At 38.7% G+C, this 72,089-nt stretch overlaps 3 protein-coding genes, 1 long non-coding RNA gene and 1 pseudogene across 6 annotated transcripts in view; 4 read left to right on the top strand and 1 right to left on the bottom strand.

Moving 5' to 3' along the window:
* LOC109171024 overlaps positions 1–13,971 on the top strand; it is a 20,253-nt gene extending 6,282 nt beyond the window's left edge. For all 3 annotated transcript variants that reach the window (XM_019320159.1, XM_019320158.1, XM_019320160.1), the window contains 22 exons: positions 1–65; positions 834–957; positions 1,455–1,561; positions 2,097–2,225; positions 2,990–3,054; positions 3,137–3,301; positions 3,609–3,769; positions 3,957–3,988; positions 4,781–4,938; positions 5,104–5,183; positions 5,841–5,906; positions 5,985–6,271; positions 7,416–7,523; positions 7,835–7,932; positions 8,581–8,641; positions 9,409–9,485; positions 9,566–9,637; positions 9,728–9,804; positions 11,029–11,109; positions 11,844–11,946; positions 12,377–12,529; positions 13,315–13,971. The exon at positions 1–65 is cut by the window's left edge and continues 14 nt beyond it. In XM_019320159.1, coding sequence (XP_019175704.1) covers positions 1–65; positions 834–957; positions 1,455–1,561; positions 2,097–2,225; positions 2,990–3,054; positions 3,137–3,301; positions 3,609–3,769; positions 3,957–3,988; positions 4,781–4,938; positions 5,104–5,183; positions 5,841–5,906; positions 5,985–6,271; positions 7,416–7,523; positions 7,835–7,932; positions 8,581–8,641; positions 9,409–9,485; positions 9,566–9,637; positions 9,728–9,804; positions 11,029–11,109; positions 11,844–11,946; positions 12,377–12,529; positions 13,315–13,707 — 2,662 coding nt within the window. In that variant the 3' untranslated portion in view covers positions 13,708–13,971. The remainder of the gene's footprint in view (positions 66–833; positions 958–1,454; positions 1,562–2,096; positions 2,226–2,989; positions 3,055–3,136; positions 3,302–3,608; positions 3,770–3,956; positions 3,989–4,780; positions 4,939–5,103; positions 5,184–5,840; positions 5,907–5,984; positions 6,272–7,415; positions 7,524–7,834; positions 7,933–8,580; positions 8,642–9,408; positions 9,486–9,565; positions 9,638–9,727; positions 9,805–11,028; positions 11,110–11,843; positions 11,947–12,376; positions 12,530–13,314) is intronic.
* A 3,402-nt stretch (positions 13,972–17,373) lies between these two features.
* On the top strand, positions 17,374–19,104 carry LOC109170993 (uncharacterized mitochondrial protein AtMg00810-like). Its single transcript, XM_019320125.1, has 2 exons — positions 17,374–18,244; positions 18,905–19,104. The coding sequence occupies exons 1-2, from the start codon at positions 17,374–17,376 to the stop codon at positions 19,102–19,104; spliced, it is 1,071 nt and encodes a 356-aa protein (XP_019175670.1).
* Positions 19,105–19,576: 472 nt separating this feature from the next.
* On the top strand, positions 19,577–20,260 carry LOC109170992 (annotated as a pseudogene).
* Positions 20,261–46,765: 26,505 nt separating this feature from the next.
* On the top strand, positions 46,766–47,827 carry LOC109170991. Its single transcript, XM_019320124.1, has one exon. It carries the CDS (start codon positions 46,766–46,768, stop codon positions 47,825–47,827), a length of 1,062 nt encoding a protein of 353 aa, XP_019175669.1.
* A 5,142-nt stretch (positions 47,828–52,969) lies between these two features.
* Positions 52,970–53,338, bottom strand: LOC109171010. The gene is made up of 3 exons (XR_002052516.1): positions 53,283–53,338; positions 53,130–53,179; positions 52,970–53,005 (listed from the first exon to the last, which is right to left on the bottom strand). It is a non-coding gene; the product is annotated as an uncharacterized LOC109171010 (long non-coding RNA).
* Between the last annotated feature and the right edge of the window lie 18,751 nt (positions 53,339–72,089).

The following is a 72,089-nucleotide window of genomic DNA, read 5'->3' as shown; positions in this document are numbered from 1 at the left end:
CCTATCAATGGAACTAGTCACTGCTGTCTTGGGAGATCATGGGCAACGTCCACGGGAAGATTATGGTAAGGGAACAAAACTAAGCCAAGTTGGCATGTGACATTCAACTATCAAATCAATTGATATGTTAATTCTTTTAGCAATTAAACTTACAACCATTCAGAACTTATTTATTTTATTGCACCAACTGTACTACTTTAACTGTTTGAAGTACAGTGTCTTCTCCAAGTCAAGGACATGAATTCTGAAATCTTATTGTGATCTCTAAGTGAAGAAATCTAAGCCTTGATCATGTAATAGAATGCAATTTTGACCATATAACTAGTAATTTCATTTCAGTTATATATTTACATGGGTGAAGGATTCGAGCCTATCTTTGCAACACTTCCATAGTTCCATTACTTGAAATCTAAGCCTTGATCATGTAATAGAAGGCAATTTTGACCACAGAACTAGTAATTTCACTTCAGTTATCTATTTACATGGCTGAAGGATTCAAGCCTATCTTTGCCACACTTCCATTATTTTCCCCCCTTACATTTTCATGTTTTGTACCACTCAGTTCCTGATTCATTTCTTGAGATTTGGGTGTTTAGATATATTACTGCCTTCCTTTCTTAATTTTTATTTATTTAACCAAGCAAAAATAGTTCAGTTCATACTTTATAGGATCTGGATACCCTATATCAATGTGATGCCCATTATGCCTGAACCCATTACGCGGTCTTCAGATTTTAGTATGGATGTTTGGATTCCATGTTTCTTACTTTGTGTGTGTCAATTATATTGTCGCTGCACTTCCTGATATTTTTCTAATACTTGTCTTTGAGCAGTAGTTGTTACTGCAGTAGCAGAATTGGGGAATAGAAAACCAAAGTTTCATTCAACTCCAGATATAATTGCTTTTTGCAGAAAGTGGCGCCTACCAACAAATCATGTGTGGTTATTCTCAACAAGGTGAATTATTAAGAATTGCCGTTTCCATTTTGATTCATATCATGAGAACTCATTATCAGTTTGTTTTTACTTGCACAACTATTTAGATGAAATCCTGTTACTTCTCTTCTAAAAATGTCACACCTTGCATAATTTTTGGATGAAGTCCTTTTACTTCTCTTCTAAAATGTGATCATTTACTGGTGATGTCTGGAGCTTAATGGTTGATATGCTTGGAAATGGTTGGATGAACTCCTGTTGATTTTCTAAAGTTTGATAATTTACTGACAATATTTAAAGCTAAATGAGGTATATCTAAATTGAAATTGAAACACTTGAAAATAGGTTTGCTCTCGTCTTATTGCACTGTACATGGGCAGTAGGATCTAACTACTGCTTGAATCTTGTTCTTTGACAAAAGAGAGAATTTTGTTGGACTGTTAAAAACTTTGCTTTATTTATGAGGTAATGAAAACTAGCTAAAGTTTTGTAACAATTTTTTCCCCTTCATTTTGAAGGAAGTCAGTGACGTCTTTTTTTGCTGCATTTGATGCCCTCTGTGAGGAGGGAACAGCAACCTCTGTCTGCAAGGCTCTGGATGAAGTTGCTGATATATCTGTCCCTGGTATGTTTTATCCTGATTAGAACAGCATGTTATGTGTGTATTTGCCAAATTGGCTGTGTGCTTCGGATGAGTTCCTTATGCTTGTGTCCTATGCACCAATAATGAAATTTAGTTCTTGTTTCTTTAGAGAGTATTAGTACCTTATGCTTAAGCAGCATTTGGGACTCCGCATCATATATTGCTCCACTGCTTTATTTGCTTCAGTTACATGATAATGCCACTTTATATATTATTCATCAAATGCCATATTGCCTTGAGCTTTCCTACAATGCAATGAATATAAAAGGAAAAAAAAACAGAACTATTAGTATATCAAGCTCAAACACGTATAAGCAAATAACAAAATCATGGTTTTATGAGTTGACCTGAAATTATCCTTTTCTTACTATTAGCATCTTTATAGTGCCTTTAAAGTCTTATTTCCTACATCCTGGCATATTATTTGCAAAGAGTGCTATCGTGTTTTTACTGAATGCTTTCTGATGTTATTTTAGAAATATTTTTCTTATCCCCTTTTCCTTGCCTGGATGCTCAGGATCAAAAGACCATATAAAGGTGCAAGGCGATATTTTGGAGGGTCTTGTGGCTCGTATTGTAAGGCGTGAGAGCTTGGAACATTTGGAGCAGGTGTTAAGGGACTTTCCTCTGCCACCATTAGAGGGTGGTAAGCTTTTATTTTCCTGCATTTTGTTCATTTGAACATCGTTAATTATTCATTTTACATCTGATCCTTCTTATCACAAGGATAGCATGGTCTTATGTAAATATTGAAGCATTATAGAATTGTGGGACAACTTACAGTACATGGGGAATCAGAGTACTATGTTCGTCATTAGCTGTCTCATACTCAAATTCAGTAAATTTGAACAGCTGCTGTAAGGAAGTGGTCATTTAGTATCCTTTTAAGTGAGTCACTGTTTCAGTTAGCATTCTTTGTTCATATATGATGTTGTTCTGCTACAAAATTGAAGGACCTAACTATTTTTTTAACAGTCTTATTTATTTTATTATTCTGTCTATTTTTTTTATTTTATTTGAGCTAATACCAAGTTATCAAAATAAATCTGAAACCTGAATTTTAAAATCACATCCAAACCTTGAAATTTATAAACATGAAACCAAAATGACAAAACTTGAAATTACTAAAATTAGTTTGGTTTCATGTAGGGTGTCATACATGCCGCCTTGGGTCCCTAGTTTATAGAGTCCTGCTGCCTTGCCTGATTTACATCTTTGCCACTTGTTGGATGTTCTGCTGAACCTTCAACTCACAAGTTCTAACACGCAATAAGGCATTAGAAGTATATGGGATTACTTCTCCTTTGTGCACCTTTGTTTTTATCGAAGCAACAATGTACCTAATTCTTTGTTACCTTGTTTTATTTTTGTATTGTCTCAAATGTGTCTAATGTTGCTTTATATTTCCAGCTGGCTTAGACTTGGGACCAACCCTTCGTGAAATTTGTGCTGCAAATAGGTCAGATGAGAAGCAGGTAACAACCAGCATATTCTATAGAGGGCAAAGTTATGCTTACAGTCACATTTCTTGAAAGTACTTTGTAACAATCTCTGCAGCAAATAAAAGCACTTCTCAATGGTGTTGGTTCCGCATTTTGTCCAAATCATCTTGATTGGTTTGGGACTGAAACATCGAATTCACATTCGAGAACTGCTGACCGATCTGTAATTTCAAAGTTCTTACAAGCACATCCTGCTGATTATTCAACTGCAAAATTACAGGTTAGAGTACTTGTTTTGTAATTTAACACAAATAACTGGTGGTGGTGCACTAAGTTGATTGGACAGTGCCATCTGGATTTATCTGATTATTTGTGACAATTAGTTGCTAAGTTTAGGATTTTCACTGTCAGATCAATATTGGTTGTTTGTCAATTTTGCACTTCATACAAAAAACCAAGTAGCTTGATAGAACCTTCTATCCCACCTATTAGATCACTACCCTAACACTGTTCAGTTACACTGTGCATTAATATTTTTACTTGGTCAGATCAATATTAACTTGTGTATAAATTTGTACTTGTTACAGGAAATGATTCGTCTAATGAAGGAAAGACGCTATCGTACGTCCTTTAAATGCTTCTATGACTTTAAAAAAATTAAAGATGTATCCAGTGACAATCTGCACTTCAAAATGGTGATCCATGTGTTTAATGATTCAGTCTTCCGGCAATACCACAAGGAGATGAGGTCTATTTTGAACTTTTTTGCTTGTACTTTAGTTTTTTTTTTTTTTTTTTTTTTTTTTTTTCATTTAGTTAGTTTGAATGGGACAGATCAATTGCATGATTCATGTAAATATGTGTGCACACACATACATGTATGTGTATTATATATATTTTGTTTATTTATTAACAAGATAATCAACATGTTTCAGGCGGAAGCCTGAATTGTGGCCACTATATCGAGGTAAGCATTTTGTTTTCTTCTAGATTCCAATAAAACTGTACTTCTTCAAGGGTTTTAAATATAATCCGGTGAATCGTAATTTTCTCTTCAGCTTGACCTATGTTAAATGAGGAACTATTGTCTTCTGTTTGATAATAAAGATGCATTTTATGTTTTTAATTGTTGTTGAATTTGTCAATATTATACCTGAAAATTTTTAAACTATTACCATTAATTCTCTAATAGGAGACTTAAAAAATTTTAAAAAATGCATCACGCAAGACAATTTTTTCTCCAAAGTTGTCTACCTGCTGGATGTTTAAGAGATTATATATTTTTGTTGCTCACTGCTGGCAAAGGATTGTTAATTGCCTGTGTGAAGAATGAATAGGTTTAGTTTTGACATGGAAAAAAAATAATGCTATTACTTGAGATAGGTATTATTAGTTTGAAAATGATAAAGCTTTTGTATCCTCTATGATATACAATTATACAGAGTTGGCATCCCATATAGTAATAACATTCTAGTGTATTGTATGTTCTTTGAGATAGATGCTACTGTTTTCTAAGGTCTTTAATCATTAAATAGATGGTAGAGTTTCCCATGGTCCTTAAGATACATATTTTATGCAAACAGGTATCTTAAGCTTTGTACAAGTGCATATGGGTTCATGATTGTTTTGTAGTATCAACTGTTTTTCTCTACTTAAGATCCAAAATCCATGGACAATAGATAAATTTTAGTGTTTCCTCGATATAGTGATATATAAACCAATCATATATTAGCTGCTGATTTTTCTTGCTCTTCCATAGGCTTTTTTGTTGATCTGAACTTATTCAAAGCCAATGGGGAAACTGCTGCTCACATTTTAAAAGGCAGCAGTCAAATGGTAAAAGGTGATGATGATAACAATAGCTTAGCTGATGAAGATGCCAATCTGATGGTCAAGTTGAAATTTCTTACATACAAGGTATATATGCTTTTATCGAATAGAATTCCTATCAAAAAAAAAAAAAAAAAAACTTGAGGAAGCCTGTACACCTGTTTGAGCACAATTATTTCTGATCTGAACTGAAAATATGTTGTGTACATGTCGAATTTCTTCATTCTAAACTTCATCTTATATTCCTTGCAGTTGAGAACTTTTCTGATACGTAATGGCTTGCCAACTCTTTTTAAACAAGGCCCAATGGCATACAAGACCTATTATCTCAGGTGATTGTCTGTTTATAACCCCTTAAATGCAGCAGGTTCAACATCAAAGCTCATAACGGATCATTGCTGCACCATTCTACATGTGCATCTACCTACCAAAACAGAAGCATCGAGTATAACTTCCGGAAAATTTATATGCTGATCCTATACTAATCCAGTTGATTGCAAATTCTGTTTGCTCTTTCTGTCTTATGTTCCTCTGATCATGGAAAGATGAGTTATTTGACTTTTGCTCTCTTACCTTATTTCTAGCAGATTCAAATATCTTTAATTGCAATTTCATTGCTGCTTGAGATCAACTTATGGGTTCAACATGTTCTCTGTGTTTGCATGAATTCTACGCTTGCAACTTCATTGTTTCATCATGTGGTTGTTACTGTTTCTGCATGCATCTATGCTGTTTTATCTATCAGATGTAATAAGTAAAACACGTGAAATGACAAAATAGTGAAGTTAATGACTTAATGCTGAAACTAGCCAATGGTATTGCTAGAAAATAAGCATGTATTTACATTAAGTCCACTATATAAACCTGCAAATGCTGGAAATCTGGTCTTTGGTAGTGTATGAACACAGTGGCTTGTTGCCAGCTTTGCTGTATTATAATGTCCATGCAAATCCTATTTTCACAGTTGTGTAATCTTCTTGTGGTTCTAGGCAAATGAAGATTTGGAACACTTCACCAGCGAAACAACAAGCAATGAGCAAGATGCTAGATGAATGGTACTTGTTGACAGCCTTTCCTTTCAACTGGCCTTTAGTTTCTGATCCATTCCATCTTGTGTAAACTTCTGTTTCCAGGGCTGTGTACATACGCAGAAAGCATGGGAATAAGCAACTCTCATCATCCATATATCTCAGTGAAGCCGAGCCTTTCCTAGAACAGTATGCAAAGCGTAGCCCACAAAACCAGGCATTGATTGGAGCTGCTGGAAGCTTTGTGAAATCTGAAGATTTCCTAGCTATTACTGATGGACGAGATGAAGAAGGTGATCTTGAGCAGGAGAAGGATGTGCCACCACTTGGCCATAGTATTTCTAGCAAGGATACTGTTATGAAGGATGAAGGTCTCATAGTTTTCTTTCCAGGTATTGTTCTTGTTCCTGTGATGGTTTTTTTCCCCCAATTGTTTAGCTGTATATTATGTTGCTTCCATGCTTTGCATGTTCATCTGATATATTTCATGCCTTGTAAGAAGCTTTTCAAAGTTTGTGCTTTTAATTTGCTTTTCATTTTGCAAAATGCATCCATGAGAAGGGGAGTATCCTAATAGTGCCCTTTCTTTGATCAGTTTCTTCAATAGCCCAAATTTGTGTTGATTTTTGTGCTTTCTGTATGCTCATTGTAACTTGTATTTGTGGCGTCTCTTCGGCACCTTTTTTTATATAATCTATTCACCTATCAAAAGCGAAAAGTATATGCTTGAGAAATACTATTTTCTTTTCTAGGGAACGAAAATAGGAATTTGCTTCATGTTTCTTAGGTATTTACATGCCACTTTGTAATTTGTGTACTTTGATTGTTCTCTCTCAGTAAATAGGAACTTTTTTCCATTTAACTTGCCATGTTTCTTTTTCAAGATGTCACAAAAATATTGCCCACTACTGGACTTCTAAGAACATTTAATATAGGTTTGTAAAATGCTCTAATGCCCTTCAACATTAAACCAGACTACATGTATCAAATACAAAACCAAAGGTATTATTGGAATACTTCAGCAAAAGAAGTAGGTGTAGAAGCATGGAATTAGCTTTTCATAGACCATGTGCCATGTCAAATGCCAATAAAACTGTGAGAGTATTCTAGAAGCAATGCATTATTAATTTAACTGCACATAATGTCATTATGCACAAATGTCAGATCATTTATTTATTTATGGAAAATGATGTGAAAGTGAGTTAGTTTAGGATTTCTCTTTATTTATTTTTGATAACTTACCGTGGAATCATTTGCAGTAAGAAAATTAATGGGATAAATCAAGAAGAGAAATGGACTGGTACTCATTTGCAGGCTTAATTAAGAGTGAAAACCTGTGTGGTGAGATTCCAAACGTATGAAGCTTAATAATAATGTCTGTTGCAAAGTTGAAATGCCTGAAAAATTATTGAAGTATATGCTTGTATCCTGATATTTAAAAGGATTTGTATTATACCATTAACTTTCCTTTGATGGTGTCAGGCACATTGCTGCTAGTTGCTGTATGTTTTCGTTTTGATCAGTTTTAAATTGCAGGAATACCTGGTTGTGCTAAATCTGCACTATGTAAGGAAATACTGAATGCCCCAGGAGGTCTTGGGGATGATCGACCAGTTCAAAGTTTAATGGGTGATCTTATTAAGGGTATGGATGGACCTTCAGTAGTTCATTCAATAAACTGTTGTGGTTGTGGTGATCTATGCTCATTCCCCTCCCCCCTTTTTTCTTTTTACTAAGCATGAAAGACATGCGAAATGGACTTTGACTGTACAGAGAGTCAGAGACCACTAAACTGCCCTGATATTCTCCTAGGATTAGAGTGCAACCCATTAGTCCATCAACCGTTTACTGAAAAGCAAAGTGTTATTTGGTTCTTTCTTGCTACAAAATTAGATGGGTTTTCAGTTGATGTCAAAGCCTGAGATTTTTTAATTACCAACTGCTTATATCAACAGCTAGATACTGGCAGAAGGTTGCTGATGCACGCAGGGCAAAATCTTATTCAGTAATGCTTGCTGACAAGAATGCACCAAACGAGGAAGTCTGGAGACAGGTAATATTTGTTATTTATTTGCTTACATCTCTCCATTAGTATACATTAGTATAATTCAGTGTCAAGCACTTCTGCATTTAACTATGTACACCCTAGCTATCAACGGCTGTTAATTGAAGGTCTTATGAGAGACCATACTAGAATGGTGCAAAATGTTATCAAAGCAACCTCAACTGGGATAAATGGAATTACTTTAGAAGTTTTTATTGTTCAGTAGTAACTCTAAAGGTAAACTCAAACTTGCATCGATAATCCTGTGTTTGTTTTGTCTGTACTTTAGATGGCACCTCCTTGGTGCCAGTTAATACATCCATTTTTCTTATAAAAAAATAAATAAAAATGGAAATAGTTTAGTTGTTTCTTTGAAGGACATTAGGAGAAGGAATTTGGATTTTGTTAGAGAAAAGTTGAAGAAGTGCTTGGTGTGCTCATTGGTGCTAAAATCTTTTCAAAGATTTTGGTCTGTACTTTCCACTGCTTTGGTTCTTCCTAGGGATGAGGTCTTGTTAATCCCCCCTCCTGTAGATGGCACATGTGATTTGGACCCCCAGCTTATGTTATTCTCTCCTCTGCTTGTATACATTATAACATTTTTAATTGAGCAACCTAAATATTTTTGCCCATGACAAATGCATTTTATTTGTGCAGATTGAGGATATGTGTCGAAGCACCAAATCATCTGCAATTCCAGTTGTGCCCGACTCAGAAGGTTTTTAAAAAATTTTGGTTTTATTCTTTTTGTAATGTCTTAATTTTCTAAAGTCTACAGCTAGATTGCTATACATGTTAGCTTCCATAGAGTATTAATTAAGTGCTTTGCCATACTTCTTCACGATTGCATTATGGTGCTATTATATATCTTGATTTTCCTGTACTTTTACTTTGTTGGATTATACTTATTTTTATTTCAACTTGCTGTATTTGCCAACCTTATTCAATGGAGAAAATAGCATCACTGAAGGAATGGGACATGAATCTATGTGCCTTTCAATGGAGAACTCCTCCAGTTTCAGATTTGCTATATCATTATTTTCTTCAGAATGCCTCCAGTGTCATCACGATGTATAACTGTCTCTTTCTAGATTGTCACTGTGCATCTCTTAGTATGCTCTGAGCTAAAAGCTGGTGCCATCAAGCAATTTGGATACTGCAAATCAATCAATTACGGAGTATATGTATATAAAATTAAAGTATGAATTGATGAAGCAAAGCAAGAGATTCTAAATATTGTACGACATAATTGATAGTGCTCCATATCCAACTTCGTTCTTTCTACCTGTGTATCCATGTTTCCTTATATTGGACTACGTTGGCCTTAATTTTTCTTGCCCAATTTTTTTTAGATTTTTTGGTTTGTACTGGTAGTAGGTTTTGGTTGGATCTTGATTAATGTAACATTTTCTTTTTGTTTGTTCATTGAATCCTTGTGTATTTTTAAAAGCTGTAATTCTGACTCTTATTTCACCAAACATGCAGGAACTGAAAGAAATCCATTTTCACTTGATGCTCTTGCCGTTTTCATATTTCGAGTACTACACCGAGTTAATCATCCGGTACATCACTCTTCCTTTTTATATGGCATTCTACTCTGCTGAGTCTCATGGTTGATGAATCTCTTTTCCTCATCAAACAGGGAAATCTTGACAAGTCATCACCAAATGCCGGCTATGTATTGCTAATGTTTTATGATCTTTATGATGGCAGGGTAAATTTTTTTTAATTAATTGTTAAGATTCTTGGTGATGGTATGTCATTTCAAAATTTCATTCACATACATTTGTCCATGTTTTCTTAGAGTCGAGAGGAGTTTGAGACTGATCTGATCGGACGTTTTGGCTCACTTGTCAAAATACCTTTACTAAAATCCGAAAGGTCAGAATGATTTCTTCAGTACATTTTATCCATCATGATATTTACTTTAGTTATCTTCAATCTGATTGATTGATTCACTTTCTCTTGCATTAAAGACGTTTGCTATCCATCAGTTCTTGATTGTATATTCTCTTGATTTGAATGGTTTCTCAAAGGATGAGTTGTCTGTCCAGTCTAGTGTATTACTAGTGAAAGTAAAGGCAACCTAAATGGCATTAGCAAGGTGAAGTCTGAACAAACCAGGGAAATGAGAGAACTTTTGGTTCTCAAACATTATGTATGTATGGAATTTGGTTTTCAGGTCCCAACCAAATTCAGAATTGAAGCATGTGCTCCATCTCAACTAAAAGCCTAAGCTGATAGTTAGATTGCACAGTAATAGCTATATGTTCACACGCCCCCTCACGTGTGCGGTGAGTTCCAAGCAACACGTGGACCGGTAAACCGTAGTCGCTTACGAGTGGCGCTGAGATTCGAACCCATGACCTTGGGTCTGGCTCTGATACCAAGTTGAAGCATGTGCTCCATCTCAACTAAAAGCCTAAGCTGATAGTTGGATTGCACAGTAATAGCTATATGCTCACATTCATATTTCCAAATCTTTAATCAATCAAATTGAACAATGTTTGTGTCACCAACTATTAACACTGCATCTTTATGTTTTTTCATCCTTCTATTGCTCTCTTGCCATGGGATGTAATTATAGTCAGTAATACTGAATTTTATTTGAATTTCACATTTTCACCAAATGAAGCATCTAGTTTTCTGATGAGATAAGCAGTTCTTACAGCATATCCATTTCATTGATGTATGCTGAATGGGTGAAGCATCATGTGTGCTTTGGGAATATGAAATACTGCTAGAGTCTGATAGTGATGTTAAGTTTTCATGGCTACGGAACTGAACAGAAGTTTCTCAAAAGTGAAGAGAGCAATGCTTGTTAGTGATATTACCTGAAGGAGGATGTGGAATTTGGGAGTTCCAATAAAACAACAAAATGATGCAATTGATTAAAATGATAACGTTCCTAGCTTCTTATAATTTTTGCACCTTAAAGCCCTCATTTGATATAAAGGTTTCCATTTACTTCTTGTAACATCCCTTGTAATATCCTTTTAGAGTTTTGGTTGCGGCAGGTCATTTCTATCATCAATTATTGGTTTTTTATCTTTCAATTTGTTTTCCAAAAACATCATGCATATTTTTCTACAATACAATGTGAAGGTCTCCTTTACCGGATTCAGTGAAGTCTATTTTGGAGGAAGGAATGAAGTTGTACCATCTCCATACTAGTAGGCATCGGAGGTGAGGAAAATATTATATTCAGTTCTTTGCTAGTTGATAGACTCCTCATTCATACTTTAAAATAAATAAATAAATAAAATTTCTTGCACTGTGAATTGCTTTTAGTGGTAGAAATGTTTGTAGTGTATATCATTCCCCAAATTTTACCTGAATTGTGACTTCGTAATGTTTCTCCAAATCTTTACTCTTTGATCAATAGTTGGTACTGAAATTTTATATTCCTGCTCTGGGTTTATTCTTCTCATTTAGGTAAGTCTCAAGACACTGTCCTTTCTGAAAATAGTGATTGCTTAATTTATATATCACAATCCATTTGATGCTTTTGTGAGGCCCCTTATGCACTGATTATGTGTCATTGGGGTGCTCCATGTACCATTTTCTGGAAGCATTTCTTATAAAATTCTGTAAATGGAAGAGTAATCTAAAGCACATTCCTTGCATAAAATTGCTTTTGATGGGATGAAGGTTATGTCATTACTTTATGCAGAGTACTTCTTTGCCTGAAATATTAACATCTTCTCTTCTTGGCTTTCATTTTGCCTTGTTATCATTTTCTTATTAGTAATTCTTAATCACTAACTACTGCATCAATGTTCTTCTATATTTCTTTAGAAATGTTGTGTTTAACACCTGTTTATTCATTCTGGAATTTGGAGGTCTCTATATCAACTTACCCTCCTCCTCTTTGTACATGCACACATGTAAATAATAGAATCATTTCTTTGTTCTGGCAGATTGGAGCCAGCAAAAGGGACATTTGCAAAAGAGTGGGCTAAATGGGAGAAAGAACTACGAGATGTGTTGTTTGCAAATGCTGACTATCTTAATTCAATACAGGTCACTGCAGATGTCATAGCATCATTACATGATTTTGCATTCTTCTATAATTTGTCAGGCATATTCCATTGGTTTTCTCTTTCATTTTCCTGAAAAGTGTATAGTTGAGATTATTAACCATGATATTTAGTTCCCGGCTGCCCGCTACACTGCTGCTGTGGCTAGATTGTCCTCCTGAGAATTTTTTTTTCTTTTTTTTTTTTATCATGTTGCATACCCCCCACCCCCCCCCCCCACCCCCCCCCCTCTTCCACATTTAGGGAAACAGTGTTGATAGAAGTGACAATTTGATATTTAGCACCACTCCTTTAAAACAAAAATATAGAGCTCAATATGCATAAGATCATGGTGTTGAGTCTGCTTTTACCACTACCAAAGTCTTGCTGCTGTCTAGTTGGTGTCATGTAATATTGTGCTCCACACTTTTCAGGTTTCATTTGAATTTGCTGTTAAACAAGTATTGGAACAACTGAGGGCTATTGCTACGGGTGAGACACCAGCAATTGAGAAGAGGAAGCTTGGAACAATTGTGTTTGCTGCCGTCAGCTTGCCTGTTACAGAAATCCAAAGTCTTCTTGATAATGTAAGCTTGTTTCCCCCCCTCTTCACTTCTCTATCTGCATTTCTAAAACTTGGTAGAGCACTATAGATCTTAAAGACATCAACATTTTTACTGTTTGTAAAATGCCTAAATCTATTAAGAAAAATGTTATTTTACCACCACCCTCCTAAAATTACTCCCTGATGTGGCAATTATTTGTATGATGATTTAAAAGAGAAATTTTTTATATTCATTGGCTATGTGGGAGTTGGTTGATTCTATCATGAATAATCAGATAAGCATTATCAAAATAATAATAATAGTAATAGTAATAATAATAATAACAACAAATCCATGCAGTAACTCTATGTCATGGAGTAAACATTAGGATTTAATTTTATCTATTAAATCTGTTTACATGCCATTGGCAGTACTGCAGTAGTGTTGCTGTGGTGGTGTTTTTTGACCTTTTATTAGATTTTTTTTTTTCTGAAGCGAAGTGGTTGTGAATGAATAGCTCAACCTACCTGTTAGCTTGTTTGGCCCAGTCAAAAAGAGGTTTTTCTAAAAAGCTTTTATCTGGTACTCCTTGAAAAAGAGGTGGCTTCTTGTTATCAGGCCTGAAATGCCACTTTGTGATTTTTATTGTTTGGTTGAGCTTCTTCTTTTTAGAGTAGATGAGCTCCAAGATAAGTTAGGCTGACAAACACAATATTTCTGCAAATTGAATCATATCTACTAGTAGCAAATCTCATATACACATCACAAACCACATAGTTTGGGAGGCTAAACTTTTCATCTAACGATCTGATTAACAATTTGGACAGTTGGCTAAGAATGACTCTGAAGCCGGAGCTTTTCTTAAGGACAAAAACTTGGGAAGCCACCTTCAAAAGGCCCACGTGACGCTTGCTCATAAAGGAAGTCACAGTGTGGCAACTCTTGCAAGTTTTGCTCCCTTTCTTCATCAACAGGTGCCTGTAGAAATGACGGCTCTATTATTCTCTGAAAGGGTGGCTGCACTTGAAGCTTGCATTGGCTCTATTAATGGTGAAAAGATTCAGTCTAAAAATGAATGGTCTCATGTGACATTATGGACCAGCAAAGGAACTGCGCCTGTAGAAGCCAATTCACTACCGCAATTACTTCAAGAAGGAAAGGCCAAGCGTGTTGAGGTTGAGCCACTCATTGCAATGACAGGAGTCATTCAATTCTATTAATTGCTGTTTTCATTCAGTTTCTTATGAAAATAATTAAATACGTGAACTGCAAAAAATGGCAATTTTGAATGCCTAGTTTGGGGGTATGAATTTTGCAAGAAATTAAAGGAGTACTTAGGCGTTGAAATAAGGAATGCTGCATAGTCGTCAGCTCTTCAAAATTCATTTGTATAGAACATTGTATTTACTCTTGATCGTATAGAGTAATAGAGGTTAATTGCATATTTGCAAATTATGGAGATGTTGAAGTTTTTTAGGAAATTAGATAATTCTCCCGTTACTACACGCATTTAACATTCAATACATGATTATGTGCGAAAGTAGCACATATATACAACGAATGATTATATTAGGAGTCTATTGTTATTACTATTAGGACTCTATTATTATTAGTATTTGTCTTGTATTAGGTCTTGTCTACTCAGCTAGATATACCATGTACTGGATACATTATTCATTATTCAGATATATCAAATCCTCATCTGGTATCGGCAGGTTTAATTCTTTCTCTCTATGGTGCATGTCAACGGTGATGACGGCTCTGTCGGCAGTTCCGGGTGGACCGTTTTCGAGGCTTCTTTTGCTGCGCCATTGTCGAGGGTGTCTTTCTACTCGGCACACCACTTTGTCTCCATTAAGTTGTCCTTTCGCAACTTTTTGTTTTGGCGTACTCAACTGCTTCCTTTTCTTGATGGACAAGGGTTGCTAGGGTTTGTTGACGGTTCGTCCTCCTGCCCACCACTCACGGCGCTCATGGTACCCTCGGCTGAGGGGGTTGTTGCTGTTGTTCTGCCCGCTTCTTCTTCCGCTGCTCGGGCGGCTTGGTTGCGGCAAGACAAAGCTGTGTTGTCTCTTCTCATCTCATCGTTGTCTGATGAGATGATGCATCTCGCCATCGGCAAGTCGACGTCTCGGCACCTATGGTTGTCAATTGAACAGACGCTCGGGTCGACGACTCGGGCGTGTGCTCTTCGTTTGGTGGGTGAATTGCAGGGGTTGCGGCAAGGAGATGCTTCGATTCCTGATTATCTTGGTCGTGCGCAGGTTCTCATCGAGGATTTAGTGCTCGCCGGTCGTCTGGTGACGCTGGAAGATCAGAACATGTACATCTTCCGTGGTCTTCGGTCGGAATACTGCCCCCTGGTGGCGTCTCTGACGCGTGGTCCTCTTGTTTCTTTGTCCGAACTGTCTGATTTTCTTATCTCTCAGGCTTTCATCTGTGCGGACGAAGCTGGGGATGTTGCTGTTGCACCGGTGGCTATGGCGGCACAACGTGATGGTGGTCGTTCGGGTGATCAACAGCGTGGAGGCGATAACCGTGGCCGTGGTCGCGGCAAGGGGCGTGTTCGTGGTCATGGTGGTGCCGGCGTTGTTTAATGTCAGATTTGCTCCGGTCAAGGACATTCGGCCGCCACTTGTTTTCGCCGATATGACGGAGCTCCGGGGCCGAGAGCTAATGTTGCGTATCCCGTGGATGATGCGGCCTCTGTTGATGTGCACCAATGGTTTCCTGACACCGGTGCGTCTAATCATGCCACGCCGGATCCGTCGTTAGTGTCCTCGTCGGCTCCTTATAATGGTTCGGATCAGCTTCGTGTTGGTGATGGTAAGTGTCTGCCTATTGTTGGTACAGGTTCTTCTTCGTTAGCCTCTTCTCATACAGTACTGTTTCGATTATCTGATGTGTTATATGTTCCTGGGCTTTCTGCGTCGTTATTGTCTGTCCAACGCTTTGCTCGCGATAATAGAGTCTTCTTTGAATTTCACTCTGATTGTTTCTTTGTGAAGGATCGTTCAACCAAGGCTATTATGTATAAAGGGTTGGCTTCGGGAGGTCTCTATTCCTGGCCTGTTACTCGTTCGAGTCCTGCTGCGTTAGTGGCTTCTAGTGTCTCCTCTGATGTTTGGCATGGACGGCTGGGGCATCCTCATCCTCGTGTCATGCGGCAGATTTTGAATTCTTGTTCTATTAGTTCTAGTGTTAGTAATAGTTCTGTTTCTTGTCGTGCTTGTATGCTAGGGAAATCCTCTCGGTTTCCCTTGCCTCGTGTCGATACTACTACTTCGCATGTTCTTGAACTTATTTATACCGATATTTGGGGCCCTGCGCCATTTCCTTCTGTTAATGGTTTTCGGTATTTTGTTCTGTTCGTTGATGACTATTCGCGTTTTATGTGGATTTATCCTATGCGGTTGAAAACTGATGTTTATGCTATTTTCGACCAGTTTCGGTCACTTGTTGAGCGTTCTCATGGTTGTAAGATTGTCTCTATACAATCTGATTTAGGGGGAGAGTATAATCGGTTGCACCGTACCTTTGTTTCGTTGGGCATTAATCATAGGCGATCCTGTGCCTATACCCACGAACAAAATGGTAGGGTTGAGTGTCGGCATCGTCACGTTGTGGAAACGGGTCTATCCCTCTTGGCTCAGGCTTCGGTTCCACAACGCTATTGGGACTATGCCTTTGAGACTGCGGTGTTTCTTATTAACAAGATGCCAACTCGTGTCTTGGATAATGTTAGCCCTCATTATCGCTTACATCGTTCTCATCCGTCGTATGTTTGGTTGTCTCTGTTACGTCCATATAATCGTAACAAGTTACAGTATCGGTCTTCCCCGTGTGTTTTTCTTGGCTATCCGCCTTCGTTTCGGGGCTATCGTTGTTTTGATCCTGCTACTAACAAGGTATTCATTTGCCGTCATGTACGATTTGATGAAACCATATATCCGTTTGCTGCTTCTGTGCTTCCTCAGGTTACTAGTCCTCAGCAGGTCTCTCTGTGGGGTGTTGGCGCTGTTCGAGTGGATCCAGGTCTTGGGGTGCACGGTGCTGTGCCGACCCCAGGGACGGTGGTAGCTCCTGCTCCGTGTGGTCCCGTGGCCGACTCTGTTTCTCTTGATGTTTCTACTGCCTCGAATTCCCGCACGGTTACGGATGTGGTCCCGGCTACTACGGCTAAGCGGGGCCGCCGTGCAGCGAAGGTGGTTCCGCCCCCATCTCATGTTATGGCGACTCGTTCAAAGGGACCGACTCAGCATGTTGCTTTGACGGCTGTTTCTGAACCGACTTGTTATTCTCAGGCGGTTCGGTATCCTGAGTGGCGTGCGGCCATGGATCTTGAGTTTAATGCCTTGATTCAGAATAACACCTGGCGGTTAGTGGATCGCACTCCGGATATGAATGTTGTTGGATGCAAATGGGTGTTCAGGACGAAGCGTAAGGCTGATGGCACAGTCAAGAGGCATAAGGCGCGGTTAGTGGCTAAAGGTTTCAATCAGGTGGCCGGTCAGGACTTTTTTGAGACTTTCAGTCCTGTCTTCAAGCCAACCACTGTGAGGCTTCTTCTGTCTTTGGCTGTCTCTCGGGGTTGGACAATTCGGCAGCTCGACGTGCACAATGCGTTTCTCAATGGTAATCTCTCTGAGACTGTTTATATGAGGCAGCCGCCTGGCTATGAGGACAAGGCCCGCTTGGATTCTGTGTGTTTGCTGCAACGGTCGTTGTAAGGGCTTAAGCAGGCCCCTAGGGCGTGATTTGACAGGTTACGTGCTTTCTTGGTTTCGGTGGGGTTTTCACCTTCCAAGACGGATGTTTCATTGTTCATTTATTCTCATGAATCTGTCTGCTTGTATGTACTTGTGTATGTTGATGACATCCTTGTGATGGGTTTTGACGCTGCTCGTGTGCGTCGTCTGCTCTTTGACTTAGCCTCGGAGTTCAAGATTCGTGACATGGGTGCTCCGTCCTTTTTTCTTGCTATTGAGACAGTCTCCCGGGATGGTGGTCTTTTTCTTTCTCAGCAACGGTACATGCGGGACATTTTGACTCGTGCAAGTATGGTGGACTGCAAGCCACTAGCTACTCCGGTGCCTGTATCCTGTCCGGTGCCTAGTTCTGTAGCTCCCTATGCGGATCCCACACAGTATCGTAGTCTTGCGGGAGCTCTTCAGTACCTTACTGTGACCCGTCCGGATCTCTCTTTTGCTGTGAATCAGATTTGTCAGCACATGCACTCCCCGACTACTGAGCATTGGGCTATGCTCAAACGCGTCCTCCGGTATGTGAAAGGTACTCTTCATTTCGGTCTCTTTATCCGTCCGTCCTCTTCTCTTGCTGTTCATGCTTTCTCGGATTCAGACTGGGCTGGTGATCCGAGTGACAGGAAATCCACCAGTGGTTTTGCGGTATTTCTGGGTGGCAATCTAATCTCCTGGTCGTGTCGGAAGCAACGGACGGTGGCTCGGTCATCCACTGAAGCTGAGTACAAGGCACTGACTGATGTGTCGGCTGAGGTCACGTGGCTAGTCTCTCTGCTTCGAGAGTTGGGTATTTCGCTGGCTGTGCCTCCCATCCTTTGGTGTGATAATTTGGGGGCAACATACTTATGCTCTAATCCGATTTTCCATGCTCGCACAAAGCACGTAGAGATTGACTACCACTTTGTGCGTGATAAGGTGGCTCAGAAGGAACTACAAGTGAGCTTCATCTCCACGAAGGATCAGTTAGCTGATGTGTCCACTAAGGCTCTTCCAGGTCCTCGTTTCACGACTCTTTGTACCAAGCTCAATGTTGTTTCCGGTCAACCTTGTGCTTGAGGGGGAGTATTAGGAGTCTATTGTTATTACTATTAGTTTGTTACTACTACTCTATTATTATTATTAGTATTTGTCTTGTATTAGGTCTTGTCTACTCAGCTAGATATACCATGTACTGGACACATTATTCATTATTCAGATATATCAAATCCTCATCGATTACACGTGGGTAAATTAAATTCTGAAGTAAATAAATAAATAAATAAATAAATAAATATATATATATATTGAAATAAAGTATTTTGTTATTTGATTTGTTGGGGTATATCTCATTTTAAGGATCGGAGATAGAATTTAAGGGAGCTGCACTTGGTTTTTTTTTTTTTTTTTTTTTTTTTTTTTTTTTTTTTTGTTTATGGTTTGATAGTGTGAATACTGGTGATAGCACCTTAGGATTTGCACAACAAATTAAAGCAATGTAACTAGGAAAGGGAAAAAGGGCGAAACGTAACAATAAAAGTAGTGCTACAAGGAAAGGCATGAGCATAGGCAAACAATTAAAAAGAAAGAAGTGATCTGTGTGTGTGTGTGTCTACACTAGAAAGCGCCAGCATATGTTGCAAATCATGCATGGCTTACACCTTTCATGTCTCCCCAGCTCTACATAAACCTCTCCTCCTGGATCACCGTTCGTTTGAAAGCAAGCAAATCTGCAGTGCAAAAATGGGGAAGCAGCAGATGATTTTGTTGGTGGTGCTGGTTTTGGTTGCTTATTGTGCAGTAGAAGGTAGAGGAAGAAGAGAGTTTGATTTTGCAGGAAGGCAAAGAGGTGGTGAGAACCGAATCTGGAGTGATTAAAGTAGTGAGAGGCAGCACTAGTACAAGTGGAAGATGGATGCATATTGGGTTCATTACTATGGAGCCTCAAAGCTTGCTCATTCCTCAGTACCTTGATTCCCACCTCGTCCTCTTCGTTAACCAAGGTCGGGTTAGTTGATCGAAGAGTACGTACGTACTGGATCTACTGATGGAATAAATTAAATTTCAGTCTTTCTTCATTGGTGGCGGCATGCATCCTACATCTGTTCTTGCCGGGTTTGATCCTTACACGCTATCAACCGCATTGAATGTGAGTAATCTATCTCATCTTTACAATTTTTTCATAATCTTCTTCTTGATTTATATATTAATATTCCTGGCCTGTAACATAACATACACAACTACTATACGTACTTACAGGTTTCAATGGTAGAGATTTCGAAACTTGTGGGCACCAAAGTGTCGGGTCCAATCGTGTCTTTAACAAACTCCAATTATACTAGCTCACCTCAACAGAATTGTGCATTATTCTCAAGTAGAACAGCAGCATTATTGGCCACCATGGCTGTTGATCAGGAAGCTGTTAACCAATCATTATTATCCCTTCTTCAGCAATAATAATAATAATAATGAAGCTCCAGATTCTTACAATATCTTGGACAACGACAAAAAGCCCGATTTCAGTAACGAGTATGGGTGGAGCTTGGCCGTTGACGAAAACGATTATGCTCCTCTCAAAATCCCCGACGTTACTGTTTATCTCGTCAATCTCATAGCGGTACGTACTATATATACGTATGTTAATTATGTAATCACTCACTCAGATCACGTACATACTCTTATTAAATATAATTAATGTAGGGATCGATGATGGCGTCGCATGTAAATCCGAGGGCAATAGAGTACGGTATAGTGGTGGAAGGAATGGGAGAAGTTGAGGTGGTGTACCCCAACGGCACGCTGGCCATGAATGCGCAGGTACGGAGGGAGACGTGTTTTGGGTGCCGCGCTTCTTCCCGTTCTGCCAGATAGCGTCGAGGAACGGGCCGTTTGTGTTCTTCGGCTTCAGTTCTTGGTGGGCGAGGGTTCAGTGATGCTGTTGTTGAGAGGGCCGGAGTTAGCAGCCGCTCTTGGATTGAGCGAGGAGAGGGTTGAGGAGATTGTTAAGGCTCAACCCTTGTTGAAATTACATTAAACTTAATACTTCCTTATCACCTTGTTCTATAAAATTCATTTCTATTTTATAGGTGTTAAAAATTCCAATATAATTTATACAAGGGGAAATCGCACTTTTGGTCGCTCAATTATTAGTGGATATGCAGGTCGCTCAATTATTAGCAGAGATTCAAGTCGCTCAATTATTAGCAGATATGTCTCTCAATTATTAGCATATATGCAATGTAGTTCCTGATTTTCAATTTGAACAAATTAGATTCTTTAATCTTTTTAACTTTAGCCAATTTAGTCCGCCTATGACATTTCTCATTTACAATCGTTTAAGACATGTGTATTTTGGGAATTTCACACCACACTTAATATTTTCCCTACTTCCTTCCCTCTTCTGCTAATGCTCAACCTCACCTTCGCCGAAATTTCACCATTAATTTAATCTTGTTGGGTTAACATGTAATTTTGGCTTTCATTTCATTATTTCTAGGGGAAATCACCATTTGGTCCCTCAATTGTTTCTTAACTGTCAATATAGTCACTAGTTTTCAATTTCAACTAATTTGATCCTTGAATTTTTTTAAATTTCATCAATTAAATCCTTCGAGGACCAAGTTGACGAAATTTTAAAAATGGAGAAATTACCATTTTGGTCCCTCAGAATGGTTTAATTTACAAAATTTTAAACAACTCGATGATCAAATTAGTTGAAATTGAAAACTATGGGCTACATTGACAGTTGAAAAATAATTGAGGGGACCAAAATGATATTTTTTTTCCTTATTTCTATCTATAAATTCCATATATAAGTCAACTCACAAGCAATCAGAATCCCCTAATCTCCAAATCGTCTACAATAGTAAAAACAATAGGTAAGAATTTCACAAGAAATCACAATGTTTAGCCTCACCTCCGCCGCATTGCTCAGCCTCGCTTCCATTGTGCGCTGCGCGCGTCACCTCTGGGAGGACTGACTACACTGACACCATTGGTCGCCGAAGCTGCCCTCTTCGGTTCCCGATCTATGATGATAAATTGTTTAGCAACCTGAACAAGGGTTTCCATTTACCACTGCGGCGTTGAATTATGAATTGAAGGTAGGTATTTTCTTGCATTCCACTTTGGCGACCACCGCGAGAACCGAACTGGCTTGTTCTTGATTAGCGCCTAACCTCTTGCTAAAATCTTCTTGCAATTATCTTCCAGTGAGAATCGAATCAGAACTTGCCTTGTATTGATCGATCCGATGTGTGCCGAGCCAGTGATAGGGAAATCCTTAGATTTTGCCCTAATCACATCCAAATGAGGTATCTCATTCACAAATTTCCTAGTTAAGGTAATTTTCTCCTCCTTTTTTTACCAAATTTCTCCACTATGTTTTCGTAATTTTCACAACCGGCCTACCTTGATATAATGAGCCCGTTTGAGAATGTCTAGAAGTTGGATTTTAATTTGATTCAATGTTGTTGTTGTGTTGAAGATTCCAATTAATTTCTATTGTGATCGTTGAATTTCTATTCTATAGAACATCTGCAAACGTACCTAACAGCGTCGCCAGGAGGGGTTTCTGGTTTCTACTTTCTACTTTAGTACTTTATTGAGCTGCAGCTTCTACCGTACCCTAGCTAGGCACCTTAGTTAACAACTTAACTGTACTAGCTACAACATTAATCCAACATGGTAAAATTAATGGTAAAATTTCGACGGAGGTGAGGCTGGGCATTGGTAGAGGAGGGAATGAATTGGGGAAAATATTAAGTAGGGTGTGAAATTCTCAAAATGCACATGCCTTAAACGGTTGTTAATGAGAAATATCACAAAAAGACTAAATTGGCTAAAGTTAGAAAGATTGAAGATCGAATTTGTTCAAATTGAAAACAAGGGACTACATTACATATCTGTTAATAATTGAGGGACCAAAAGTGTGATTTCCCATTTATAGAAAAAATGTATCATAGATATACTTAAAGGTTCAACTTATTGTAAAAAAAAAAATGTATATTGGCCTTCTCGTTATGAGTCAGTCAACTATAAGTAACTTAAGTTTATTTACTTTCTTGTGATCATTTGCCAGCTAAAGTACAATGCGACCTTCACCCATAATGCACTTTTGGATAGCGATCGTAGGTTTTCATTTAAATCAATGAAAAATGCATTATAGAGAGTTACGTGTTACCGTCTTGCTTATAAGCTGGAATCACTTACTCAAGGCATCATTTAAAACTATTTGAGATATGTAACATTGTAACATTTGTCATTACCTCACCATCCCCTAACTATTTATATATTTGTGCTTTTTTTTTTTGACAAGTTGGAATCACTTACTCAATGCATATTTAAAACTATTTGAGATATGTAACATTTGTCATTACCTCACGTCCTCACCATCTCCTAACTATTTATATATTTGTGCTTTTTTTTTTTTTTTTTTTTTTTTTTTTTTTTTTTTTTTTTTTTTTTTTTTTTTAGAAAAAGTGTCAAGTAGACTACATGACTAATAAATTTTGTGCTATTAAGTCATTGAATTTAAAATGTGTGCAATTGAACAATTAAACAAAAAAAATATGCACATATGTAACGTTTTTTTTATATTTATTTTAGTGTAATTTGAGTTGAAAATATTTCAATTTTTATTATAATTAGCACAATAGAATGAATATAAACTCTTAAAGCATACCATGCAAGTAATGTGGGGTAAGAGAAAATAAAAAAAAAATTTCAATTGCACATGTTTTACTTTTGATTTAATTGCTTACATTATAAGTTTAGTAACTTAATTGCACAAACATGAAAATGGTAATAATTTATTTGACATTTTTTCTTTATATTTTACAAAATTCTATAACCAATATTAACCAAAATAATTCAACCCTTCATTAAAAAAAGTTAATTATTCTATACCTATCTGAAAATCTAATAATATAATTTCTATTTCTATATATATAAAAGAATAAGGATCTAAATAGTATATTTGAAGTCTGTTGGAAAAAAAGGTGCTTGTAAGCTGTAATACATTTGAGATACAACAATAATACAGAATACAACAGGGAACAAAAACTGGATCATTTGATATCTTCAGGCGTGTAATCACTTTCCTATAAGCTTTAAATCTCCCTCTATAAAAGCAACAAGGTTCAAGATTTAATCTTATGGGATACAAGAAGATGAATGAAATTCTCAAGTTGCTCTGTTTGAGAATTTCCTGTAGAATTGTAAACCTGTGAAATGTCTTGGTTTCCTGCAAGTTGATTGCCTCCATCAATAGCATATGTTAACTTTTCTCTGTGTTTCTTCAGATGTCTCTCCAAATATTTATATAACATATTTTGATGGTTAGGAGAGGTTACATGAAAGTTACTTATTCAAATTTAAAACTTAACTTCCATAAGATATATCTTATCTGATATATCATACATGGGAAAACATTGAACCATATATATGTCATAAGACATGGACCTACGTAGGTTCATGCACAGCATACAAAATAACAAAGTAAAATATATATATTATATATATTTATTATAACATTGCATGTTATTACCATGCAAAGTAAATAATTAATATATATATAATAAAGATCCATGCATGCAGCACATATGAAAGCAAACAAACGAAAACAACATTCGTTAATTTCATTAAGGCTGAATCATGAACATATATATATATATTACTTTTGTTCGACATGCATGCTCCAACATGGAAATCAACGAAAGTTTCCAAATTAAAACCAAAGTGAACTTACGTGCATGTACTTACATAGCCGAAAGTGAATTCTCATTTAACGAAAGTCCACTCTCGTTAGCTTCGATCATCTGGCCGAAAGAAGCATTTGGCCGAAAGGTTTCATTTGGCCGAAACTTCATTTTGCCGAAAGTGAAGTTTAATGGCCGAAACCAAACGAAAAACATATTTCCCATTTTACTTTCTACCAAACTAAAATAATATTTATAACTCCACAACTCCAAATATTATTTAAGCTTTCTTGGTAGTCCATCTGAAACATTAATCTCCATTACTATATAAATTTCTAACATTCCTCCTCCATTTATATAGTAAAAATTAATACTGTACCAAGATAGATCCAAAACTCATGCGTTACATTAATTCGGATTGCAGTGATGGACGAACCTTGAATCACGCAGTCTCTTTGAAGAAACGTAGATATAACACACACAAGTTTTACAGTCATTACAACTCACTGTAACTTGACACTATAAAGGCCATGTGTCCGTATCCATTAATGAGCACATACCAAGTAAAGCCCAAACTTGTTTGAAGCGGCCACACTTCATGCTCACAGAGGCTAATCTTTTATCTCATGCACTGCATCTTGCATTTTTTCAAAAGACCAGTTAAGAGTAAAAACTCATCCCTACAACAATGCAGAACCAATCATCACCTTTTCTTTGGATACAAATTTTAATTTAAACTTTTGATGCTTGCAATCACAAAATGAAGTACTCATCTACATTGAACTCAAGGTCTAACGTAATAACTTAGACGTGAGTTGAGCTTTCCTTCACTTGTAATTAAATAATTAGGCTTTCCATATCCCTTTCGATGTACCATGTCCCTTGCAAGGACTCTTGCAAACGGATCCGTTAAAACCGGGACTGTACCAAGTCCAGTGCTACAACACTATTACCTAAGATTTCCCACATAGCTAAGTCACAAGCCTATGTGTCTTCATTTGCCATTATAAACACTTGTTTATATGATATGGCCAGTGTAGTAGCGCTGTCATAATGTACTAAACTGGTGACATCGGTTTTGGCCAAACCAGAATCTAAATAATTAAATTCCTTAGCCAATCAACTTATTTGCATGCCGAAGCCAACACAAGAAATTCAGATGCCGTAGTTGAAAACGCAACTTTGCTTTTAGAAATCCATAAAACTACATCTCCTCCAAGCAGAAATATCCATCTACTAATTGAGGAACAAGTTTCATGATTAGACATTCAACTGGCATTAGAAAATCTTTTCAGAATGGAAATCTCTATTAAATATACTAAACCATAATTTATGGTTTTATTCAAGTATATCAGAATTTCTTTTAATCCCATCCACTTAGCCAACTGAACATGATGATAGATAGAATTTTAATATTCTATTGATGAACTGGTGAAATAAAATATTTAATTGATTATACCGGAACCCACTTTATAGGTTCCTAGTCAATAAATATTTATATCATGCAAATTCTACAACCAAGAATTTCAATCATCATGTTGAACTTATTAGCAGTGAGAACTTCTTAAAATAAAATTCAACCTCCTCCATTTGAGACATCATCAACTTTGGAGAATAAACCTCCTCTATTCAGAGAACATCAACTTTGGAGAATAAACCATTTTGATTTTAAGCTTTTAACTTTTCATGTTTCTTCTAAACTGAAGAATCATACCAACTTAAATCATAATCCATGATTTAAATTTAAACTTTCTTTTCACTGCTAATTGCCAGCCATACTAGATAAACCAGTAAACTTTTTGGCTTTCAATATTTTAACACATTCTCAATATGAGAAACTTTGTGTTAAACATTCATAAATATTTATGAATTTCATTATGCATACTTCATGCATAAAAGTTTCTGTATGCCTTTATAAGAAATATAACATAATATTTCCTGGGCTTTCTGCCTTTATCAGAAATATAACAAATATTTCAAAAACTTTCACAAGGATAAAAACATCTGTGTGCTAAAATACCAATATTTCATGCATGAAAAAATAAAAATTATTTCATCTTATCATTATGCAACTCTGTATCCATGCAAATGATACCAGAAATATTTTCAACACCAAATTTGACAATATACAGCACACCAAGATCCAACATATTATATATGTATCTTGTATACTATGCATGCAACCGAGACAGAGTCTCAATATAAAAATATTTATATACATGCATAAACATATCCTTGTACTGGCAAGCTATGCAAAAACTCAAAAGAATCGCATGCATATCTTCTAGACAGAAACCAGAACTTAACTAGTAAGTAAAATAAAACTTACGTACCTGCCGAAGCCAAGACAAATATAAAGAAAGTAATGTACCGATCTCATCCTGTAACTTGTATCTGCCTTGATAATCCATATCTTCCGGCCTTTGATGCGCTAAAACCACACACCCACTCTAGGGAAGTACACATCTTCTCATGCCAATTAAATCATGGCTAACAAAATGATTTATTTAAATAAAATCATTTTCACATCTCACTAATCATCTTGGTATAATCTAATACCCCATGAATTTAAGTGAAGATGAAAACAAAATTGCACAGCATGCATTTAAATCACCATGCCAGGAACACCATGCAAAAGCTGCATGAAAATCTTCTTGTACAATAGAAAGAAAGTGATTTATGTCATCCTTACCACCAGATTCAAAAATCTCATTTCGAAATATTTCCGTGATAGGAAACTGTTCTTTCACGCCTGACATCTTGCCTTCAAAAAACTTTCAAGTCAAGATCAATGATCACAGGTTTATAAACTTTAAAGCTTATAGATTGTTGGAAAAAAAGGTGCTTGTAAGCTGTAATACATTTGAGATACAACAATAATACAGAATGCAACAGGGAACAAAAACTGGATCATTTGATATCTTCAGGCGTGTAATCACTTTCCTATAAGCTTTAAATCTCCCTCTATAAAAGCAACAAGGTTCAAGATTTAATCTTATGGGATACAAGAAGATGAATGAAATTCTCAAGTTGCTCTGTTTGAGAATTTCCTGTAGAATTGTAAGCCTGTGAAATGTCTTGGTTTCCTGCAAGTTGATTGCCTCCATCAATAGCATATGTTAACTTTTCTCTGTGTTTCTTCAGATGTCTCTCCAAATATTTATATAACATATTTTGATGGTTAGGAGAGGTTACATGAAAGTTACTTATTCAAATTTAAAACTTAACTTCCATAAGATATATCTTATCTGATATATCATACATGGGAAAATATTGAACCATATATATGTCATAAGACATGGACCTACGTAGGTTCATGCACATCATACAAAATAACAAAGTAAAATATATATATATATTATATATATTTATTATAACATTGCATGTTATTACCATGCAAAGTAAATAATTAATATATATATAATAAAGATCCATGCATGCAGCACATATGAAAGCAAACAAACGAAAACAACATTCGTTAATTTCATTAAGGCTGAATCATGAACATATATATATATTACTTTTGTTCGACATGCATGCTCCAACATGGAAATCAACGAAAGTTTCCAAATTAAAACCAAAGTTACGTGCATGTACTTACATAGCCGAAAGTGAATTCTCATTTAACGAAAGTCCACTTTCGTTAGCTTCGATCATCTGGCCGAAAGAAGCATTTGGCCGAAAGGTTTCATTTGGCCGAAACTTCATTTTGCCGAAAGTGAAGTTTAATGGCCGAAACCAAACGAAAAACATATTTCCCATTTTACTTTCTACCAAACTAAAATAATATTTATAACTCCACAACTCCAAATATTATTTAAGCTTTCTTGGTAGTCCATCTGAAACATTAATCTCCATTACTATATAAATTTCTAACAAAGTCCAATTGTGTCTATTTTGTAGTCATCTTTAAGAGCATCCACAACCCTATCACTTTTCTTTTCAGATCTTATGGACACATCTTTTTCACATCACCATATAATACCATTATTCTCTCTCATCCACATCATCTATGGAGTATTACTGTATTCAACTTCTTATAATTATAATTCAAAATTGTAATTGTAATTATAATTTTAAATTTTGATATTAAATCAAAATAAAATTAAATAACGAAATTGAATAATTTTGAATTACAACATATAAATTCATACATTAATTCAAATAATTAACACCACATTAAATTTCAGAAGCGAATACAAAATCTGTCAACAATTAAAAATTAATTATTGTTAATAGTCTATATGCACTCAACAAAGTCTGCACAAAGTTAATTAAGAATGTATTTGAGAATCACGTGACTCGAAATTCATATAGAGGTATTATTTGTTGAATTGCATGTTTGTCTGTAGGCCTTTAGCTCGTGGAGAACAGTAATAATAACAAGAAGAAAAATAAAGAACAGAGAAAAGTAATTCTTATTATCATCTAGGGAAGGAACTCTGTACAACATTACAATGGTATATATAACATCTCTATCATAATAGCCTTCAGGACTCTTACAGAATTAGGACTCCTACAGTATTAAGAATCCTATCATCAATAGAATAATGTCCACATAAGGTTTTACAACACTCCCCTTGGACATTATTTTGCCATAATCATGCATCGTTAAAAACTTGCTAGGAAAACCCTGTGGAAAAAACCTGGACAAGAAAATAGTACAATAGAAGATATATTCATGTCTCATTAGAAACTTCAATAGGAAAACCGCATGGGAAACCCCAGTTGAAGAAAATAGTACATGATATATGTAAACCATATATTGTATTTGTCGCCTCATTAAAACCCTTAACTTAAGAAAATCATGTGGGAAAAACTTAGTTAAGGAAAAAAGAGTATAACCATAAGCTTTCAGGGCATAATCGACATAATCTTCAGGATTTTGGGGTTTGTTTACTTCTCCCCATTTACATTACTATATCATACTCATGCCTCGTTAAAAACCACACTATAAAAACCCAATGGAAAATTTAGTTGAGGAAAAGAGTGCATGATGTATGTGTCTTCTTTAGATTAACTGCCTCGTTAAAAACCTTAGATTTAAGGAAAAAACCCCGTGGGGAAAAACACTAAGGAAAAGAGTACAACTGTTAGTCGTCAAGACACAATCTTCAGGATTGTAAAATGATACTGTAACACCCCCTCAAAACAAGCTATAATAAAAGCCTTAACGCATGCAGATATCATAACAAAACACTAGCACAGCGGAAGATAAAAGGGTAACTGGATAACATAAAATCCAAAACAGGGGTGTTATGCCACGCTTATCAACACGATAAACGCTACGGCCAAATCTGCATGGTATACAACTATCCAAAAACTAATAGTCTAAAGCTAAATCGGCTCACAGGCCGTAAAGCAAGGGAAAGATACTACACTATCGGGCACTAGACATCGCGCTCGACTAGACATCACCTATAAGAACACAAAGATAAACATGGGACAACGCCCGGTCAGCGAATAATGCTGGTAACCCACCAATACATGTGAAATAACATACATATATAGGTAAGATATAAGTTGTAAAGCCATTTCTGAAATGGAATACATAAGTATATAAGTACAAAACCAAGAGTAATAGTCAACACAAGACTCAACACTCTCAACAAGAACACGGGAACACATCCCAAGACCACAAAGAACAACACGACTCACAAGAAGTCTCAAGGTATGATCTATCATCACACAATAGATCAAAACCCGACATGCATAACGCAAAGGAATAAGACTCACACAACCGGCAACACATGCCAAGGCCACACATGCCTTTGTGACTACACACGTCACAAGAGAAGAACACACAACACCGGCTACAATAGCCCTCGTGACATCACCCATCACGAGTTGGTATGCCTGCCTTATGCCCTGTTCCAACCTTATGGCTACCCCCAACCTTGTATTTTCATTCCAACCCTTACCTCCAGGACCCCTGTACTTCTTAGTCCAACCTTTTCCCTCCGGGACCGTCGTCCCCCACCAACAAACCACCAACAAAGCCACCAATTTCATAGTACACAAGGTACCATACACACACACGGCAACACATGCCTTCCCAAGAAATACGTGGACCCATCACTCAGGTCACAACTCCATAATCACGTCACGGCCACCACGAGGACCGCTGCAATACCTTGGTGACTAGTGTCCCATACCACTAATCGTGCAATCCAGGTAAAACCACACACACCACACCTCAACAGGAATCAATCAATGGATTACAACGAAGGTATGAAACACACTCAATCAAGGAATGGGTCACAACCCAACAACAACAGCGATGAATAACACAAGTTATCATCAACCAAACGGAAGGTACAAACAACACATATGCTAGCATTTAGACATCAAACTAGCATGCTTATCAACGGGGAAACCAAAGATAGTTCCGAGGAACACACAAGACACTTCACAGTCCAACGAAACACAATGTTGAACACTTAGCACGATTCAAGACACCAAAGTCCTACATGGATACCTACCATATAGTTCTAGACATATGAAACATAGAGAAGACACTCAAATAGTTCCACAAAAGAACAACAGGAAGTCAAAAGACCAAATACCGAGTCAAAAGAATCACGGGGAACAAATCCCATCACAACACCAATGTGTTCCCCGCGGGTAGGGGTGACCACGGTCCGGTTCCGGTTCGGAACCACCGGTTCCGATTCCGTGGATGGCGAAACCGGAACCGGAACCGGAACCTTATAGTAAGGTTCCAGTTCCGGTTCCGGTTGGAACCTCTGGTTCTAACCGGAATTATTAAAAAAAAAAAATTAAAAAATACATTATAATATTTAATTTTTTTCGGTTTGGAACCGGAATCGCCGGTTCCGATTCCAAGATTTTACAAACCTTAACCAGAACCTTATAAGTTCCGGTTAAGAACCGGAACCGGAACCGTACGGACGGTTCCGATTTGCACAGTCACGATTCCGGTTCGAACCTACGGTTCGAACCGAACCGTGGTCATCTCTACCCGCGGGTAAACCCACGAGTAGGCTCCCACCCGTGGTTCCGCCCGCGGGTACACCACCCACTGGCCACGTTCCCCGCGGGTGGGCGACGGGTGGAGCTCTCCCCGTCGTTCCGCCCGCGGGTACATACACCTGTGCAAAAATAATCCCTTCGGGGATTTTCAACTCCAAGCTCAAATTCAAGTCCAAAACATGCCAAATCTTACCAAATACAACAAAATGACTTGAATCATAGGAAATGCCAAGAAATGGCACAAATGAACCCTAAACACAAGCTCTAGAATGCATTTTCACAAGACAAATGCATAAACACTCACATATCATAGCAACACAAGTAGAATCCAAGAAATCACATATAGGTAAACAAAATAGGTTTTGTAGAACATGGGTTACCTCTTGTAGACTAAAAGACTTCACTTTACACCTCAACAAGCTCCCCACAAGGTTCACTTTCCAAACCCACTTCAAGAACAAACCAAAAGATCATAAAGATCCTACCTTTAAGAAAAAGACATCTAAGATGGAACCAAAAACACAAGATGGACTTAGATCTTACCCTCCTAGATGCCCAAATAGGTAAAAGGTTGAATCTTGGAAGCAAATCTTGAAGTCTTGGCAAGGTCTCAACTTAGCTTGGAGGAAAAGCTACTCACCTTTCTAGAGAGAAGGTAGAGCTAATGTTTTAGATAGTGTAAGGGGTGAAATGAAGATGTCTTCTAGGTTAGGTTACAATACTAACACTTGGTGAAAGGTCAAGAATGCCCTTACTAACATTAGAAAGTGTAACGAACAAGGGAACTCCCTTCAAAGCTCAAGGTACAACATGACTTTGAAGTTGACTAGTCAAATACTAGTCCTCAAGTATTAAAAATCAGGATTTTAGGAATTAATTCCTCAATTGAAATAGGATCAATTACTCAATTAATCCATGAATTGAATTTGGATTTTTGGGGTGTCACAGATACTCCCTTCAAGAAGACAATCTTCAAATCTACACATAAAATATATATCCAAAGTTGTAGAAATTGATTAGTCAAATCTTCTGGATTGTCACTAGAGTGAATATTCTGCACAATAATTTTGTGACTCTTCTAGAGCTCGTATTGGTTGAATTTTGACGCTATATATGCTTTGTCAAATATTCTTTAACATACTCATATATCATTTGTGCAATTCAGGTGTTATTGTCCTCATTTGGGACATTGGGGGTAATTCATTGTTTAACCAGTTTGGAGTTTTGGCATCACGGGGATCAAACATATATAATAGCCAATACCCAAACAGGCTATCAAAACCATACATTTGTTTCTCATATAAATACCAAACTCTCGGAGAATATATTAAACATTATTCCAATATTTCATTGTAGAAGGAGCCCTAGATGTTACTAGCAATTTTATCGTGAATATCATGCATGTTGCAATTATGGAACTTCTGGTTTTAAAAAGGTGCTCCAACAACAAATGACGTAAAGGACTGTTAAGGTATCCTTACCGAGTCTAAACGGTTCCTTATCTACTTCAAGAGATTATTAGGCAACCTATAGTTTGACGAAACCATGATACTTAACCATATAGATAGGTGAAAAATAGGCAAACTGGTCTATTAAATTCATTCAATGAAAAACTCGATCTTCAAGTCGAGATAATACCTAGCTTTCCCAAGCTTTTTTCAAAATCTCCGCCTTTAGACATGAACTGATATCATCAAGCTCTTTAGATATCTCATTGATGTTTACACTATCAATATTGACTGAGATAATAACTAATAAATAAGTTCATTATTAACCCTTTATCGAGCACACAATGGTACATATTATTCCTTCTTAATGAGGATAATAACTCCATTCGCAATCCTTTAAAGAGTAAATAATGGCACATAAATTCTCATTTTGGGAATTATAAATCCATCGGGGATTTCTCAAAATAAATATGAACTGCATGTCTAAATTTATTATTCTGCCAATAATATTATGTAGCGGAACTTAATGTCATTTACCGTGGGAGTATATTTGATTAAAATCAATGCAAGGTCTCTGCGTGAACCCATAGGCTACAAACTCGCTTCATACTCTATCACCTCGTTATTCTTGTTTTCCTTCCACACCATTTGTAACCTACAGGGTTAATACCTCAATGGTGTACGAAAGGAATATATTAGCTAGTTGAGCTGTATATGCCTTTAATTAATCTCTTTATAGTTAATCAATCTAGGCGCTTCTGGCACCTAGTTTTGGATCCAGATTGTCATATAATATGAGCAATTTGAAGGCAATTATGTTGTCGACAACTTATAACATTTCTCAAGAATTTCTCCCATATTTATAATTGTTCATGACAATATTTGAGCCAACCAGATTCTAGACATTTCCCAGAACTATTCAGATCACATCTGGTTGTCCCGCATCCCTAGTATTATGTTTGTTTGGTGCACTTATCATTTGACTAGGGTTTCTCGTCATCTGGACGAGCGTCTTCAGGACTAAATTATTCAAACTTTTCCAAGAGTGACAATGTTTATTTACTAGATCTAGTATTATGATTCTTATCTCTTTTCATCGATAGATCTCCTACACTTCTAGCGTCAAGGAGTATCGGTAGATATATTTGGTCCAAGTTGGGGAAAGTATATGGGACCTAGTCACTCTTTTATGATCACTATGATCAATGAATATGTTTGGCAGATTATTTGCTAATATCTCAAATATATTATTTTCTGAACTTCCAGTTCAGTCTAACTAGTACGTGAAATTTTAATAATGAAGATGTTTTCATTCTATGAAATTTCTTGGCATTCCATTAAAAGTTAATCTATTATCTCCCCCTAGTGCCGAGAAACAATCTTCGTTATGTATGTAGTCAGCATATCAATTGATCCCCTATAATGGGCTCTAGGTATTTAAACAGCAGACGGAGATTTATAGCCCATAGAGATACGCGTGAGGTGGTGATACAATAAAATGGACTACATACTAAGACTAGAAACGCAGATCGAGAAATGTTTAATTCTACCACGTACTATGTGTATGTGGGTTTAGTCATGGTATGCAGTTGGCCGGAGTTGTTTCAAATCAGCAGCATGCAATACTGCGTGTCCCCAACAAGTGACTGGTAGACTGGACCGTTGCAGTAATGGTCTAGCTATTAGCTTAATTTTTTTGATAAGGGATTCAGCTAGACCACTCTGGGTGTGGACGTATGGTATAGGATGTTCCACCTTAATCCCCATGGCCATAAAATAATCGTCAAAAGTTGACGAGGTGAATTCACCAGTTGTATCCATTTTGATATTCATAATAGGATAATCGGGGAATTGAGCATTCAATCTAATGAGTTGACTTATGAACTTTGCGAATGCCTTATTTCATGTGGACAACAGGCACATATGTGTTCATTGGGTGGAAGCATCAATAAGGACCATGAAATATCATAATGGTCCGGATGAAGGATGGATTGGTCCACAAATATCACCCTGTAACTTCTGCAGGAAGACAGGTGACTCAAAACCAATCGTAGGACGTGAGGGCCTTAGAATAAGTTTTCCCTTTGCACAGGGAACACATGTGAAATCTTTTTGTAGAAAGAATGTTTGTCCTAAGAAGGTTGTGTCCAGTCGAGTTTGAAAGTATCTGGCTTATCATAGTTTGCCACTCAACCCTGTAAAGTAAATACAATATATACTTTGGAAAACAAAGTTCCACATTCTTTGCTCAAACAGGCCTATACACTTATACATACTTGGCATAAACTTCTAGATGCTTGCAACCTAATACTCATATAGGCATACTTATTCAATAAACAACTTAATACAATCTCGTCTCATGAACAAACTAAGCTTCTCAATTACTCAATAAACACATGCTTTCTCATATAACTCAAATAAGCATGCATATGCTATCATATTCTTATCATGCATTCTCTTGCAAGACATATAACTCACTACAAGCTCATACTATCAATCATGCAATCTAGTGCAAGGTGTATAACTCATAAGCAACTCATGCAATCTAGTGCAAGATATATGTGAGCAATCTCGTGCTACTACTCATACAATCTCGTGCAAAACATATACATAAGCAATCTCGTGCTATTACTCATGCAATCTCGTGCAAAACATATATATAAGCAATCTCGTGCTACTACTCATGCAATTTCATGCAAAACACACACACACACACACACACACACACACACACACACACACATATATATATATATATATATATATATATATATATATATATATAAGCAATATCGTGTTACTACTCATGCAATCTCGTGCAGGGCATATATCTCATAAGCAAACTCATGCTATCAAATAACTCATAAGCAATCTCATGCTACTAATCATGCAATCTCGTGCAAGATATATAATACGTATAGATATATATACATATACGCTATTTTGTAAAAAGAATACTTTTTCTTTGGAGGTTTCTTAGAGCCAAAAATGACTCACTTTGCTCTTCTTTTCTTAGAGTCTCAAAGACTTGCTTTCTAGAGTGGAGATGACTCGCTTTCTCCTTACTCGTGGGCGAGGCCGGGTTTCACCATAATTTGAATAGACGCATTGGGCACGGCGTCTAGCCGGCCAATCTCTCATCCCGCCCACAGAACCAATCTCGTGGTTCCAAAACTCAAACTCTATGGAATCAGGTATCGAACTATCAGTGTGCACACCCCCTGACCAGGATTCAAAGCCTGGCGAGCAGTTTCCAACCTCGTAACGTGGGAATACGCCGCGCTACATGATATCGGATCGCAATGTCCATTGCTTTCTCTTTTACTCCGAAAGGACATAGTCCAAACGGGTCCTCCAAAACAAGGTTTTCCTCACAATAGATATATATAAATATATCACTCATGCATCTCAAATATGCAACACTTTTCTTATGCAAATATGCACATAACTTCTCAACTCAATCTCAATATGACAAATAATAACTCTCTACAATGGATATGAGTTTGTAGGAAAATAATACTTAGGCTCACATTGGCCACTTATGCACATTTAAAACATGACATGCTCAAAATGGCATTTACTGTAAAGATATGCTTTTACTTTCTATTCACTGTAAAACTCAATCAAAACCAATAAATCATGCTTGAAACTCATAACTTAACAAATCTTCTCGAAAGCACTTAGCAAGTAGTTGACATGCTATTGGAACTCAAAATACTCTCAAATAAACATGTTCGAAATTGGTTGAGAAAGTATATGAACAGATACTACAATGTAATAGAGCAGTAGCATTCAAAAAAAAAAAAACGTGTTCGAAATTAGGAACTTGGCAGTGAACTTCAACAATTTATAATAACCACTTTAGGCATGCTTTGCTAGCTAAAAATCAACCATTTAGGCTCATACTTCTCTATTCAACAATCATACTATGACATGCTCAACAAATAAAATAAACAAAGTCTGATAGCTCACAAGCTCAAATACTGGGAGTAAAACCAAATACTTCTGCAACAAATCCTTGTACAAAAACAAGCATAAAATGCTCAAATCTTCTCCAATCTTAACGAAATCAAAGCCAAAACGTGTGTCAAGATGACCCCGAGGTACCGAGCCACAAGGGCCCATGACACCCCGTCCGAAGCAACACGTAGCTGAGCCACAAGGGCCCGGCCACTGCACTGGAAGCACTCAACGGAACTTGGGGCGGGGCTCAACTAGGCCCGCCCCTCAGACCGCTCAAATGCCGGCTCTAGGCAACGGCCCCCTCCTAGGGTCGTTCCCTAGGCCTGGCTGGCCATGGCCCTAGCCAACGGTCCCCTCTGTGGGCTGTTGGCTGGATCCGCAATACCCACTGGTGCAACTGTCTGTGCACCAGAAACCTTCTTTTCATCTGCAAAACATTCTCAGACAATTCTAACTCCTCCAAAACATCAACAACACATCATAGACAAGTAATAGATCACTTAATAGCTCAAATACTTCAAAATCTAGCATTTCTACTCATTTCTACACATCAAAAGACTTCACAGAGTCTTGAAAATAACTTGGGAGTCCATGGGTTATACCTTTGTAGATTTCTCTTCTTTTAGCTTGGTTTCCACCTCCTTCCTTAGCTAGCTTGTAACACCCCGTGTTACGGACTTTAACCTCGGATTAATTATTTAATTAATTCCGTTAATAAGGATTTAATTTGGTTAGGATTCCCTCTAATTAATTAATGTGGTCCACCATGGACCGTGGACCCTTGCCTAAACTAGAGTCTTAAACCTATTAGGAATAAAGAGAGTAGACATTTTTCTAGTCAGATTCTAATTAGGAATCCTAGACCTATATATCTGTTAGGGATAAAGAAAGTAGGCATTTACTATTCAGATTCTGATTAGGATTCTTGATTCTATAAATAGGGGGTTAGAAAGCAATTAGAACCCTGACCACCCATAGTTATACTACACGAAATTATTCCCAAGGGATTCCCCACCACCAAGCCTAGGGAAATCAATCGGATGGAAATCTTAGGGAAGAACCTTAATAGCCAAGGGATGATTAATTAAGGCTAAGAGGTAACTCATGTCTCAACAAAACCTATTTTCCTCGCTATTTCTTATTCATTGGCTCCTTTGATATATGATTCAGTGCTTGAGTCGTGATAGAGCTTTGCCTAGGGTTCATATTGTGTTTATGTGATAATCTTGATGTTTATGTGTTAATCTTGATGCTTATGTGATAATCTTGATGTTCTTGATACCATATGATCTTGTATTTTGATTATGTCTAGAGCCCTGGCAACAACTTGGATTTCGTATTATGTTATTCTTGGTGTGTTTGGGGTGGGACTTTGCATGATCGGGTGTTCAGTCTTGGCATGTTTAGGAGTTGTGTTAGGATGTATTTGGTGTGATTCTTGGTTTAATTCCGTTACTTGAATACGTGGTGTTGTCGTTTATATTTTTGAATGTGTCTGGACATAGTTTCAGGTTCCACGAAAGACCCCGGGACCAAATATTACATATGAGTCAGCGGGGGGTAGGTGGGGGCAGGGGTGCCCGCTACCTATCCGCTGCCCTTGCCCGATTACCAGTGGGCAGGTGGCGGGCAGGCGACTGCTCGCCGGGCACCCGCTGGGATTGAAGTCGCCGCCGGCGAGTGGTCCTCCACCCGCTGGAAAGCTGATGGGTAATGTGATGTTTTTCCCCGTTTGATGTTTCCCCGCGTCCCGTTGTGTCCCGTTGTACCCCGTTTGTCGTGTGTGAGTCTAGTTTGATGTATCAGGTACCGTTCTTAGGACAAAAGAGTCTTGTGTATTGCATGCTAGATGAATTGGTATCACGTTGGCCTAGGAGGAAGGTGTATGATCCCGTAGGAGTGTCATGGGTGGGTTAATGTAGTTTATTACATAAGAGTTATGATGGGTTACGTGTTCCCCGAGGATTTCCCCTCGTTATGTGTTAATGTGGGTTGCATGTTGTTTGGCTTCTATGTTGTTGTGCATGATAACCCAATTGGTTGTGATCAATTGGCTATAATGACTATCTGGTGGGTTGAGAACCACCAGGTATTAACCCAACCGGTTGCGATCGGTCGGCTATACAGGCAGTTGGATTGGTTGAGAACAATCGGCTGTTATATATATATATATATATATATATATATATATATATATATATATATATATATATATATATATATATATGTAACACCCCAGATTTTTAAGACTTTTTAAAGCTTATAATAAAGGTAGAATCTCATTAAATCCCAGAATATAATACAAGTGTTCGGGGTGCTATGCCACACCTGGGCTAGAGAACCCAAGTGCACAGGCTAACTAACTAATATCCTCAAGGTGTAAATACATAAACGTGGCACGCAAGCCAAAAAGGAAAACTATCTACTTCTACACTCCAAGTTCTAGCGCGCTCCAGTGACTTAATCTTCTGTGCCTGAAAGCCAAATATATCTGTTCAACGAGAGATGCTGGTAACCCACTCCAACGCGTTAAAATACAATACATATAGAGATATATATAGATATACGAAAACCCTTTGAGCATGAAGATATATCCTACGAACTCTAGCTTTAAAACCGGGAATGACCCGACAGACAAGGCTAGACGCAAGCAACAGTTATAACAAGAATATGCAGTTCACAATAGATAAGACAGATAAGGCAAGGCATAAGCAATCCCCAATATGAAACCCATAGTCACATCCCCCAAGTCATTCATAACCACAACTCATCGATATCACAACACATAACGCACTTTGTTGGCGCCACAGGACCAATCGCATGCCCATACATGCGGGTCAGCGCATATAGCTCTGACATGGCCCCACAGCACCATGCCTCGTATCGCAACACGGGGAGGCCGATCGCAACCGACCGATGAATCGCAGCTCATCATAATGTTTGATCGCAACCAAACAGTGGACCGCAGCCCAAGAGAGTGTCATCTGACCACAGCCAGGATAAAGGACGAACCGCAGCTCGTATAGAAACGTTTGATCGCAACCAAACGATGGACCGCAGCCCGAAAGAATGTCATCTGACCGCAGCCAGGAATACCAATCTGACAGCAGCCAGCTTCTGAACCGCAGCTCAGGATAACCAATCCGATCGCAACCGAATTGGGGTAACACACACACATAACACATAGCAAGCACACGCAACCCACATTACACCTTGGGAAGGGAATACAACGTATAAACAAACCTATGCGTGATCCATCACCAACTATAGTCCTAAGGGGTTCGTACTTCTTCCACCTAGGTCAACGGGATACCAATTCAACTAGCATGCAATATAATCGACTCATAAACCTACGAACGGTACCCGAAACATCAAACTAGACATAGGCACGATAAACGGGGTCCGTTGGGACACCACGGGGATCGGGGAAACATCAAACGGGGAAGCCGGGAACCCAAGGTAGGGTAATTTCCAGCGGGTAGCCGGTGGGTGAGGGTCCACCCGCCGGCTGCTACTGTTCCGGGCAGCGGGTGCCCGGCGGGCAGCTGCCCGCCCGCCGGCTGCCCGCTGCCGGTGCTGCCCGAGAATGCCGCGGGTAGGTGGCGGGTCCCCTACCCCCACCTACCCCCCACTGACTCTTTTCATCACTTTTCGCCCCGGGAACCGTTGTGGAACTCGAAACCATGCTTGGACACCTTACAACGCAATTAACGCCAACACGTAGACAATTAACGGATCAAATACGTGAAACGAACGGCACATAACCTATCATGCTTTTCTAAACATAATCAACACCCAAACATGCGATTTCCCACCCGATAATCCAAGAATCAAAGCATACGACACAACCTAGGGTTCTAATCACATTTATACCGACAAGAATACGATTCGTCTTCCAATTACAAGATTCAATAAGAATAACACATAATCATCAAGAACCTCATACAATTATCAAGAGCAATACATAATTATCAAGAATCCCAAATAATCATCAAGAACATCATAATTATCAAGAAACTCCCAATATCAAGATTATCAAGATTCCCCATGGAATCATTAAATCAACATCAATAATAATCATAGTAATTCGCCATCTACAATCATACGGGGGAAACCCTAAGGGGAAATCATAACTATGAAAATAGGTTTTGTTGAGACATGGGTTACCTCTTAGCCTTAATTAATTCCTTGGCTATGAAGGATCTTTCTTTAAGCTTTCTTGATTTCTTGATTTCTCCTAAGGGGATTCTTGGAGCTCCTTGGGTGGTGAGAGATTATTGTGGTGGGGATTCTAGGTGCCTTCTAAGTTCCCTATTTATATACTATGGGGTTTTAATTCTCCTAGGATTGGGTATTGGGCTTCAGGGATGGGGATCCACGGACCATGGTGGGCTTAATACTGATTAATCATTGTGATTTATTTCTTTTCTTTCTGGTTGGATGTCTAATTAATTAATTGCTTTTAGGACTCGTAACACGGGGTGTTACAATATATATATATATATATATATATATATATATATATATATATATATATATATATATATATATATATATATATATGGCTGCGGTCCATAATCTGGTTGCGATCAGACATACATGATAATAGGGCTGCAGTCCACCGTTTGGTTGCGATCAAACGTTTATGATACAAATGAGCTGCGGTTCATTGATTGGTTGCAATCAATCTCCTTGTGCTGCGGTACAAGTTAAAGTGTTGCGGGGCCATGTCAGAGCTATATGCGCTGATCCTCATGTATGTAGAGATGACCACGGTTCCGGTTCGAACCGGAACTGTGACTGTGCGAACCGGAACCGAACCGGAACCGTCCGTACAGTTCCGGTTCCGGTTAAGGTTTGTAAAATCTTGGAACCGGAACCGGCGGTTCCGGTTCCAAACCGGAAAAAAATAAATATTATAGTGTATGGGCACCCCTACATGTATGGGCATGTGAATGGTCCTGCGGCACCACCATATGTGTGTAGACCATTACGTGTCTTGTTGTTGATTGTGTAATGATGACTGAATAATGATATGATTGGTATTGCGTAGTCGTATGACCTTAGGATGCATGCTAGAATCTTTATGGTTGAGTCTAATTGTATTGAATGTATCTGCTATTGCTTGACTGAGTCTGTTCTCGGATTTAAATTAGAGTTTCTTAAGTATATATGTATTCCAGTTTCAGAATGAGTTTCTTATATCTACCTATATTGTACTTAACGCGTTGGAGTGGGTTACCAGCATTATTCGCTGACGGTTGTGATACCGAATGTTTTTCAGGTAATAAGCCTTAGCTTTGGAGCGCGCTAGTCAGAGCATGGACTTAGTTAGATTAGTTCAATTATTGGCCTGCGTGCCTTGAAGTTGTATGGAATATTGATTTGAGGATTTCTTATGTTTGGATAGTTTAACCTGTGCATATGAGTTATCCAGCTCAGATGTGGTATAACACCCCCACTATTATGTTTAGTTTATGCTCTGTTTGGGAATTTATAATAGATTTGCCTTTATTTCATAAGCTTTAAAAGTTTTAAAAATTAGGGGTGTTACATAGTTACAACCTCCTTCACCTCCTAAACATCTCAAACAAACCATACAACCAATCTTAACCTATAAACTCAGAGAAGGATGAAAGCAAAGATGAAATGGAAGGTTAGGATTGAATGTAGAAGAATGGTGAACTTACAGTGTGTTCTTGGTGTTCTTGCATAGGGGAGCTCAAGGGTGGAAACAAGAGGCTAAGTCTGATAAATGCTCAATATATAGGAGCACAAAACCCTAGGTTGATCACCCATGATTGGTGGAGGGCAAAAGGGGAAAAGCTTTGGCTAGAAAGTTGCATCAGACAAAGTGTTAGTGGCTTGTGGTCCACCATGCTTCATGAACCAAGGGCTTGAATTGCTATTTAATATAGTTTGGGGTTGAAAAAAGGAATTTTCCCAAATGATTTATAGATGAACACATGGTTTAAGCTTCTCAGATTCCTCCCGGTTTCACTCAGATAAATTTCTCAGTTCAAAACTTGGCACGCAATGTACCCGAAAATTTAGGATATTGGGATTTAAATCCATTCTTGGCGTCTAATCAAATTTAAAATGGCTCAAATAATTTATTCAACACTGTTTTCTTCGTAAAAAAATTTATGGAGCGAAAATTGGCTATTTTGGATTTTCTTACAACCAGATTTATAAAATAAATTTTGGGTTGTCATAGAGACAATCAAGGAATTCGGTATTGTTTTTGATTTAGTTTATATATGAAACTCGTTGGACCGGATATCCTTAAAACTAAGTAAGGTTCTTTTGATTGAGGATATATGAGGGCAGTTTCGATTATTAACTTTGTTCCGTTAAGAGGAATAAGTGAAACTCTTCCAGAGCCCAAAATAAGAATCTTTTATCTGTCAAAACAGTGTGCGTGGTTGCTCTATCTACCAAGGATAAATCCAAAACATCCCCCATATCTCTATAGAGAAATGAGTAATTAGGAAAACGAGTGATGAATATTCTATTCATAAGAAGATTTATTTAAAGAGCATAGAATATTTATTCAAAATGCACACAAGCACTTAAAAGTATGAAAAAAACTGTCGAGGCCAATCCACGATTATTACATAAAAACGAGGATAGAAAGAAAAGAAAGATCATTCTTGATCTCCATAATCTTCAAGCTCATACTTCATGAGGTCATCATCATCAGCATTATCAAGTGCGTTTGCTTCTGGTAACGCAACATGGTGGAACTCATCTTTAGGTCGCGTTTTGTCCCTCTTAATTATTTGCTGATATGCCTCAACCAAGTGCTTCGGGGTGCGACATGTACATGACCAATGTCCTGTGCACCCACATCTATAGCAGGCTTGCTGCTGCCCGGAATAATTGTTGGATGAGCTTGGTTGTTCCTGATTTTTTCGGCTGCCTTTGCTTGTTGCGGGAGTTATGATTCTTATTGCATCCATGTCTTCCTCCACGACTTGGACCCCTTCCATGACCTCTTCCTCATCCTCTACCTTGGTTCCCCCTAATGTTGCTCGACTGGGCAACATGGTGTGCTTCAAGCACTGGTGCAGAGCCAACATGGCGTGCATTATGGTTTCGCATTAACAACTGGTTATGTTTCTCAGCTACTAGGAGGGCGGAAATCAGCTCAACATGCTGGGTATAGTTTTTGGCCCTGTACTGCTGCTGGAGTACAAGGTTACTAGCATGAAATGTGGACAAAGTCTTTTCGATCAGGTCTTTGTCAGAAACTTCTTGTTTACAGAGTTTGAGTTGTGACACAATTTTATGTAATGCCAAATTATATTCAATTGCAGACTTATAGTCTTGGAACCTCAAATTCAGCCAGTCATATTGTGCATGGGGGAAGACAAACGATATTTGTTGATCAAAGCGGTCCTTGAGGGATTTCCATAAAATGTAGGGGTACTTTTCAGTAAGATATTCATTCTTAAGATCATGATTAAGATGACGGCGAAGGAAGATGAGTGCTTTGGCCTTCTGGGCCGCATTACTTGTGGAATCAGCAATAATAGTATCTTGTGGCAATTTATATCCTACACCACGGCGCGCGTTGCACTGTGCGCCCAGATGCAAAACGACGTCGTTTTATTTTTTTTTTTTATTTTTTATTTTTTGAAATTTCCCGCCCCAGTGAATGGCAGTTATTTTTTCTTTAAAAAAAACCTGTTAAAAATGTACATAATGTTATACTAGAATACACATAATTGTTTACATGAATGTACATAATTATATAACAAAATATACATACTCTTTTTAAAAGATAATACACATAATCTAACATAATACATAATAAACATAAACTTTTAACATAATACACATCAACTCTTAACATAATACACACAAATTTTCTGATTCGGATGTACATAATTGTATAAAAAGAATGTACATAATTGTATAAAAAATGTACATAACTGTATGAACAAATATACATAATTGTATGAACAAATATACATAATTGTGTGAACAAATATACATAATCACAGTAACTTCCTACCGCGCCTCCCAAAACGACCCCAAAAAGACGTCGTTTTGGGAGGCGCGCGACGCACAGTGCTACGCACGCCGTGGTGTAGGGTATAACGATTGGTATCTTGTAGCTTAGTTGATGCGAGATAGATCTCAACATCAAGAACCCAAGTTAAATAATTACTCCCGTCTAAGGCTAGTTCGGTAAATTCACGCTTGGTTAGTGCAGCCATAGTCTACAAAAATATTAGGAATCTTTTGTTATTGCAAAATTGGCCCACGCACAAGTTGAGAGAGAAGAAAAATAATATGCCCAATTGATTTGTGGATCAACTTAGTCAAGAAATAGGCTAGAGAATTTGTCAATCCTAATTAACAAACAGATTAAACCAAAAAATTATAGACAATCCTTAGGTATACTTCCAGGAAAGTTGGTCAAGACGAAGCTTGGTTAAATACCAACTCCTTAAACAGAGTAGTGTCACAAGGGGACTAGTAGCAACAAGGCGTTTAAGCCAGGGCCATAGAACTAGTATTCGTCCCCAAGAAACTTCCCTAATTTATGCGTTCTCATATTTGAAGTAAAATCGTTTGAGAGATCTAAAGATTCGCCTACGGATAAGGCTTTGAATAGGGTAAACTATGAATATTTATTTACTTATGTGCTTTTTAAGAACTTTATAAGAACACGAGTGGAGTAACAGAGAATATACCTTAAAAGACACTAAATTCACCTAAAAGGCTCTAAATCATGCATAGTATGTTAGACAATAATATGACTAACATGAACTATAGTAAACGAGTAACCTGCCTCGTTACAGCGGAAGCTTTAGGATCGCCCGAATATCCCCAGCCATAGTCGTTGGTATTGCCACGAGATGGTAAACCTGCATAATAAAGGCTAGTATTTTGTTTACCTCTTCTCTCCCGAATACTCGATGGTGCGTGTATACTGAACATGGGAGCTGTGGGACGACTATTTTGCTTAGAAGCCCACATGCCATCAATGTAGGCAGATATTCAGTTAAAGCTTAACTGAATATCCTGAGTTGCCTAACAGATTAAGTCACTAACTGACTTAATCTTCCACTTGCACCACAACCACCCAATAATACAATATATTATATATTGTATACACGGAAAATACTTACATTCTCCCACTTGGTGCAAGTACTGGCACAACCTTCATTAAAGAACAAAATACAGGAACCATAGTAATATGTCATCTACTAATCAAGTGAGTAATATCTACTATGATCACATGCATTTAAATTCCCTAACTTAGGTTCTTTATGAACAAACCCTACGTTTATTCTTAGTCCCTTAATGGATGTTTCTCAAAATATATTATGTGCACAACTGAAGGAAGAAACCATCCAAATTCACTGTATGATCTCCAAAATCTTAGAAGCATGCCTTAAGTAGAGATCTCTTAATGTTAGCAGAATGCTAACTATATTCTATGACTTGTTTATAAGTTAACATAAACACTACCTCTAACGGCTAAGAGCTTGGAGTTGACACGTCTGTCACTCCCACTCATTAAGATAGCCAAAGATAGTCAAGTCATAGAAACGTTCCAATAACTTAGACAACAAACCAAAAAAATCTAAGTCCATAATTTGGAATCTTAAACATACACCAACTTCCCAAATAATCTCAAGGTCCACCTCGAAATTAATTGAACATTTACGAGTAATATTATGTCTTACAAAATTGTTTTGAGCCTTACAAACCAAAAATGGCCCAGGATCAATTTTGAAGAAACTAAAGACTCTATCAATCGCTAAAGAATTTATTAATTGAAAGTGCACCACAAGTTAAATGCTTTCGTTCTAATAAAGTCATTAATATTGTTACAACATTTTCATAAATATGTTGTACAACCAAACATTCAATGAAATGAACTTATGAATTATAAGAACAAAAAACTAAATTAATACTTGTGGAAACTTTTGGACTTATTGCTAGACGCACAATCCAATTTGGAATGTATGAAAACAATTAAATCCATCAGCTTTAGTGGAGTATTTAATGATCTTTTTCTAAATGATCACTCCCACTGATTAAGATATTCTTTAGCCAAATTAATTATGAGTGTTATATCATTGATTTAGCCAAATCCATTATTAGTGTTATATCATTAATCAGTGGGACTACTCGAAAGAATTCAATAATGAGAGTTAGTTAGAAAACACTCCGCAAATCCTGCTTCCTATTGTGATCTTACGCACGAATGGCGGCGCCACCGGGGGCCGTCGTGCCCCCTCCTCGCACCTTTGCCGATATCCTCACCCACACCTCTGATGCTTCGCCTCTTCGACCGACGGGTAGATACAAGGGTATGCCCGCAGTCACTTTCTCTGATGATGATGTTCGTCAATTTTCCCACAATGCAAATTCCGATTTGCTATGGTGGGCAAATTAGCGAAAATCCGTTCGCCAATGGTGGACATTCGCAAGACTTTTGACCAAATCGGATTTGGTGGAGCGTTCTCCCTCGGTTTGATAGATCAACGCCATATCCTGATCAACTTCGACCATGAGAATGACTTTCAACGTTGCTGGCTCCGACAAACCTGGTCGATCAAAGGTGCTCTAATGCGTGTCTTTAAATGGTCTCCGGATTTCAGGCCTGAGATCGAATCGCCAGTTGTACCGGTGTGGATAGCATTCGAAGGCCTGCCGGCACACCTCCAGGATAAACGTGCTATCTACTCGATCGCCAATTTGATTGGCCCCCCGCTGAAGGTTGTTGCCTCCACTCTTACGCACAATAGGCCCTCCCTGGCTCGGGTCTGTGTGGAATTGAATGTCAGCACCCCCCTCACTGAACAGATTTGGATCAACAATGGCTCCTTTGGTGGATTTATGCAGAAAGTTTCGTACGAGTTCGTCCCTCCATATTGTTTGGGTTGCCAAAAATTTGGTCATCTATCACCAGATTGCCGAGCACAGATGAAAGGACGCAAGGATCCCCGGATTGAACCTATGCCCAGTCGCCAACCACAGATTGTTCCACCAAGAAAAAGATGGCGGCTAATCGAACAAGAGACCGCACATCGGAGTGTTGATCCTCCGGCGAACCCTGCCCCTGATCCCCCGGCGATTGCCCCAAAATTCCAACCAGATGATAGAATACAAGACACCGATAGCTCTACGCCACAGGTAGCCATCCCAGACGCCAATGCGTTTCTGGGGGATACAGTCATAGATGATCAGAGCCTCCTTCAGCCCTCCCAATCAGATTCGCAACCCGGCCATTTATCAGAAGGTGACGAGGCTCATGATTTTCAAGCATACAGTCAATCCCTGCTTGAGTCTTGGAAAGAAGACAGTAAGCAATTTGCCTCTAAGTTAGGTAAATCCCAGCCAGATGATTTCATAACTGTGACCAAGAAAAAGAGGCGGCCTCGTGAGGATTATTCAGTGAATGTCCCTGCTGTCACGACGCGCTTCGCTGCTGGAAAAATCGCCCGCGTTTCCTTCTCCCACCGATTGAAATGAATCTGCTAAGTTGGAACATCAGGGGCCTGCTCACCTCACGGCGCAGGCACAAAAAAATTGTGAGACGTGAGCGCATTAAGTTTGTTTCAATTCTTGAACCGATGGTCTCCCAAGATCGGTTGAATAACTTTGTTCGTGAGCTCAGCTTTGACGATGGCTATGCATCCTTGACATCGAAAATTTGGCTGTTTTGGTCTGATTCTTGCATGGTTGATGTGCTTCTTGACACTGAGCAGTTTCTTCTTTGCAAAGTTCAGTACCTACCTTGGAATTTCTCCTTTAGATTCTGTGCAATCTATGCGAAGCACACTCGTGCGGAAAAGGCACGATTGTGGGAACAATTGGCTTCCTGGTTGGATAGTCCTGATCCGATCCTATTAGGTGGTGACTTCAACGTCATCGCTAGCATTTCTGAATACCGGGGTGAGGCTGTGCCGGATATGAATAATATCGTGGACTTTTCAGATTTTATAAATGATAATTCCCTGATTGATCTACCAGTATTAGGGAACCAGTACACCTGGCACGGTGTTCGCAGTTCGGGGGCAGTGTGGAAACGACTTGATCGCTTCTTGCTGAATGCTTCTATGCGGGACTATTTTACAAACATTACAATTAATATTCTGCCACGAACTACCTCGGATCATGCGCCAATTCTTCTACAAGGGGCGAATGCAACTATGTCTGTGCCAATGAAATTCAGATTCCAGAACATGTAGCTATCACACTCGGACTTTAACTCTCTTGTTACAGCTAATTGGTCTCTCCCATCAGCCGGGGGAGGCATGCGAGCTCTGGCTTACAAGCTTAAGCGTCTCAAATCAGCTCTTCGGGTCTGGAACAAGGAATCCTTTGGGAATATTTTGACCATGTCAGAGATCTTGAAGCCAGAGTGGCAGAGGCAGAGATCATCCATGCAAACAGCCCATCAGGTGAAGCAAGATCAGCACTCCACAATCTTCAAGCTAATCTCCTCCTTGCCTTAAAACGTGAAGAATGTTTTTGGAAACAGAAGGCGCGGGTCAAATGGCTTAAGGAGGGCGATTCAAACACTCATTTTTTTCATGCTGTGGTGAAGGACAGGCATCGCAGGCAAAGGATCTGTGCTATCAAAAGGCAAGATGGCGCTCTAGTAACCTCGCAATATGATATTCAGGCTGAGGCAGTTGCATTCTACTCTAATTTGTTCTCCACTGAGGCCTGTTCAGATTTGGATTCTCTTTTGCAGTGCCTCCCAAGTGACCTCGTCACTTCGGAGACGGGGCCCCTGTTAGCGCCGCTTACACAAGACGAGGTTAAAAGCGCAGTTTGGAAATTGGATCCTGACAGTGCGGCAGGTCCTGACGGGTTTTCGGGGTCCTTCTTCCGTCACTGCTGGGATATTGTCAAGGGGGATGTTTATAATGCAGCTATAGATTTTCTTACAGGGGTGGCGCTGCCGAAGGCCATGGCAAGTGCTCAAATCGTACTGATTCCCAAAAAGTCCAACCCGGATTCCTTTGCAGACTTTAGACCAATCTACCTTTGCACGTTCATGAGCAAAGTGTTTACCAGGATCATTACTTCTCGCCTCAGTCCGATTCTCCCGAAGATAATCTCAAGGGAACAAGCGGGGTTTGTGGAAGGCCGGAGCATCCAGGATAATGTTCTTTTGGCCTTCGAGTTGTTGCAATTCTTGAATAAAAGGTGTCGGGGCTCGAATGTCATAATTAAGCTGGACATGATGAAAGCATTTGATCGGGTAGAGTGGCCATGCCTGCGTGCAATTTTAATTAGACTCGGCTTCCCGCTCCCCTTTGTTAACATCATTATGCAGAACCTGGAGGTAACCAGGTTGTCGGTCTTAGTAAATGGGATCAGTTGTGGCTTCTTCCAGCCCACAAGAGGGGTCAAACAAGGGGATCCTTTATCTCCACTGCTCTTTATTTTGGTCTCGGAAGCTTTGTCCCGCTCTCTCATTTTGAAGATGGGAACTGGCTTGCTCTCGCCATATTCTTCGTCGGTGGGATGCCCCACGATCACTCATTTAGCTTTCGCCGATGACATCATTATCTTTGCTAATGGGGCGTCGAGATCTTTGAAAGCCCTGGTAGAGGTGCTCACGCAATACCAAGCCGGATCAGGTCAGAAGATTAACTTTCGGAAAAGCTTCTTTGTTACTTCCAGGCACTGCTCAGACCGCTGGGCTTCCGCTATGGCACGGTTACTCGGCATGTAGAGATCGGTCTTGCCTTTTCACTACTTGGGTGTAAATTTATTCGTGGGCAGAAATCGCCCGCTGTATTACCAACATTTGCTGGAGAAGGTTGACAGTAAACTCCTCGGCTAGCAGCGAAAACTTCTATCACCGGGCGGCAGGCTGACGCTAATCAAACACGTGCTGGCTATGATTCCCCTATACACAGTGGCTTCAACCATGCTTCCACGCCAAACAGAAAAATCCCTTGAATCCAGGTTTGCTAAATTTTTCTGGGGTACAGTGAATGGGCAGCAAAAGAGACATTGGGTGGCTTGGGACAAGGTTTGTTACCCTACTGAAGAAGGCGGTATGGGTGTCCAGTCGCTCAACACCATATAACACGCTTTCTCAGCGAAGCTGCAGTTCAATTTTTTTCAAGAGAATTCCTTGTGGACTAATTTCCTTAGGGCCATCTACCCGGATGACAGATTCCGCAAGGCTGCTTCGATCACCTGGAGGCGCATGCAACAACAGAAAGATTTTGTGGAGGATAACATGGTGGTGAGTTCTACAGGATTTCCAGTTTGGACGCCATCTACTTACGGAGACTTCACGCTCTTTACAGCTTATGACCTCCTTCGCCCGAAGCAAGGTCGCAGCCTGTCCTCATCTTGCATCTGGGGTGGTGGTTTGCCGTCAAAAGTCTCTATATTCATGTGGTGGCTACTCAGACGTTTACTACCTTTTCCGGACATTATCCAAGCTTTCGGTTTCTGCCTGCCCTCAATTTGTCCTCTCTGCAAGGCCCATTCGGCATATCTAAATCACTGCTTATATGATTGGCACTTGGCTCGGGAGATTTGGATGCATTTTGGGGGTTTTTTTGGCTTGTCTACTGCAGGGTCTATCCGCGCCCAGTGTCATGCTTGATGGCTATTGGCGCCGGCGGGATCGGCGCTTGACTCCTTTGCTAAATTGGTTCCCTGTATGATTTTATGGTTCTTATGGAGGGCGTACAACGATTGTATTTATGGCGATGCACCTTTCTCGACCGCAGGAACTGTCGCTAACATCAAGCGAGAGTTGGTTTTACTCTCTTTGGCACATCCCATTCGCTGCTCAACTACTCTGGATTCTGTTCTTGTAGCTGCTGGATTGGTGGCGCGATTTTCTGCTCCCCCCAGGACTGTATCTCTGTGGGTGAAGTGTCTTGCGCCGCCAACGGGAAGATTGAAACTCAACACGGATGCCATTTTCACAGGGGGCGGTGTCGCGGGAGGAGCCTGCTTAAGGAACTCGCGTGGCCAACTTCTTGTGGGGCTCTGCTTTCGCTTTGAAGCGTCATCGGCGCTAGAAGCTGAGGCTTGGGCGCTTCGCCTTGCCATCCAATGGTGTGAAGCCTTTGCTAGAAGGCCGCTCGAGGTGGAGGTGGATTCGCTAGCTCTTACTGTCCTAATCTCTTCTGGAACATCGCGTCTGCCATGGAGGATAAGTGAGGCCATCCTCTTCATTCGATCCTGTCTTGACTCTTGGGGCTCATCAATTCGCCATGTTTACCGGGAGGCCAATCGGCTAGCCGACGCTCTTGCAGCAGTAGGACTTAGTTATACTGTATCGCAGATTTTTGCTAGTGCTGAATCCTTACCTGTATCGGCCAAAGTGGTTTTTCTGTACGATCTTGGAGGCTTTGCCTCGCGGCGGGCTATTCGGCATCAATAAAGACCTTTTATTTTAAAAAAAAAATCCAAATTATTTTCGGGACAAAAAAAAATTGATTTGACCAACTAAATAATGAAGATATAATTCCCCACCATTAGTTGGGCATACTAAATAATCAATATTTGGTTCCAATTATAGTCCAACTAAATGAATAATTAATGAGGATATGATTCTCCACCATAGTTGGACATACTAAAATAATAAAATACGCCTTCCATAACCAAGTTGGAATCTGGCTCAAAAGGATACATTTTATTATTGGAATCCAAAAGAGGTATATCATACCACGCAACTTACTATAGTTAGTCCAAATAACCAAGTAAGCTTCGTGAAAAAATAATTAATAAAAGGTGTATCTGAATTTTGGGAAGTGACTAAATACATGTTTTGCCAATGCAAACCACAAAACTTAGAATTATAATTGAACTAAATTTATAAATTCTAAGAAATTGAGATAAAGTTATTATCTAATGGGTTGATGAATTTATTGACATAAAACTTGCCTGTGGGATAAAGTTTTAATTCTATTAAATTCAATTAAGAAATCCTTATGATAATATCTTAATCTCAATTACTAAATGGCCAGAAGAATCTAGTGAGATAAAACTTGCCTGTGGGCTAAAGTTTTACTCAATGAGATCCAACTGAAATTTTATGATGAAACAATTATCAAATGAGTTGAAGAATCAAGTGACATAAAACTTGCCTGTGGGCTAAAGTTTTAATTCAATTAGATTCATTACAACTAGGGCTGCTAACGAGCCGAGCCGAGCTCGAGCTTTGGGTAGCTCGAGCTCGAGCTCGATTTGTTAGAGGGGAGCTCAAGCTCGAGCTCGGAAATGGGGCTCGAGCTCGAGCTCGTCACAATGTTGAGCAACTCGGCTCGAGTTGCTCGTTTGTTCGAGCTCGAGCTCGAGCTGCTCGACTTGGATTCGAGTTCGCGAACTTGTGCTCGAATTCAAGCACAATTTGACCTATTTAATACATGCTGAATCAGAACTTAAAAAAAAAAAATCAAAGTCCAAAACAAAGCTCTCCACACAAGTTTACAGCTTCAAATCTAAAGTAGAAGTCTACAACAACATTACAAAATACAAACAGATTAAACAACTTCACATCAATTCAATACAAGTTAAAGAACTTAACATCAACTTCACATCAATTCAATACAAGTTAAAGAACTTAACATCAACTTCACACTCGCCATGCTTTTCAATCTTCACTCTTTCCAGCAACAACGCCCTGTCAAAAAAGATTAGGAACAATCATTCTAACATAACCTGCAAATCTTTAGATCTTAAACACACTAACTAAATATATAAAAGCTGTAAATGATCAATATATAGATTTTAATTGAGATGTTACTCATCAGTTGGATACTGGAAGATAAAGTGTGTAACTTACTTTCATGGGTTGGATACAGGAAGATAAATTTCTTGATACGATTTCTCTTTCTGGAAAAAAAAAAAGAAGATAAATTAACATGTAATTAAACAAATATTTGTAAAAGGCAATGCATCATTTAACATAAAAGTTATAAATTACAAATTAACTTACTTTGTTTATGGTAACTCCGTGTATATGTCGAAGCCAATCACCCCCACAGAGTAAAGCTTGTACTGTTTCCGGCAGCAATGATGCACGATAATAATCAATTACTCGTGTCCCCGCACTAAACGTTGCTTCTGAAGCCATCGTGCTAACATGTATAGCTAAGATATCTGCTGCCAATATTGGATAGTGCATTCTATTCATCTTTCACCAATCCAAACAAGAAAAGTCTGCAGCAATCTCACTTTTCTTAAGACGGCTTTTTTCAAGATAGTCTGCTAACTCTGATTTCTTAGGCTCTGAAGTTTCAACTTGAGCACAATAATCATCAAAATCATCCCAATCGTATGTAGAACTTTGACGGCTTACTTGGCTCCCAAAAGTTGTAGAAGAGCCTAAATTTTCAGAAATGCCTTTGTTCATTGCTTCAGCAACATACTCTTCATAAAGAGTATTGATGATCTCTTTCACTTTTGAAATGTTTTCCTTAGCTTCAATATCAGAATACAGTCTAGGAAAACAAAACTCAACAGCAAGCATCTTCTTTGTTGGATCAAAAACAGCACCTATAGCCATCAACAAATTACACTCACCCCAATATTTATCAAACTTCATTTTCATTTTCCCAACCAAATCCTTAATAAAGGAATACTCATCATTTGCATGACTATCCAAGGCTGCTTTGATTTTCTGAACTTGTTGAAGAAATAAATTTGAAGTAGGGTACTCACAACCTGAAACAAATTTGAATTCAGATACTCACAAGTCACAATCTAAAACAAATTTGAAGAAACAAGTTAAAACTTAAAAGAAACAAACCTGAAATAATGTGAGTAGCTGTCCAAAAAGCCTCTAAAATAGAGCAAACCTTGGTAACTTTAACCCAATCATCTTCTAACGGACAACTGTCGAAGAATGGATCACGATCATTTAACATCTTAAAAGCTTCTTTAAACTTGAGTGCACAACTTAGCATCTCAAAAGTCGAGTTCCATCTTGTTTTACAATCACGGATCAATTTTCTATCTTTCAACTGTAATTGCTGCACACAATGTGCAAACTGTATACGTCTTGCCTCCGATCGGTTCACATATTCGACACTATCTCTAACATCCCTAATGACATGTCGAATCTCTTCTAATCCAATAGAAGAATTCATGCTATGTAGCAGGAAGTTCACTTTTACTCTTCAATGAAGTTATTGTGGAACCTGCAATCTGGTGCAAGGCCCCAATTATTGATGATTTGAAATCTAAAGTAGTATGAGAATGATATGTGTCCACAATCCACAAAATGAAGCAACACCCCTCAAAAGGACAAAGGAGTTTGGATTTGGACTATTTGGTAAAGGCTGGAGAAGATGAGTGACTTATGTGGTGTAAAGGATACCAACCACTGGTATCTTCAACTGAGCTTTCAGATAGTTAGCGAACAGAAATTAGCACATTTTATTCCATATGTATTTTCTCTTACAAGCTTCTAGTTATGGAATTGTCCTAGGTCTCCTTTGTATACTACTTTATATACAATAGAAGAATTCATGCTATGTAGCAGGAAGTTCACTTTTACTCTTCAATGAAGTTATTGTTGAACCTGCAATCTGGTGCAAGGCCCCAATTATTGGTGATTTGAAATCTAAAGTAGTATGAGAATGATATGTGTCCACAATCCACAAAATGAAGCAACACCCCTCAAAAGGACAAAGGAGTTTGGATTTGGACTATTTGGTAAATGCTGGAGAAGATGAGTGACTTATGTGGTGTAAAGGATACCAACCACTGGTATCTTCAACTGAGCTTTCAGATAGTTAGCGAACAGAAATTAGCACATTTTATTCCATATGTATTTTCTCTTACAGGCTTCTAGTTATGGAATTGTCCTAGGTCTCCTTTGTATACTACTATAGACTGTTCATTGTTCCTCTCTCACTTGACTGTAACACATAGAAATAGAAAGGACGTTTCGTTTTGTATAATTAAGAACTTGTGATTCCTTATATTGGTGATGCTGCTTGCCTGGTAAAACATGTTAGAATATGGTAAATTAATTTCCCTCCTATGGATAGCAAATCTGGTAAATTCATAAACTACTGCATAACTTTAGGAAAATTTGTGAATTTTCAGTCAAATTCACAGAGGCTCTAAATCATGTTTAAAGTAGTGACAACTGACAACTCACAAGACATGACAAGCAAGGCTTTCATCTTTTTTCTTAATTGCACTCTTGATACCCTAACAACTTTATTGTAACACCCCGAAATTTTGAACTTTTGATACTTATATAATAAGGGTAAATTCTCATTAAATCCAAAAACATAACATAAGAGTACGGGGGTGCTATGCCACACCTGAGCTAGAGAACTCAGGTGCACAGGCTCACTAACTAAAATCCTCAATAATATCAATACATAAGCATGGCACGCAGGCCGAAAGGGAAACTATCTACTCTACGCTCCGGATCTCTAGCGTGCTCCAGTGTCTACTCATCTGTGCCTGAAAGCCAAATATATCTGTTCAGCGAGCGATGCTGGTAACCCACTCCAACGCGTAGAAATACATTACATATATATATATATATATATATATATATATATATATATATATATATAAGAAAAACCATTTTGAAGCAGGAAGATATATCCTAGGAAACTCTAGCTTTAAAACCGGGAACAAACTCGACATATAGGGATAAGCACAGCCAACAGGTATAACCAAGCATATACAGATACTAGCATATATCCTATAGTCACGATTTCACTTCATATCATTCTTATCACCATACAATTCATATCTCATCACACAAGCACACTTTGATGGCGCCACAGGACCAATCGCATGCCCATACATGAGGGTCAGCGCATATAGCTCTGACATGGCCCCGCAGCACCCTGCCTCGTATCGCAACACGAAGGGGTCGATCGCAACCGACCGATAAACCGCAGCTCATCATAATGTTTGATCGCAACCAAACAGTGGACCGCAGCCCAAGAGTGATCATCTGACCGCATCCATGATATGAACCGCAGCTCATGTAAAACGTTTGATCGCAACCAAACGGTGGACCGCAGCCCGAGAGTGTAAATCTGACCGCAGCCAGCTTCTGAACCGCAGCTCAGGAATAACCAATTTGATCGCAACCAAATTGGGGTATCATGCACGCATAACACATAGCAAGCACATGCAACCCACATTAACACATTGGGAAGGGGGAGAAATCGTATAACGAAACCTATGCGTGGTCATCCACAGACTAGGAATAATCCTAAGGGGTTCATGCTTCTTTCACCTAGGCCAACGGGATATCAATTCCACTAGCACGCAACGTATATATATATATATATATATATATATATATATATATATATATATATGACTCGTTTATCCTACGAATGGTACCCGAAACATCAAACTAGACTTTAGGCACGACAGACGGAGTCCATTGGGACACCACGAGGGTCGGGGGAACATCAAACGGGGAAGCCGGAGTCCCGAGGTGGGATAATTTCCAGCGGGTAGCCGGTGGGTGAAGGGTCACCCGCCGGCGACAAGTCTCCGGGTAGCGGGTGCCCGGCGGGCAGTCGCCTGCCCGCCGGCTACCCGCTGCCGGCGGAGTTATTTCTGGTCGCGGGTAGGTGGCGGGTCCCCTACCCCCCACTGACTCTTTATCACTTTAAACGCCCCGGGATCCTTTGTGGAACCCGAAACCATGCTTAGACACCTTTAAACGCAATTGATGACACCACGTAGACAATTAACGGATCAAAAGCAAGAATCATATGGCACGTAACCTATCGTAATTTCTAAACCAACAACAACACCCGAGCATGCGAATTCCCACCCAATACATCAAGGATAACACAATACAAATTTCACGATACATCCTAGGGTTCTAATCATATTTAAATCATCAAGAACATAACTCATCTTTTAATATCAAGAAGCATTAAGATTCATCAAGAATATCACACAATTATCAAGAATCCCTTATCATCATCAAGATCATCAAGATCACACATAAAATCATATCACCAATTATCAAGATCACATCATCAACATCATAAACGATTCATCAAGACACGAGAATATAGAGGGATGCCTAAGAGGGAGATCATAGCTAAGAAAATAGGTTTTTGTTGAGACATGGATTACCTCTTAGCCTTAATTAATTTCCTTGGCTATGAAGGGTCTTTCTCTAAGGTTTTTTCTTTCTTGATTTCTCCTAAGGGAATTCTTGGAACTTCTTGTGTGGTGAGAGATTATTGTGGTGTGGGTTCTAGGTGCCCCCCTATGTCCCCTATTTATATACCTAAGAGTCCCAATTAGGGTCTAAATACTATAGGCTTGCTAATTCTATTCCTTTTTGGACTAGGGGCTGGGTTTTAGAGGTGAGGGCCCACGGACTATGGTAGGCCTTTTCCTAATTAATTACTGTAATTTAATTCTTTCTTTTGGGTAAATGATTAAATGATTAATTGGTTTTAGGGGTCGTAACACGGGGTGTTACACTCTCCCCCCCTTACAAGGGGCTTCGTCACCGAAGCCGGTGTGTTAATCCATTCTTTCACCCCTGGACACCCCGTATTTTGGCCTCCTGGTTAGGAACGTAGCCCCACGTGTTGTCCTTGCTGGGGTAGACTGGATCCCTAGTGACGTGGTGATAGGAAAGTTCGGGTCTACCTTGGTTTCCTGCTCCGGAACTGGATGCCCCGCGAGTGCCCAAGATGGTTTCGATTGCTGCCACCCTCTGATCTAAAGCGCGTGTCGCGTGGATTAAGAATGAGAACCCTTCGTCCATGATTTGGTTTTGCCGGGTGAGTTGCGCTAGGATGCGCTCGTTGACAGAGTCTTCGTTCTGTCCCCTTGGGTTTCCTCCTGTTTGTGCGGGTGCCGGTGGGTTAGGCTCGCTATCCTCTTCCTGATCCTCACTTCCCTCTAGTCCCCCACAATCTTGCATTGCTCGTTTAAGCTTTTTGTTGGAGATGTCCAATCGGTCGACCAATTCTCTCCGCTCCTCATCGGGTTTCAGGCAAATCTCTTCGAGGGTGATGTATTGTCCCCCTTCGGTGTAGTAGATATCATTGCGACGGAGGTTCTGAGCATTAAAAACCATGCCATTTGTGGTCTTGACTTCAGTGTGGCTCAGATCCACCCCTTTTTTCTCCATGATCCAACTTAGGATCATCCCATAGGGTAGGCTGAGCCGGTTGCTAGTTTTGCAAAATTCCATGTGTTTCAACATGAGGGCCGGTAGGTTGAACTTGATTTTGTGTTTTAAGAGATAGGAAAAAGTGCACTCTAAACTCCCCACGTCCTTGCTTTTATTATTTGTGAGCAAAAGGCTGTCAGTCACAATCATAACCAATATCTTTTGCTCCGCAGTTAGCCACTTCCTGTTTGGTCGCGTGGCCGAGGTGAACCCTTCCTCTTTTCCGAGTAGGTACCCGAGGTAGTCCTTTGATTGCTGTAATTTGGGGCAAACAAATAATACCCGGAGTATTCGGGTTGTCGAACCACAGAGAGGTGGTGTACTAATCACTAGCTACTAGGTTACTCATATGAAACTAATCCGAACAAAATTTGAAGGTTGATTGATTGCATAAAATAATAAGCAGAATAAAATAAGTAATAGGATTTTGTAGACAATAGAGCAAAATAGGATTCTTGGGATCACAATGTTTAATCACCTAGTGCCAATTAACATTTGTAATATTTGGTTTGGAATTAAGATTTGTATGGGAATGCAAAGTGGAATCGAATTACTCCCGTAATCTCTATTCCTGGTGAATTTCCACTCCCATGGCTTAAACACCCAATAAGATCAAAGATCAGCATTCAATTATTCCTAATTACTACCATCTCCCGATGAGCAATAATCTAGAATAAATTTCCCCTAATAAGTTCCCCTTTCCCAAGGACCAACCATTAGGTGCAATCGTGTGTGCCCTAATTTATGCCCCAATTCCCATTGGTGACACAAATATGACAATGAAGCTAGTAATTTAGGCCTTTAATTACCAACAACAACAGGTTAAAAACAAGATTGCAACACAAATCATAAAACCAAACATAAATATATTAAGAAATTAACGAACTAGGCACATAGGTTCATAAACAAATTCACCCAAAAATCCCTAAGGAATTTAGCCAAGCATGGCTAAATTATACATAGCAAATATAAATAAAGAATCACAAATCATCAAAAGAGTACAAGAATTGACCAAGCGATTCTCCCGAATCTCCGTGGCTTCCTCCTTGCTTCCAAAGATAACTTGAGCCTCTTGATTTCTCTCTTTCTTGTCTACAAAGAACTCTGAAAATCTCTCGGTATCTTCTTAGGGTTGAGGAAGGAGGGATTTTATAGTGGATACAAAGTTGAGATGAAATAGGAATCTTGTACCAAATTGGACTCAAATTCTAATTCCTATATTTAAATAAAGAAATTGCCGTCTTTAATGATATTTAGAATTTGGAAGATTCCTTGAATTGCTAACTTTTAATATGGAGATATGAGCCTTGAAATCCGTGCAATTGATATTAGGAAAAGAAATCTCGCGCTTGTATTGAATTTTGCCCAGCTGCGCCACTTTAGGCGTCTGTTATTATTCCAGAAATAGATAGCAAGGAAAACATGTATTAAATAAGCAAAATTAAAGAACTTAATTACTGGGATGATTCAAAATAACCATAAAATAAGCACAGATGTGATAACATCATCCTTGTACCCTGTATTCTGGGTATCAATCCACCCTTTCCGGTCGTAGTTTGACACACCCGTGGTGGTCAACTTTAAGAGTTTGGCCAAGCGGCCTTCGGAAAGTATGATTTCCTTGCCTCGGACCTTGGTGGTGATTTCTAGTTTATCACCTCGTTTGGTGGCTACCAGATGTTGATAGAATTCTTTCACCAATTCGGGGTACGTATCCCCTTTAATGCTGAGGTATGTATCCAAAAGCTCTTGGTGATTAAGCATATCGACCAATTCCGGAGAGAATTGATTGGGTTCGAGGGCTTTACCTCCGATTACGGTATAGTCGGCGTTGCTCCATTCCGGGGTACGGGTTCCGAGGGGCTTTTTCGGCATTTTGGATAGGTGGTATTTTTTTTCCGGCGAGGCTCCGGCGTGACTCCGGCGGGTTTCCGGCGGCGTGGTTCTTTCGACGGCAAAGAGGGCGGCGGCGAGCTCGGCTCTTGCGACGGCTTGGCGAGGGGGCGGTGGCTTCTGGATGGAACTGGGCAGTGGTGGCGTGCGTGGCAACGGGGGGTGCTCAGGCGAGTGGCGGGCGGTGGTGGCGTCGCGGGTCGCTTCCGGGCGGCGACGGCGGCGTGCGGTGGGCGGTGGGCGGCGGCTTCGGCTGTTGGCGGCGACTGGCTGAGGGTTGTTGGTCCGGCGTTGGGGAGGCGGAGAGGTGAGAGGGATAGGAGAGGTGAGGGAGAGGGAGTGTGAAAGAAGAAGAAGAAGGGTTTTTGATTTGGGGATTTTGTGGGTTTTAGGGACTTGTAGGGGTTTTAAGAAGGGAGTGTTCCCTTAAGGTTTAAGAAACACCCTTAGCCTAGTGGTTAAGGCCTTGGTCTTGTATGTGGGAGGTCAAGGGTTCAATTCCCATTGGTAACACTAGGTTTCTTGATTTGTGTGATCTTTATTTTTTTCCTGCTCTTGTCTTCTAGTGATAGGAGGCTTGGTTTGTTTTCCTTTTGTTGTTTGACATGTATAATTTAGTCCCTCCCCCGTATGCAGGATTGAATTTTGATCTAGTCTTTTATTTATAATAATTCCGAAGTAGTTAATCTAAGCAAGTAGTTCCACTACGAAGGTGGTTACAAGGGATTTGCTGGTTATCCTAGACAGAACTCGTCTTCTTGGTTTTCTCTCGGTGGGCTTGCGTGGTCCTCGTCTTCTGGGGTTAGGTTCCCTTCCTCGAGGTTGCTCTCGTTTTCGAGTTCGGCCTGGGTGCGGCTCATGACGAATATCTTTCCGGGAGCGCCGTAGTTTCCTTGGTGATTGGTGCCCCCGTGTTGACCCATGGTTGTGGGGCGTGGTCTCTGGGGTTGAGTGCATTGGAAGGCCTTGTGTCCTTCTTCTCCGCAGTTGAAGCATCGCCAGGGATTGCCCATGCAATCTTTGCCTCTATGGTTTTTGTTGCATTTTGGGCAAGGGAAGCTTCTTGTGTTAGTTTCGTTGCTTCCTAGGGGTGGTCTCTGGCTAGCCAGATTGCTTGGTCTCGTGTTGGCGTCGTTTCTTGTTCTTTTCATGGGTGGTGTTCCACCTCCTGTGTTTCTTTTTCGTATCTGTTCTTGAACCCCACGTTGTAGTAATTGGATTCGATAGAGATTTGCGGCACTGGAGTAAGCCTCGTTGAGGGTCCGGGGTCTGCTTACCACTAGTGCTTTTCGGGCTTCGAAGTTGAGACCCGATACAAACCTCTCTATTTTGGTTACCTCAGTGGGGACTAGTTCTAGTGCGAAGCGTGCTAGTTCGAGGAATCGTTTATGGTATTCCATGACGGTAGTCGTTCCTTGTTTCAAATGGAGGAACTCTTCGTGCATAGATGCTTTTACGTGTGTTGGATAAAATCGCTCCCGTAGTTGTGTTTTGAGGTTTTCCCAGTCGAACCCTGGTTCTTGTCGGTAAGTGGGCCCCTCGTAGATCCACCAAAGGTCTGCCTCGTGTCCGAAGTAGAATGAGGCTATCTCCACGCGACGTTCTTCTGGGCATTCTACTAACCCTAGAATTTTGTCGAAGGTCCGGATCCATTCCTCAAGGATTACGGGATCTTCTTCTCCTGAGAATGTGGGTGGTCGATGATTCGAAACTTGTCGGGCGACGTCTGAGTTCGTGTTCGATGGAGGTGGTGGGGGTCTGTTGTTGCGAAGAGCTACGTCGCTTAGCGCCTGGGCGACTTGCGTCAGTTGCTGTCGGGTTTGGGTCAGAGGGTCGTGTATGGCGGGTTCCGGAGTCCTTGATTGCCTTCTGTTTGGTGCCATGCTGTTGTCCTTCTGGGTCAATGTTTATAGGAATGTCAAGTTAGAGTCTTATACCCTTACCTTGGTGTGATAAGCGGAGGGGAAGTTTCCTTTAAATAAGGGAGGGATAAAGTGAGGGAAGGTTATGTGTAGGTTTCACAATCTCACCGCGCGTCCTAAGGTTCCTGAGTCCTATGTTCCTAAATACCTAGAGTTCAAGCCTATCGTCCTAAAGTCTAGTCTTAAGAGTCTTATCCTAGGGTCAAACTTAGGCTCTGATACCAACTGTAACACCCCGAAATTTTGAACTTTTGATACTTATATAATAAGGGTAAATTCTCATTAAATCCCAAAACATAACATAAGAGTACGGGGTGCTATGCCACACCTGAGCTAGAGAACTCAGGTGCACAGGCTCACTAACTAAAATCCTCAATAATATCAATACATAAGCATGACACGCAGGCCGAAAGGGAAACTATCTACTCTACGCTCCAGATCTCTAGCGCGCTCCAGTGTCTACTCATCTGTGCCTGAAAGCCAAATATATCTGTTCAGCGAGCGATGCTGGTAACCCACTCCAACGCGTTGAAATACATTACATATAGATATATATAGATATAAGAAAAACCATTTTGAAGCAGGAAGATATATCCTAGGAAACTCTAGCTTTAAAACCGGGAACAGACTCGACAGATAGGGATAAGCACAGCCAACAGGTATAACCAAGCATATACAGATACTAGCATATATCCTACAGTCACGATTTCACTTCATATCATTCTTATCACCATACAATTCATATCTCATCACACAAGCACACTTTGATGGCGCCACAGGACCAATCGCATGCCCATACATGAGGGTCAGCGCATATAGCTCTGACATGGCCCCGCAGCACCCTGCCTCGTATCGCAACACGAAGGGGTCGATCGCAACCGACCGATGAACTGCAGCTCATCATAATGTTTGATCGCAACCAAACAGTGGACCGCAGCCCAAGAGTGATCATCTGACCGCAGCCAGGAATATGAACCGCAGCTCATGTAAAACGTTTGATCGCAACCAAACGATGGACCGCAGCCCGAGAGTGGAAATCTGACCGCAGCCAGCTTCTGAACCGCAGCTCAGGAATAACCAATTTGATCGCAACCAAATTGGGGTATCATGCACACATAACACATAGCAAGCACATGCAACCCACATTAACACATTGGGAAGGGGGAGAAATCGTATAACGAAACCTATCCGTCGTCATCCACATACTAGGAATAATCCTAAGGGGTTCATGCTTCTTTCACCTAGGCCAACGGGATACCAATTCCACTAGCATGCAACGTGTATATATATATATATATATATATATATATATATATATATATATATATATATATATATATATATATATATATATATATATATATATATATGACTCGTTTATCCTACGAATGGTACCCGAAACATCAAACTAGACTTTAGGCACGACAGACGGAGTCCATTGGGACACCACGAGGGTCGGGGGAACATCAAACGGGGAAGCCGGAGTCCCGAGGTGGGATAATTTCCAGCGGGTAGCCGGTGGGTGAAGGGTCACCCGCCGGCGACAAGTCTCCGGGCAGCGGGTGCCCGGCGGGCAGTCGCCTGCCCGCCGGCTGCCCGTTGCTGGCGGCGTTATTTCCGGCCGCGGGTAGGTGGCGGGTCCCCTACCCCCACTGACTCTTTATCACTTTAAACGCCCCGGGATCCTTTGTGGAACCCGAAACCATGCTTAGACACCTTTAAACGCAATTGATGACACCACGTAGACAATTAACGGATCAAAAGCAAGAATCATATGGCACGTAACCTATCGTAATTTCTAAACCAACAACAACACCCAAGCATGCGAATTCCCACCCAATACATCAAGGATAACACAATACAAATTTCACGATACATCCTTGGGTTCTAATCATATTTAAATCGTCAAGAACATAACTCATCTTTTAATATCAAGAAGCATTAAGATTCATCAAGAATATCACACAATCATCAAAAATCCCTTATCATCATCAAGATCATCAAGATCACACATAAAATCATATCACCAATTATCAAGATCACATCATCAACATCATAAACGATTCATCAAGACACGAGAATATAGAGGGATGCCTAAGAGGGAGATCATAGCTAAGAAAATAGGTTTTGTTGAGACATGGGTTACCTCTTAGCCTTAATTAATTTCCTTGGCTATGAAGGGTCTTTCTCTAAGCTTTCTTCTTTCTTGATTTCTCCTAAGGGAATTCTTGGAACTTCTTGTGTGGTGAGAGATTATTGTGGTGTGGGTTCTAGGTGCCCCCTATGTCCCCTATTTATATACCTAAGAGTCCCAATTAGGGTCTAATACTATAGGCTTGCTAATTCTATTCCTTTTTGGACTAGGGGCTGGGTTTTAGAGGTGAGGGCCCACGGACTATGGTGGGCCTTTTCCTAATTAATTACTGTAATTTAATTCTTTCTTTTGGGTAAATGATTAAATGATTAATTGGTTTTAGGGGTCGTAACACAGGGTGTTACACTCTCCCCCCCTTACACGTGGTGGACTTGGGTTCGGCTACAACGTCGCCGGCGGTGGCTGCGAGAGGAAGCCGGCGAGTATGTCGGCGACTTTAGAGAGAAGCGAGAAGCGAGAGGGCGGAGAGGCTATACTGCGAGTGCGAGAGAATCAGAATAATTTAGGGATTTTTGTCTTTAGGGTTTGACATTAAGAAATTAAGTATATATATTAATATATTATATTATATTAAATTATATATATAATATTATTTATTTAATTATGGCTCGCGAGCTAGCTCGACGAGCCGCGAGCATATAACATATGAGCTCGAGCTCGGTTCGTTTGCCTAACGAGCCGGCTCGTGCTCGAATTGACTGGGCGCGATCCGAGCTTTGACCGAGCGGCTCGCGAACTGCTCGCGAGCCGCTCGGCTCATTTGCAGCCCTAATTACAACCATTATGACAAAAAAACTTAAGTGATCATGTTCCTTTTCTTAATCCTTGTGGGCAAATTAAGAAATATGATCTAAAGTTTATATCATAAAATTAGCTTTATGATAGAGATGAGAATTATTCATAAAGTAAATAAAATTCTTTATTCCAATCATTACTGATAAAACTACTAAACTACATTCCGATACATAATTGCATGTGGGCTAAATTATGATCATAGTTCAGTATTTCATCCTAATTAATCATACAAATATAACGAAATTTTCTGTGGGCTAAATTCCATCATATTAGATACAATTAATCACAATTGATATGTCTAGAACTTTATGTGACCCTAACAACTCAATATATAATTTTAACTGATTAAGGATGTTGTGGCTACTCCCCAACTAATTAAAATTATAAGATCACTAGACATTTATCGACAATTGTTAGTAAATTAAAGATGATGTGGCTACTCTTTAATTAATCTAAAATTGTTATCACTTGGCAAAAGGGGAATTTAAAGCCTAACAAACAAATTAAACCAACACATGAAAGACAATTATTAGGTATACTCCCAGGAAAGTTGGTCGAGACGAAGCTCGGTTAAATACCAACTCCTTAGACAGAGTAGCGTCGCAAGGGAACTAGTAGCAACAAGGCTTTTAAGCCAGGGCCATAGAACTAGTATTCCTCCCCAAGAAACTTCCCTAAGTCATGCATTCTCATGTTTGAAGTAAAATCGTTTGGGAGATCTATAAGATTGTAGATTCACCTATGGATAAGGCTTTAAATTGATGAACTAAATTGACGGACTAAACGTGCGTAAATCTAGGCACTACCGCAAATAAAGTTTTATGCATAGGTCCAACTTAATAAGGAACTAATATAATTTCATCCTAAAGTATGCATTTCTAAAAGCATAATAAAATTGCAGAACTTAAAAGAAAAAAAAAAGAATATTATGCGGTGGACAAGTATGCATAAAATCAAACATTAAACTCATATATTCTAAATAAATTGCATAAACCAAAACAATTTTAAATATGAGCAATAACCTCAAAGTATACAATTAATATTCAAAACTAGTATGATTTCTAACCAAAAGAAATCCAAAATTTGAATAATAATGTAATAGATATATACTTGAAAGGTTAAAAACTTTAAGCCCACGTGAAAAAGTTTTAATTGCATAAAATCAACTTTGTGAGAAACAGGCTAAATTCACAAATATCAAGTCATAGTATATGTTTTATTCATAAATAAAAAATCTCACACATTGTAATTGCATAATTAAACTTAATATTATGCACTTAATGTGATTAAAAGCATAAAACAATCTAAAGAGTATGAAAAACGCCAAATGTGTATTCAATTATTCATACTTAACTAAATGTGGGCAATGACATCTAAAATCATAATTCAAATACTAAATAAATTATGTGTTAGATTGCCAAGAAAACATGTTTTTCCAAAATTTGAATTGATTCAAAAGCACACTCCAAAACTCAATTAGTATTATTAATGGCATAAAATTGCAAATAAACCAAAAAAACAATAAATAGCCATAATAATAGTATTATGTTAATTTGGACACTAAATATGAAAAAAAAAAAAAAAACAATAGTTAAAACTTGTTAACCTTTAAAACATTTTTGGATATCACTTCAAAATTTAATAAAACTTAAGCCCAAAAATAAATGCCACATAAATCAATTTGGAAACAATTCATGTCTTAATACCATAAAAAATAATGTTGTCATTAATTAATTAAATATTAATAGTAATAAGGAGCATTATAATCACTATGAACATTTTAATAATGACAAACATGGTAACACATATCTTAATGTTTCCATATTCTTAAGGATAAAATGTGACTAGTTCAAAATGGTTAACAGCTATAACAGTAGTTACCAATAATAATAAACTGTAAACTGCAATTAACGATTTGCGCACCGTAATGATGCAAACTGCATCTATCGATAGCACTAACCTCAATAGCGAAGAAAGCCTCCAAAATCTCCCACCTTCGCGGAGAGTTTAGTTGACACGATGCTAGTAATCTCAATGAATCGTCCGATGGTACGTAACAGTTTATTGGTAACACTTAATTACCATTATTAATAATAATGGAAAATGAAGTGACATGGGTAATCTTACCAATGTACCAAATATAGTAGATTAACATGAATGAATAATTATTATGAAAGGTAATACATGAGATTAGCTCCTAAACTTAATAACAGTAATTAATAATGCAATTTAATGATAATTGCAATTAAATGTAAAACTATAATTAAGGGATGCCAAATACTAATCTCAATTTACCACATAATATTTAACCATGACTATGATGAGTTATAAGGAAACTGAAATTAAGGTATAACCAAATTACCATTCGAAAGGCAATATATCAACTATGTACATTGCTTGCCATGAAAAATACTTAAGATTATCGTTAAGACCCTGAAAACTATTAATAGATTAAAACATATTCAACTTAAATAATAGTTATAATTCTTAATGGCCAAAACAATAATTATAATTCTTAATGACTTCAAATGGTAATTGTAATCCTTAAACCCTTAATGACTCAAAATCACGCAATGATAATAATTATAGCACAAAATTGCTTAAGTCAGGCCCATGAACCTTAATGACCCAAGTTAATTATAACATGAATAATAAATGGTCTAGTGTTGAAATAGATCCAAACTTGATGTTATTACCAATGATAAATACCGTTAACAAAATACGGTAGTTAGTAATAATTAAAACTTAATAAACATGTTATAATCAAATAAAATGCTACAATTACTATTAAAATATCAATCAAACAATAGCACGATGCCAGGGTCCATACTGACCAAGATAGGTCATAAATAGCTTGTTCAAAATAGGTTGTAAAGTCCCATGTGAAAAATTGGACTAAAGTATGCTCAAAATTAATTGAGAAACCAACAAGCTGTCTTAATAGGCTATATTGTCCAAAATTAGCCTAAGGATCCAAAATTGAATGATATTTAATATGAAAGCTATGAATTAATAATATGCTATATCCAATCTTAATATATGATTTTCTAAATGTACAATTATAATAAAATAATTTATGAATATACAAAGCATGTTTGGATTTTGCACATTAATATATTATTAACTCATAAATCCTAAATAAATTGCAATAATTCAGGCAATTTAATATGCACCTTAATTATGAATTTAATGCCAAAATTAAGAAAAACTAAATGACATTAATATAATTCTCAATATTAAATTAAAATTTAAATAGCAAATTAAAATTTAATATTTGCTCAAAATGAATAATAATTTAATTGTGACAAGAATTACTGTAATGGTGCTAGTAATGGCATTCAATCACAAATAATGCCATAATTAATTTGATCTCAATTTGAAATTTTTAATGTCAAAATTAAAAGAATAACTAAAGGACATTATTATTTCAAAATTAAACAATTACTAATATTTACCATTTGCCTAAACAATTCACAATATTAATTAAGATAGTATTAATATGGTAATATTAAATCCTAATATAATTACCATTTATCAAAATTAATATGTAATAATTCTTAAATGAGGCAAATATTAATATATGGTAAATAAAAGAAATTGCACTTTAAGGGGAAACGTACTAGACATGCATCCCTCATCTTCAAATGATCGCCGGAAAATTAGCTGAAGCAGCGAAGAATCGGGGACGCCACTGGAGTTCGAAGTCGCCGTCGTCGACCCGTAAATAGCAACGCCGGCTCTCCAGGTTCGCCAACGTCGCCCAAAGCATGAAGAACAATTGACCAGCGCCGAACTGAAGTGAGGACCAGCGCCGCCGGATGGAGGACCAGCGTCGCCGGCCGTAGCCTGAAGCGAAAGATGAAGCAGTAGCGTCACCAGGAACTCAGCCACGTCGCAGCCTACCGCTCCAGTCTTCTTCATCGCGACTCCACAACCGGCTGACGATCGATAGCGCCTGGCGAGTCGTTCGCTTGTCGCCATTGTCGCACCTTTGTCACCCAAAAAAAACACCACGTCGACGGCCTTACGGGGAGGAGGAAGTCAACCGGCGACAACCTGCAGCACCGAACACCATCCTCCGTTGCCGTCCACGTACGCTGCGGGGTCGCTTCCGACGTTCTCCATGGCTACTAGTGCCTCCCTCTTTTCTCAAATCTGTCTCGCCGCCAACCTTTCTGGATGAATGAGGGTCGGTCTCCCAGCAACAGCACCCTATGGCGCTGCTTCATGCTACGCCGCCGATGGAGATCGCCGGAAAATCTGGAACACCGGCGATCATTTGGGACTCGTAATTGTGCGACGGAAACAGAGACCAAAAGGCCAGGGGAAAAAAAAAGGAGATTCCTGCAATGGTTAGTTCCAGAAAAACAACAATTTTACATCCAAAAGAAAAAAATAGTCTGAATACCGAAAAAAAAATTCCCAACAGGCCAAAAAACATATACAAAAACTATATATGTCGATTAAGGCAAAACGATGAATTAGGCAGAGATTAATAGGGTTTTGATACCAAATGTTAGACAATAATATGACTAACATGAACTATAGTAAACGAGTAACCTGCCTCGTTACCGCGGAAGCTTTAGGATCGCCCGAATATTCCCAGCCATAGTCGTTGGTATTGCCACGAGATGGTAAACCTGCATAATAAAGGCTAGTATTTTGTCTACCACTTTTCTCCCGAATACTCGATGGTGCGTGTATACTGAACACGGGAGCTGTGGGAGGACTATTTTGCTTAGAAGCCCACACGCCATCAATGTAGGCAGATATTCAGTTAAAGCTTAACTGAATATCCTGAGTTGCCTAACAGATTAAGTCACTAACTGACTTAATCTTCCACTTGCACCACAACCACCCAATAATACAATATATTATATATTGTATACACGGAAAATACTTACATAGTAAGCAATCAATTCAGACCTAAAGGGCTCTAAATTTATTTCTATTGAACATGCTTTTCTGAAGACATAATTATAACAGTCGAATAATTATTCCAATAAAGAAACATATAGCATGCTCAGATTACGCATATTACTCATTAATACTCCAATACACTACACAGGATATAATTACAGATTAAACGCACATATACGAAGTCATGCAACCACACATCTTAGGCTAATGTATGCATACGTATACTTTTAAACAGTGCATCAATAAACCTCATATATATGTATCCACGTGCCAATCAATATTTAAGGAAAATCTATGCTTTCAAGCCAATGTATACACAGTATAAAAAGTCATGAATCAACTAGCAAGGCACAATAAACAACTTTCACGTACAACATCATAAATACAAATGAAAATGCATAAAATTTACCGTTTACCGGGGTTGAGCGTGCTGATAACGTGTTGAATTGCAGGTCTGTCTGCAAGCCTTTAGCTCGTGGAGAACAGTAATAAAGAGTAATAATAGCAAGAAGAAGAATAAAGAACAGAGCAAAGTAATTCTTATTATCATCCCGTGAATGAACTCTGTACAACATTACAATGGTATATATAACATCTCTATCATAATAGCCTTTAGGACTCTTACAGAATTAGGACTCCTACAGTATTAAGAATCCTATCATCAATAAAATAATGTCCACGTAAGGTTTTACAACATTATTATTGAAATTATTAAATCGAGCTGTAAGCAAATTGTGTTGGCATATTACTGTTAAAAAGGATTATATGAGCCCGACTGGGACCACCCGAGTTTAACCAATATGAAGCAGTCGCCACTGACCAAATCAGGACCACTTCCCCGCCTCCTGACTAGATATAACTAGGACAATTATTCTTACAATCGGAAAAGTAAATATTTCACTTTACAATCCCCTTAAACCCACCTCCCGACCCTATGAATAGTACTCAAATCATGTCTCGTCACATTTTCAGTTTCTTTAAGACACTTGGCATAGCCACTCTCACCGACGAACCCCCACCTAGCACGTGCAAGACATGTCGGGGCTTCAACATGTGCCCCTAAGATTGGCAATATAAGACAGATTTATTGCTCATGGGAGGGGACTTTTGAAACCTCAAATCACCCTGAACACTTCTGACCTTACCACTATCATTCACCGATCTTGTAACCTTTCAGGAAAGGAGGCACTCCCACCCGATCCTAGGGTCATAAGACAACAAGGATATATTACCAACCATACACCGTGAAATTTACCATATCAACTATCATCATAGAATTAGGGTATATATATATATATATATATATATATATATATAATATATATATATATACATATATATATATATATATACATACATATATATATATATATATATATATATATATATATACATATATATATATACATATACATATATATATATATATATATATATATATTTATATATATATATATATATATATATGTATATATATATATATGTATATATATATATATATATGTGTGTGTGTGTGTGTGTGTGTGTGTGTGTGTGTATGTGTGTGTGTGCGTGTGTGTGTGTGTGTGTGTGTGTGATCAAATGCTTACTATTATGCCAAAACTTATAGCTAGTAGTGAGGTGCAACTTTATTTCATTATACAGTTGTACCGGGTAGGGTACTGGACTTGACCATTCAAGCCTCCGCTCAACAATTCGCATAGCCACATGGTGCAAGATTTGACTCTTCATTATCTTCCGCTCAACCAGATAATAATAATGATAATAATAATAATAATAATAATAATAATAATAATAACAATAACAATAACAATAACAATAACAATAACAATAACAATAACAATAACAATAACAATAACAATAACAATAACAATAACAATAACAATAACAATAACAATAACAATAACAATAACAATAACAATA

Source organism: Ipomoea nil, unplaced genomic scaffold (assembly GCF_001879475.1).
Source record: "Ipomoea nil cultivar Tokyo-kokei standard unplaced genomic scaffold, Asagao_1.1 scaffold3384, whole genome shotgun sequence".
NCBI classification, from domain to species: Eukaryota; Viridiplantae; Streptophyta; class Magnoliopsida; order Solanales; family Convolvulaceae; genus Ipomoea; species Ipomoea nil.
The sequence above is the reverse complement of the archived record's forward strand: the minus strand, read 5'-3'. Positions and strand labels throughout refer to the sequence as shown.

Excerpts from the sequence above, each read along its gene's own strand:
- LOC109170993 (XM_019320125.1), top strand. The coding sequence starts at position 17,374 with ATGGGTTTTGACGCTGCTCGTGTGCGTCGTCTGCTCTTTGACTTAGCC. Across the intron at positions 18,245-18,904 it reads GTCCACTAAGGCTCTTCCAG|CTCTACATAAACCTCTCCTC; the intron begins GTCCTCGTTTCA and ends ATGTCTCCCCAG.
- LOC109170991 (XM_019320124.1), top strand. The coding sequence starts at position 46,766 with ATGGTGGACATTCGCAAGACTTTTGACCAAATCGGATTTGGTGGAGCG.